Source organism: Vicia villosa, linkage group LG3, assembly GCF_029867415.1.
Source record: "Vicia villosa cultivar HV-30 ecotype Madison, WI linkage group LG3, Vvil1.0, whole genome shotgun sequence".
In the NCBI taxonomy this organism is placed as follows: Eukaryota; Viridiplantae; Streptophyta; class Magnoliopsida; order Fabales; family Fabaceae; genus Vicia; species Vicia villosa.
The window spans coordinates 212,106,935-212,179,023 of NC_081182.1; the positions used below are offsets into that span (position 1 = coordinate 212,106,935).

Consider the following 72,089-nt stretch of genomic DNA (forward strand, 5'->3'; position numbering starts at 1 on the left):
AGAGAATTTGTAAGATAAATAAACTTGTTCTTCTTCCATGTTAGTTTAATTGGTTTGTAATTTCTAACTAGAAATTGTTCCGGTTCTAAGCTTTGGATTTATAAATGTACAAATGATATATTGCAGATTAACTTCCACGGGAACATAAGTGGATACTTCTTCAACTTTACATAATGTAGATGGTTTCTGTATGGTTCAAGAATATAGATATGATAAAGTAGAGATCCAAGTTGATAATATAATTGTAGTGAGGGAAATTCAGAGCAAGAACAAGAGAAGATGGCAAGGCATGCACATGATGCGCAAAGTGCAAGACTACTTGAACAACATTCCTAAATGGCGAGTTAAATATATTCACCGCCGAAGCAAATATGTGTGTTGATTGCCATGAAAAAATTTGATGCAACCATTTTAAGTAATATTTGTTTGTATGTGGATTGCTCATATTTCAGGTATGATGTGACGGTTTAAATGTTGAATGAATTTCTCGGAGTTTATGGTGTCATTATATATAAACCTCTTATAATTTCTCATTTTATGTCAATAAACAGCTAAACAATGAACAATTGCTGTCTGGAAATCTCAACAACATGGTTAAAGGGAAGGCACCTGTCCGTGAAATTATCTCATGGATTGATGAAAGTGTGTCTTCAAATAATAGTCTAGAAGTTACACTCAGAGTTGTCATACAAACTCTTCTCAATATTGGATCCAAGAGTTTCACTCATTTGATAACTGTATTAGAAAGATATGGGCAAGTCATTGCTAAAATATGTCCAGATGAAGATAAGCAAATTATGCTGATAGCTGAAGTCGGTTCTTTCTGGAAGAGTAACACACAAATGACAGCAATAGCAATTGACCGAATGATGGGCTATCAGCTTATATCAAATTTGGCTATTGTGAGATGGGTCTTCTCTGAAGAAAATGTTGAGCAATTTCATTTGTCAGATCGTCCATGGGAGGTACTTAATCTGGCTTTTATGGATAATTCATTTGCAATTCTTCTTTCTCAGTTAAATTTACAGTGATTGGGAATATCCCTCTTTTACTTTTTGATTGTCTTTTGGCTTGATCATCTTTGCGTGACTAATTGTACCAAGTTGAAGAGATGGCGGTTGACCTCGAAGAACAGTCAACGATGGAAGTAGACACTGAGAATCAAATACCTCAAAACAGGTTCCTGTGCCTGTCCTTATCTTACCAAGATGCATAGTTAACAATTACCAAATTTATCTTATGGAAAATACTATTAATTTGTATTAACCATGGCTTATTAATCTATTTTACAGTCAGTCAAATGGTGGGAAGAAAAGGGTTGCTTATAATGTAGGTGAAAAGGAGCAGTGGTGTATCACTACTTTGAGTTATGTGAAGGCCTTTTCTAGGCAGTACGCTACTGAGGTAATGATAATTTAAGTGCTTGCATTTCAATTTTGAATATAATCGTAGCAAGTTTTTGCAAAAATTGAAACCAATCTAATTTTTATGCACACTTTTATTTTTGTCTCCTCAATTGTTGTTCTAGTAGCATCCCCAAAAATGATTTAGTACCTCTTAGTAAATTATCTGACATTATGCAACATTCATATTGTTTATGCAGATATGGGCCCATATTGAAAAGTTGGACGCAGAGGTATTGACAGAAGATGCACCTCCTCTTTTTCGGTCAGCTGTTTGTTTTGGTCTTCGAAGACCAATTATCGAGGCTTGATCAATTTGTTATTTATCATGTCCTTTTTTGTCAAAACTAATCTAAATCATTCTTTGATCTAATGGCTAAGTGGTTCCTTGGTTGATTGAAAGAAGAATGTTGTATGCTCTTATGATGTAGATCACAAGGTTTGTATTATTAGAAGTTAACTTATGATTCTAAGGGAAATTGAGTAGTGCCTCCTTTGTATTATTAGAAGTTAACTTAAGGTTCTGATGGGAATTGAGGAGTGCCACCTTTGTATATTGGCAATTTCATCATAGCTACTAATTGGACCTCAATTATCAAATGAAGTTTGCACCACCGGTGTAATTTTTGTTTTTTCAACTGTGATTATTGCTCAACTCGTGTTTATGATCCAACCCTTTCATCTCTTTTTCTCAAAAGTAGAAGGATCACTTTATATGTTGAATATATATGCATATCATGTAGCAAAAAAGAAAAATGCATATTTTGTTTGGTTATATGATATCAAAATGCCTCAAATTGTCAAAGCAGTTTTATTTCACTGTTTGGCGGCTATACAATTTGAAAGGTCTGGTTGCTAAATTGTAAAGGAGTACATACCTAGTTTTACTAAAATAGGGGGTAAATAAGAACATATTTATACCCGATTTTTATTAAAATATGGTGTAATTAAAACGTAATTAAGTCCAATTACACCCGATTTTTATTAAAATAGGATGTAATTAAAACGTAATTAAGCCCAATTACACCCGATTTTTATTAAAATAGGGTGTAATTAAAACGTAATTAAGCCCAATTACACCCGATTTTTATTAAAATAGGGTGTAATTAAAACGTAATTAAGTTCAATTACACCCGATTTTTATTAAAACAGGGTGTAATTAAAAACGTAAATACGCCTAATTACACCCGATTTTTATTAAAACAGGGTGTAATTAAAAACGTAATTACGCCCAATTACACCCGATTTTTATTAAAACAGAGTGTAATTAAAAACGTAATTACGCCCAATTACACCCGATTTTTATTAAAACAGGGTGTAATTAAAAACGTAATTATGCTCAATTACACCCAATTTTTGTTAAAAATAACGCGTGTAAATTCGTTAGACATTTCTCACCCTGTGGATATACACCCGATTTTTATTAAAAATAATGGGTGTAAATTTAATAAAAAACGGGTGTAAATTAACATTTTTGTACTAGTGGCCATTAAAAAACAAACAAGTGAATTAATCATTTAAACAATTAATTAAAAAGTGATTAAATCAATTAATTAAGTTAATAAAAATTAATTAACAAAACTAATCAATTTTTATTAACTAATTCAACTAATTAAAATAATATTTACTTAATCGATTAAATATAAACAAAAAGAAATAATTGAAAATAGAAAATAAAATAATAAAAAGAAAGATGTATAAAAATGAAAATGGGTTTGCACAATAGAAAGATAAATGCGCCCAAAACAAAGCTTGTGAATTTTATTTTTTTACTGTAAAATTGATTTCAGTTCACTGATGTAATTTGGTTCTTTCCAAAGCTGTAACATGAATTTTTTTACTGATGTAGTTGTTTCTTCTACTGATGCAAACCGTAACAACTTTTTGATTCTTAATTGAATGGAAAGGTTTAATGTGTAAACTGGATTTTTCATGGATGTAAACGAATGTTGATTTGATGATAACAATATATATGAATTTTGTATAAGACATTGTGGTACTCTAGTCCTATGCATTTTCCATTTCAGGAAATATATAAAGAGTATGCACAATTCAGCGCAAGAAGCACTGACTCAGAAGGTTCAAGATTGCAACATCAGAACATGCTCTCGTAAGACATCAGAAGATGGTCAAGTAGAATCAGAACATGGTCTATGAAGCATCAGAAGAACTTGAGTTCAGAAGCAGAAGCACTGGAGTTCTTATGGTATCACGCTAAGAAGCTCTTCAAAGTCAGAAGACAAGAAGATGCTCTGCACCAAGCTGAAATGACTCTGATATTCAAACGTTGTATGCTACAAAGATAAGAATCAGAATCAAGTACAAGGGGACAAGCTACGTTGACTGGCAAAAGGAACGTCAAAAGCTATTAAAGGCAAAGTCAGTAAAAGCAGGAAAAGCAAGGCTCGAGGTAGTTGACAAAAGAGTGAAACATTAAATGCAAGGTTGTACGGAACACGCAACGCATTAAATGCCTCCCAACGGTCATCTTCTCAAACGCCTATAAATATGAAGTTTTGATGAGAAGCAAGGTTGACGAAACTGCTGAACTGTTAACAACTCTTGCAAACTTGCTGAAACGCTGTTGAATCAAATACTCTCATACTTCATCTTCAAACTCACATATCTTGTAATATTTAGTGAGTGTTAAGCTTAGAACTTAAGAGAAATATCATAATTGTGATTACAGCTTTATAAGAAGCAAATTGTACTCTTGTAAGAATTTGTTTACATTCATTTGTAAAAGGAACTAGAGTGATCAAGTCGTGGTCAGAATCTCTAGAAGTCTTAGAGGGTATCTAAGCATTGATTTCCTAGAGTGATCAAGTTGTGATCAATATACTCTAGAAGACTTAGAAGGTATCTAAGTGGAAAATCGTTGTAATCAAGGTTGATTAGTGGATTAAATCCTCAGTTGAGGTAAATCACTCTAAGGGGGTGGACTGGAGTAGTTTCGTTAATAACAAACCAGGATAAAAATCATTGTGCAATTGGTTTTATCTTAAGAGTTTTTAAAGTTACACTTATTCAAACCCCCCTTTTCTAAGTGTTTTTCTATCCTTCAATTGGCATCATAGCGCCGGTTCTAAGGTGCAAGCACTTAACTGTGTTAGAAAAGATTTAGGAAGAGAAAAACACTAAATCAAGATGGTTGATACTCCAACTCCAAGATCTACATCTGGCTCTGCTGAGCAGTACAACAATGGAAATGGAAACAATGGTTATACTAGACCACCAGTATTCGATGGTGAAAACTTTGAATATTGGAAAGATAAACTTGAAAGCTATTTTCTTAGTTTAGATGGTGACCTTTGGGACTTGCTTGTGGATGGTTACAAACATCCTATAAATGCTGCTGGAGTGAAGCTGTCCAGAAAAGAAATGAGTGATGATCAGAAGAAGAAATTCAAAAATCATCACAAGTCTAGGACTGTTTTGCTGAACGTTATCTCTCATTTTGAGTATGAGAAGATATCCAACAGAGAAACTGCCCATGACATATATGAATCATTGAAAATGACTCATGAAGGAAACGCCCAAGATAATGAGACCAAAGCTTTTGCCTTGATCCAGAAATATGAAGCCTTCAAGATGGAGGATGATGAAAACATTGAAACAATGTTCTCAAGATTTCAAATTCTAACTGCTGGATTAAGAGTTCTTGACAAGAGATACACAAAGTCTGATCACGTCAAGAAAATCATCAGAAGCTTGCCCAGAATATGGGGTCCGATGGTTATTGCATTCAAGGTTGCCAAGAACTTGAATGAAGTCTCTCTTGAAGAGTTGATCAGTGCTTTGAGGAGTCATGAAATAGAGCTGGACGCTAATGAACCTCAGAAGAAAGGTAAGTCTATTGCGTTAAAATATTTAAATAAAAAATGTACTAACGCATTTCAGGCTAAAGAAGAAGATTCTGAAGAATCAGAATCAGAATAAGAAGATGAACTGTCCATGATCACCAGAAGGGTGAACCATCTCTGGAAAGGCAAACAAAGGAAGTTCAAGAACTTCAAAAGTTCTAAGAAGCCTGAAAGAGGAGAATCTTCTGGAAGCAGAAGATCTGACAAGAAGAAGGTCACATGTTTTGAGTGCAATGAGCCAGGACACTACAAGAGTGAATGTCCAAAGCTCCAGAGAGAGAAACCCAAGAAGAAGTTTCATCAGAAGAAAGGTCTTATGGCAACATGGGATGATTCAGATTCATCAGAATCAGACTCTGAAGGCGAGTAGACAAACATTGCGCTGATGGCCACAGTTGATGATAGATCAGAATCTGCATCAGAGTCAGATTCTGAAGAGGTATTTTCTGAACTTTCTAGAGAAGAGTTAGTTTCTAGTCTAACAGAACCTCTAGAACTCAAGGCTCATCTTAGTATCAAATACAAAAAGTTGAAAAAGCTGTTTGAATCTGAAACTAAGAAGCTTGAAGTAGAAAATTCTGATCTGAAGGAAAAAGTTTTAAAATTATCCAAAGATGTTGGATCTCCTTCTGATTCTGAAAAGCCTACTCCAAGTCTGAACAATATTCTGAAAGAATATGACTTGAGCTTTAGAAAGTTTTTATATAGAGGTATTGGAAGAAGTCAACTTGCCTCTATGATATACGCTGTTAGCGGAAACAAGAGAGTTGACATTGGCTATGAGGGTGAAACCCCATACAAACTTGAATCTATGGATGATATGAAAATCACATACAAGCCATTGTATGACCAATTCAAGTATGGCCACTCCCATGATATTAGGCTCACTTCACATGCTAAAAGCTTTCACATAATACACACTAAGAAGCATGTGACACAACCTAGGAAATATCATGTAACTCAAAATAGAGATTATCATAATGTTCCTCCTGTTATTTATCATGCTAAACCTAAGTTCAATCAGAACTTGAGGAGAACTAATAAGAAAGGACCCAAGAAAATGTGGGTACCTAAGGAAAAGATTATTCCCATTGCAGATATCCTTGGCTGCAAAGAAGCAAAAGGAAAACATGTCATGGTACCTGGACTCTGGGTGCTCGCGGCACATGACGGGAAAAAGGTCTCTGTTCCAAGACCTGGTGCTTAAATCTGTCGGAGAAGTAAAGTTTGAAGGGAATCAGAAGGGAAAGATAATTGGCTCAGGAACCATAAGTACTGGTAACTCTCCTTCCATAACTAATGTTCTTCTGGTAGATGGATTAGCTCATAAATTATTGTCCATAAGTCAATTAAGTGACAATGGTTATGACATAATCTTTGATCAAAAGTCTTGTAAGGCTGTAAGTCAGAAGGATGGCTCAATCCTATTTACAGACAAAAGAAAGAACAACATTTACAAGATTGATCTTCCGGATCTTAAGAATCAGAAGGTAACTTGTCTTATGTCTCTTAGCGAAGAGCAATGGGTCTGACACAGAAGATTAGGCCATGCTAGTTTGAGAAAGATCTCTCAGATTAATAAGCTAAATCTGGTCAGAGGACTCCCTAATCTAAAATATAAATCAGATGCTCTTTGCGAAGCATGTCAAAAAGGGAAGTTTTCCAAACCTGGATTCAAATCTAAGAATGTTGTTTCTTCCTCGAGGCCGCTAGAACTTCTGCACATTGATCTGTTTGGCCTAGTCAAAACAACATCTGTCAGAGGGAAGAAATATGGATTAGTCATCATAGATGATTATAGTCGATGGACATGGGTAAAGTTCTTAAAACACAAGGATGAGTCTCATTCAGTGTTCTTTGAATTCTGCACTCAGATCCAATCTGAGAAAGAGTGTAAAATCATAAAGGTCAGAAGTGATCATGGTGGCGAATTTGAGAACAGATTCTTTGAGATTTATTTTAAATAAAATGGTATTGCCCATGATTTCTCTTGCCCTAGAACTCCACAGCAAAATGGTGTTGTAGAGCGAAAGAATAAGACTCTACAAGAAATGGCCAGAACCATGATAAATGAAACCAATATGGCTAAGCATTTCTGGGCAGAAGCAATAAACACTACATGTTATATTCAGAATAGAATCTCTATCAGACCTATTCTCAATAAGACTCCTTATGAATTGTGGAAGAACAGAAAGCCCAACATTTCATATTTTCATCCTTTTGGATGTGTTTGTTATATTCTGAATACTAAAGATCATCTGAGTAAGTTTGATTCTAAGGCACAAAAGTGTTTCCTTCTTGGATATTCTGAATGCTCAAAAGGCTATAGAGTATACAATACTGAAACATTGATTGTTGAAGAATCAATCAATATCATATTTGATGATAAGCTTGGTCTTGAAAAACCAAAGCAGTTTGAGAATTTTGCAGATATAGACATCTCAACTTCAGAAGTTGAAGAAACTAGAAGCAAAGGATCAGAAGATCAAGTTGCTGCTTCTATTGAGAGTTTGAATATTTCTGAAGAGCCAACTATCAGAAGATCTTCTAGACTCATCTCTGCTCACTCAGAAGATGTCATTCTTGGAAAGAAAGAAGATCCTATCAGAACTAGATCTTTCTTAAAGAATAGAAGTACGGATCTATAATCAGAATGAGAAGATGAGAAGTTCTAAACTTTCATCAGAATCTAATTCAAAAGCAAACACAACTGTCAACCGTTGTTCCAGAAGATGAACACGTGTTCACTCTACTTGGACAAGCACGCGTGCAGCTGATGAGACGCCTCCCTAGGTAACTGTGTGAATCATTTCAATTTTCACGTTTTCCCACCTAACGTCATACCTCATAAATGCAATTGATTTTCTTGATTCTGTAACTGTTCATTTTCATAATCTCATTGCATTATTTTTCAAATGCGTATCTATATAAACACACCTCATCACATCTTTTTCTCTTTTCACGCATTCATTCTCTCTCTTCTTGTATGCATTTCTGCAATTTGTTTGCTATCTTCTCTAACCCTAAACCTAAAAACAAGAAGAAACCCAGTAATCTCAGTTGTGTGAAAATGGCTGCTTCTTCATCTCAACACGCCGATTCCTCTTCTCAACAACATCAACAAGAAGAAGAACAACAGATTGTTCCGATAATCACTTGCTTGATTCCTCGGGATGAGTTAGAAGTGATTTGCGAGTTGATGGTTGATTTTGATAATCTTGAAGAACATGAGTTTCACCTCAAAGATAACATGGTATTTCAAGGATGGACTTCATTGTTTTCTGAGTTCTGTGGACCAGTCTATCCTGAACTGGTAAAAGAATTCTGGGCTTATGCTTTCGTCATTCCTAAAGAAATAGTGTATTCGTTCATGGAAGATTCGTCTCTATCACTGAAGAAATAGTGAAATTTTGAGAATGATGTTTGATTTAAGGAACCCAGCTGGTGTTTTTGAATATGATCGTAAAACAAAATGGGAAGCTGTTCATGCTGAACTCTACCCAGATGTGACGAAGACGAAAAATGTCAAGGATTTAAAGGACATCTACAAAGTCTGGACAAAGATTCTTCTAGGTTGTTTCTATCACAGAAAATCAACCTGTTCACCAAACTTCATCAACAGAGATTAACAATACATCTTGTATTGTATTGGTACTCAGAAGAAGGTTGATCTTCCTTACATCATTTTTAATCATATGTGGCATGCTGTAAGAGACACTAGAGATGAGTACATAACGAAGAAAGGAAATGTTATTCCCTTTGGGAGAATCATTACCAATTTTCTGGTTCAAACCAAAACTGTTGAAGAATTGGAATCTGAAGGAATCATCAAGGATCTTGTCACTATCACCGGAAGCATCTTGAACGCTAACACCTTGAGAAAGATGAATCTTATTCAAGCTGTTGGAAATGCTCCTCAACCTATCCTTGGAGTGAGAAACAGAAGAGGCCCTGTTCTAGCTGATTTTGAAATGTTTTTCAGAAATGAGCTGCCAGAAGTTAAGGTTCACTATCTTAACATTCTCAGGGAAGGTGGTGCTATCGATGCTCCTACTGGAGTAAGTCGTCAGAGGATTTCAATTTCCAAGGCTAATTCTTCAGAAGATGATGTAGAAGTTATTCCAGAAGTTGACTACCATCAGGAAAGAAGAACAAAGAGGAAGTTAGATCTTCGCCCTACTAGTGAAGAATTGGTAAATCAAGAAATAGTTGTTGAAGAAGAAGCTGCTGCTGAAGAAAATGAAAATGTTGTTGTTGAAAATGAGAATACTGAACAAGAAGAAGCTGTCAGAAGAAAGAAAAATAAGAAGTCTAAGAAGGAGAAGAGAGAAGATGATGAGAAGAACGATGAGAAGGATGTAGAGAAGAAGAAGAAGAAAAATAAGAAGAAGAAAAAGGAAGTTATTATAGAGGAAAAGAGATCAGAAGACGAAGAGGAAAATCAAGAAGATGTGAATCAAGAAGAAGAAGAAAGGAAAGAAGTTGTAAGAAGGCGAGAAATTGCTCTAGCAAAGGTGAAGGCTGTTTATGAGAAGAAGAAATGCAAGGCTATGGAAGCTGATTCTGAGAAGCCTCAAAAGAGAAGCTCTTCAGGTATACATATTTTTGAACCTGACTCTATTCATGTTTTATGTTCAAAATATGTACCAACAGAAGATGCTCAACCCTCTCAACCAGAAAATCAACCACAAATAGCCCCAGCAGAATCACCTCAACCGTCCAATGTTCTCACCCCTCTTTCTTCACCCAAGACTCAAGGCACTGCGCCTGATCTTGCTTCTGACCCTTCTGTTGTTGATTCTATCCTAGAAATTCAACCCCTGCAAACTCTCTTTCCCCCTCAAACAAATATCTCCATTTCTCAACCTCCTCCTCATGCAAACTATACCCCCATTGCTAACCCGGTTACCAACAATTCTCCTGTATCCGAATCTAAAAGTTCCGATTCCATAGAACAATTATTTCGTGACTGCAACTACACTCCCAAACCTCATCTTGAACCTGAGCTTGTGGTGTTAGATGATGAATCAGATGAAGTAGAACCACTAGTTTCTCTTAATAGAGAACCTCAACCCTACTTCCTTTTGAAACCAAATTTTGCCATCACCAGAATACCATCCCGCTGTGTACCTACTGTTGGTATTCGTTTTGAAATGTTAAAACTGAAGGTACAGATAGGTTTAGAGACACTGAAGGAAGCACATCATGCTAGGATGGATGATGTTGCTTTGAGAAATATCTGGAGGATATTTAGAAGGAAGATGAACGCTGAATTTCTGAAGCTTCAGAAGGCGTGTGAAGCATAAGCTCCAGGTCTTCTTGAAATTCTCAGGCCGTATGAAGAATTCGGATTCAGTCCTCTCAGGTGCAAGTATTGCTTTGAAGAAAAAGTGTTTGTTGATGAACTTGCAGAAGTTCCTGAAGATGAGCCTGAACAAGAAGTGCATTCATGGGAGATTGTTGTATGGAAGCCTCACCTCTCTGTTCTGACTATAGATTTTCAGTCATTATTCAACTGGCTAAGGGAGAATCCCTCAGAAAATGCACCAGATATGGTATATCCAGCTGTTGAATACCCTGCAGAACCTGAAGCTCATACACCTCCAAGGAATTTGGCTGAGATCCTTCAGGCTCTTGAGAATGAAGATTCTGATCTTCCTGTTCCACTCTATGGTGAAGATGCTTCTGTATCAGAAGCTGATGCTGAGAATCAAGCTGATGTTCTCATGATCGATGCTGCTGTTGAGAATGCTTCTCCTTTGAACGATGTTTCTTCTGATGAACCTTCTGTTCTGGTGAACGCCATGAAGGCTCTTCAAACGAATCAAGCTGATCTAGCTTCTCATTTGGAAAAGCATGAGGATACTCACAACGAGTTTCGCTCCTTCATGAAGACGCAGACTGAAAGCACTTCTGAGATTCAAAACCTTCTGGCCAAAATAGTTTCTAAGCTAGGCTAGTCGTATTGTGTCTTGGTCTTCGTTGTTTTCTTGTTTCTTGCATCTGCTTGGTATCCCTTGTATCTTCTGATTAAATTCGTTCGAATAAAATCATTATCTTCTTCACTCTTTGTTTTTATCATCTGAATATTTTAATGCTTTTTGATGTTATGACAAAAAGGGGGAGAAACATGATAATTGATTTGGTTTACTATATCAGTTGTTGGGATTAAGTCTCAACATTCCTAACTTTATTTGCAAGTTCTATGTCTTTGAGATTTTTTGCGGGATTGAAGTCATTCTCAAAAAGCTCAACATAAGAAGCAAATACATGGAGAAAAGCAATTCTGTCAAGAAGCATGACTTGGAAATTTGAAGCAAGCTTAGTGCTGTGAAGCTTCAAGATCATAAGCAAGAAGAATGGATGTTCTGATATTCTTTTTGAAAAATATGCTCTATACATTTCCTTCTCTCTTTTGCTCTGATATATGGAACGTTAGAAGCTATTAAAGGCAAAGTCAGTAAAAGCAGGAAAAGCAAGGCTCGAGGTAGTTGATAAAAGAGTGAAACATTAAATGCAAGGCTGTACGGAACATGCAACGCATTAAATGCCTCCCAACGGTCATCTTCTCAAATGCCTATAAATATGAAGTTCGGATGAGAAGCAAGGTTGACGAAACTGCTGAACCGTTAACAACTCTTGCAAACTTGTTGAAACGCTGTTGAATCAAATACTCTCATACTTCATCTTCAACCTCACATATCTTGTAATATTTAGTGAGTGTTAAGCTTAGAACTTAAGAGAAATATCACAGTTGTGATTACAGCTTTATAAGAAGCAAATTGTACTCTTGTAAGAATTTGTTTACATTCATTTGTAAAAGGACCTAGAGTGATCAAGTTGTGATCAGAATATCTAGAACTCTTAGAGGGTATCTAAGCATTGATTTCCTAGAGTGATCAAGTTGTGATCAGTATACTCTAGAAGAATTAAAAGGTATCTAAGTGGGAAACCATTGTAAACAAGGTTGATTAGTGGATTAAATCCTCAGTTGAGGTAAATCACTCTAAGGGGGTGGACTGGAGTAGTTTCGTTAACAACGAACCAGGATAAAAATCATTATGCAATTGTTTTTATCTTAAGAGTTTTTAAAGTTACACTTATTCAAATCCCCCTTTCTAAGTATTTTTCTATCCTTCAGTTTTAATGGACAATAACTGGATGTTAAATGGATATGGATAATGAAATGGTTGAAGTGATTTGTGATTTGGATATTTGGATATAAAGTGGATGTTTAAGGATATGTACATGAAAAATGGATGGATGACTAAACCAACTTGATAAAATGGATTTGTATTTCAGAATGACTAATGCTAGCATAAGACTCAAGTGAACTTGAAATGGTTTGAACAAAATTCAAATTGACCTGAACTTCAAATAAGGTTGACCTTGACCTTTCGTACACTTTGACTTTTGACTTTTTTGAATGATGCATAAAAAGATGCATGATAAATGTAACTTGACTCTAGAAAAATATCTTCTTTTATTCTTCTTATTCTTTCTCAAAAATTTGATATAACAAGGTAGTTACTTTAAGGTGTCATAGAATATTGTGTTCATCAACAACACTTTGAGAGTGTCTGAAAACCTTGAATATGACATTTCCTTAATCAAAGTTAGTGTCTCACGAAGATTCAGAATATATGGATTTTTTAGTTTTTCCTCCATTGTTCCTTGGTCTTTTGTTTGTGTCTCTTAAGTTGAGTCTTTCTCAAACTCTGTTCATTTTGCTTTTTTCCCATTTTCTTTTTCAACAACAACTTTTTCATTTACTTCATCACTGCCAATTTGACTCACTTAGTAGTATTCATTTGAGTTAGCCGCACGAGTGTTGACATTGGTTTTTAGATCAAGTAGATCCTTGACTAAATGAACAATCTACATTGCCAGAGTTTTATTGCAACGTCTATGCATTTCAGGTTTTCCATAGTCACTTTCATGAACATATTCGTTGTCTCTTCCAATCTTGTTGTATTGTCCTGTTGATGAAGATTATGGTATTTTGCCATAGACAATTATATGAACTGATTTAATGTATCATCCAACATTAGTGTATTTTATTGTAGAGGAGGATTTAAGTATGATTGCTTTAATGTATCACCCAATATGGTATATAAAAAGATTCTTTCACTATGAAGTTAGGAACGCGTGTTCCTTTAAATCAATCAGCGACGTGAAATTCACGTCGCAACTTTGCCACATGTATTTCACGTCGCAACACACGCCAACAGTAAAAAAATTTATTGTCCAGTCTGCACCACGTCAATTTTGTATGAGGATTTTTTCCCTCTAAAACGTTGCGACATGTTTACCATTTCACAACTATTATTTTTTAAATCCAAAATTCCCTCTCTCTGAACATAATGCCTTTATAATTTTTAATTTAGTTTTATTATAGCGATGTGTTTCCGACTTCGCAATTTTTTTTCTTTTATAAAATTCTGACACCCAAGAAATATAAATTTATTTTCATTATTTTATTAGAGAAAAAAGTAGTGACGTGATTATCACATCGCAACCGTTTTTTTTAGTCACGAAATAATCACGTCACACTTGGGTAGGGAGGAGTTTTGTTTTTAGTGGCATAATTCAAATAAGACGTTTATCATGAGACGCAGGGAGGAGGGAGAATATGACAATAATATAATAATTTAAAAATATTGCAATAATATAATCTTTCTATTGTATAAAATTAAAGTTAATAAATTTTTATTTAAGATTATTTTAATAATAATTTTAATAAGAATTAAAAATATTTAATTTTTTATTAGTTTAAAATAAATAAATAAAAAATTTATTATAATGATTTAATAAATAATTCTACATCTTAAAAATTTACTATCTTACTGCCGTATATAATCAATATATTTTATTGGGTTAATAATAGTTTACCCCCCTGTAATATGAGTGTGTTTCGGTTTACCCCCGCCGTTGCCAAAGACAGGTTTTGATAACGAAAAAACAAAATTCGCTAACATTACAGGGGATGAATTACAATTAACCCTATCTTATTTTTAAATGGAAGTTATGAGAGGGGAATGGTAGAAGTAATTTATTTGGAGAGTTATTATTCATCATGTTTGATTAAAAATTATTTATAGTAAAATTTGACAATTTAATATTAAACCAACAGTGTTTAACATCTCTTTTGACTCATTAATGTAAGAATATATTTTTTTGATAACTACATAAGCATGCAAGCTCTACATGAGAACATGTGAGTTTAAATAGCATGCAAGTCTTTTCACAGTTTTTTAGTTTTTTATGTGACACGATTTTGTATTCATTGTTGGCATGTAGTGAATTCCTAAAATGCATATTAAACCTAGGATGTGGACTCCACCTACTTCTGAGCACATACTACATATGATAGGTTTCCTCCATCCCGACACTATTATTATATCTTTATTTCATTTAATTGAACAATTGTATCATATTCTAACTCTTAAAAAAATATAAATAATATTATGTGAGATACCATATCTTAAATTAGAATCAAGTGTTCACAATTGTCGTAAAATCAACATTATTATCACTATACTTACATATTAAAAAGAAAATGAAACTTTAACTAGTTGAAATAATTTATCAAAATAAATATATTGGTTTAATATTTTAAAAAATCACTTATAATTTGTGTATGTTTTTTTAATTTTATTTTAATTTCTTTGAAGCTAATCACTTTTTTGAGACACACTTAAATGTGTAAAAAAAGTAATTGTACTAAATAAATTAATTTTAGACATTTGAACTTGTAAATTTAAAAAGTAATCTTGTTAATCAAAGTCTCAAAGTCCTTATTATTTATTCTTTTTATTTTTGACTTATAAATAACATATAAGACAAAATTGTAATTAAATATTTTTTTTGCCAAACAAAGCTTCCATATTCCCACTATTTGTACTTTTTCTTCCTATTCGCTTATAAATAGACTATCTCACTTCCACTTCAAATGAATATTTCACATTTACTATGACATAAGAGAAAGCAATGACACACATAGTTGTTATGTCTCTCCTTCCTTTTGTTTTGCTCTTGTTGATTGTAATTTACTAAATTTGCATGTATCTATGTATCTTTTACAATTATATTTTACATAGCTTATTTATCATAATCTATCATTTCTCATATTTATTTCAGTCATCAATATCACTCACAATCAAGCTGTTCTATTTGATTTGATAAAATAATGTTTTTTCAGTAATGAAACTTCAAAAGATTGCTTTTGTCTAATTTTTTTTATAATATGTATTCATATGCTTATCTTGAACGTGTCTTAACTGTGCATCATAATGTGTATTTTAAAACACATGCATTTTTTTTATCATGTATATAATTCAAATGTTACTAATTAACATCAATTTACTCAATTGTATTGTAGAATAGTCAAGGAAGTTTTGTTAGATATATTAAACTTCAGCAACAAATTGGAGAAGAAAAAGAAGTTGATCAACCATACCTTGATGGTTGGCTCAAAAATCCATTGAAGAACCAAAAACTCATTTCTAACTCAAACCAGTATATCTTGATGGATGGTTGAAAGATACCAGATCTGAGGGAGCAAAGTCCACCTCTGACTCCAACCAAGTTTACCTTGATGGATGGTTGAAAGATACCAGAGCTGAGAAAGCAAAATCTAACGCTGACTCATACCAAGTTTATCTTGATGGATGGTTGAAAAATATCCAAGCAGAGAAATAAAAATCCACCTCTGGCTCTAATCAAGTTTACCTTGATGGATGGTTGAAAGATACCAGAGCAGAGAAACCAAAGTCCACAGCTGAATCTAACCAAGTTTACCTTGATGGATGGCTGAAAGATATCAGAGAAGAGAAAGAAAAATCCACCCAAGAATCCAACCATGTTTACCTTGATGGATGGTTGAAAGATACCAGAGAAGAGAAAGCAAAATCCACCTCTATCTCCAACCAAGTTTACATTGATGGATGGTTAAAAGATACCTGAGCAGAGAATGAAAAATCCACCTCTGATTTCAACCAAGTTTATCTTGATGGCTGGTTAAAAGATACTAGAGTAGAGAAACCAAAGTCCACATCTGAATCCAACCATGTTTATCTTGATGGATGGTTGAAAGATACCCGACCAGAGAAAGAAAAATCCACCCCTGACTCCAACCAAGTTTACCTTGATGGATGCTTGAAAGATACCCGAGCAGAGAAACCAAAATCCATATCTGACTCCAACAAAGTTTACCTTGATGGATGGTTGAAAGATAGTCGATTTGAGAAAGCAAAATCTACAGCTGACTCCAACCAAGTATATCTTGATGGTTTGTTGAAAGATATTAGATCTGAGAAAGCAAATTCCTCCCATAACGCGAACCAATTTTACCTAGATAGATGGTTGAAAGATACCCGAGTAGAGAAAGCAAAATCCACCTCTAACTCCAACCAAGTTTTTTTGATGGATGGTTAAAAGATACCCGAGCAGAAAAAGAAAAATCCGCCTATGATTCCAACGAAGTTTACCATGATGGATGGTTGAAAGATACTAGAGTAGAGAAACCAAAATCCACATCTGACTCCAACCACATTTACCTTGATGGATGGTTGAAAGATACCCGAGCAGAGAAGCCAAAATCTACCGCTGACTCCAACCAAGTTTATCTTGATGGATGGTTGAAAGATACCAGAGCTGAGAATGAAAAATCCACTTCAGACTCCAAGCTAGTTTATCTTGATGGATGGTTAAAAGATACCCGAAAGTAGATTATATCTTTGTTTATTAATGATTATGTCATTCCCGTAATTTTCAATGTTGTCCTATGTTTTAAATTTATATGTATTGTAAGATCTTATTTCTATGTACTAAGTAATGTCTCACTGTGTACTAAATAATTTAATGTATATATGAGCAAGATGTTTGTGTTTTAAAAGAAGTCTGTTGATTATTGGCGTCTCTTTAGTATTTAAAACTTTTGTAGTCCTTTGTATAACTTCTACGGAAGTTGAAGTTACCTTTTTATTAATTCAGTGTGTTTATGCTTAAAATAAAGAGTTAAATATGTTTTTGGTGCTTATAAATATCTCAAAACTTATTTTTAATCCTTATTAAAAAATTATATATTTTAATCCCTACAAAAAATTTATGCAATTAGTTTTAGTACATGTTATTTTTTAAAATTTTGAAAATCGTTTAATTACCCTTTAATTTTTAATTTTTTTAATAATGTTTTTCATATATATATATATATATATATATATATATATATATATATATATATATATATATATATATATATATATATATATATATATATATATATATTTAGAATATTTACCAAATTGTAGAATTTGTTAAAAGGAGAAAAACTAGATATTAATTTTTTAAATTTCAAAATCTCAACTTAGAAATCATGTTTCACTACAAGTAAACTAGGGTTTTACGACAGAAAAATTGCGACATCTACTTGATAACCGTCGTGATTCGCATATAGAGACAGTTCTTACGACGGTTAACACCAACCGCCCTTACTTTTTTTAATTAATAAAAAATTGTGACGGTTATCAATAAACCACCCTAAATTAAAGTTTACGACGGTCAAATAATCTCCCTAATACATTTATCAAGGCGGTACATCAACTGTCGCTCCTAAATTATATCCACCACAATGAACCAACTGTCGCACCCCTAAAATCCATCAAAAGTCATAGCGGTGAACCAACTGTCGTTGTATTTGATAAAAACACAAATATGCGCTTCAACATATATTTGTTGCCCGACTATTTTTTTTACAGGAACAAACTTAACAGATTTCATTCATAAAACACGGAACAATACATCGAGGTATCATATTAAGGATACTACGCCTAGACCAAGAATTGACCGCCTTAGCTAACTTATGGCAAATGAATTTCCCGACTTTTATATGCGAAAAAAAAATAACAAAAATATAATAAAATATGCTTTTCATTTAATTTGGTAAAGTAAAATTAGAACAGACTAACAAATAGAGCAGCGACGAACCCCAAACCCACTCTCTTATAGAAATTTCATTTCCATCTTGCCCTCATAACCCCAAGCGGCATCTTCATCTTCTTCGTCTTCACCAAATCCTAACCCTAATTTACATTATGAAATTTCAAATACCGTGTCTTCTCTTCCCCTCAACTCAACCATGCTCTCGAATCTCTTCGGGTCTTTGATTATCACCAATACCCTAACATTTCTCTGTTATTCACCGCTAGGGTTCGCCGTCCCTCACTTCACTACAGTTGTTTACGTTTATTCAGTTCTCCAACTTCACTTGATTTATGTTTGCTTCTCCCTTGTATTCGGCATCTCCATTATAAAAAATAAAGGTAATGACTCTGGTTCTTCAATTCCTAAATTGTGAAAAAATATGTCTCTTTTCATGTATATTTTTTCTATTGTTATGTGTTTGTTAAGTGATTGTATTTTAGTTCAACTTGATGTGTTGTTTATGCTGTTAGGGTACTTTAAATTGAAATTTTAAGTAATTGAATTTTAGTTGAACTTTGAATCTTGTTGACAGGTGTTGGTTGTGTAACACCCTATTTTTATTAGATTTTATTTAATTAGGATTATATTATATTTGATAATTGTTTGTGTGTTTATTTAATTATTGTTTGAGTAATAATTATTTGATTGTGTGGTAATATGTTACTTAGCTAATTAATAAATGGTAGAATTTTATTAGAATTAGCTATTGGGCTTAGTGAGAATTAGAAATGAGAATAGTGGGTTGGGTTAAGCCCAATGAGATAATGAGAGTTAGAAGAGAATTTTATGAGTTAACCTAAATTAGATAGAAAGATAGAAAGAAGAGTAGAGAGGAGTAAAGAGGCAAAAGAGTAGAAGAGAGAAGAGAAGGGGATTGTAGATATCTTGAAGTTAGAAGGAGAAATTCAAGAGGTAAGGGTTTGAATCCAAGTTCTTATAGTTACATGATTGGGTAATGTGTGTTTGTATAATCTTTCATCTCTTCATTTCATAGTTTTAGAAAATGTTAGGGTTTATGATAAAACAATGAGATTTTATGATTTGTCCATGTTTAATGTGTTGTATAAATGACCCATGGTTAGAAACATGATTAGGAACATTATATGTGTGCCAATTTTGGTTTCAATTGATGTATGGATTGTGTTTGGGTTAATGGGTGTTGTATGAAGGGACTGGGGAAGAAAAATGGTGATTTCCGAGTTTTACGCAGCATAGGTCGACCTACACAAAGGCATGAGTCGACTGAGCAGCTTAAAACAGTAGAAAATCCATTTTCCTTCAGCATGTGCCGACATGTTTTGCGTCAACCTGTAGAATTCTTTGCAGCGACTCATGGTCGACAAGCGCTTACCCGAGAGGGATGGGAAACAGCCATGCGTCGACCTATGAATTCCTTGCGTCGACCTACAAACTTCCATTTTTGGCAGATTTTTGTAAAGACCATAACTTTTGATCCGTAACTCCGTTTTATGCGTCGTTCGAAGCGTTAGGAAGCTAATGAGATTTTCTATATGATAGAGTAGGGTTGATTGGCATTTGTTTAATTTAATTATGATGTTAATTGAAAATAACATGTAATTATATGTGTATGTTATGGATGAATCTTGTATGATCAATGTTCATGGATGCCTTATGAGATGTTAATGTCATGAATTATGTGATTGATTGATAAATTCTAATTGATGTGTGATATTGGGTTGAATGTAATGTTGTGTAATGTTGTGCAAAGTTGTAAAGATGTGATTGTGTAGTTTAAGAGATAGAGAGATCGTCTTAAATGCATGAGTCTTGTTTTATTGCACACGTACACAAGCATGAGTCTTTGAAAGTGGCAATGTTGGGTAATCTCGCGAAGGTTATTTACTTGTCCCAAACCTAACGAGTATGGGGTTTGAAAGCTTAACAAATATGGGGCTTTGAGGTGGTTATCTAGTCTTGAGAGAATGACAATCGGCATGACCGGAAATGATAACGGAGGGGTCCAAATGCATATCGCATAGAGTTACACTTGAGTCGCACGTGTCAGTGTGAAATGTTGTAATGTGTGATTATGTGGTATGAATGTGTGGATGTGAATTTGATTGATATGCATGTATGTGGAATGATGAATCATTTTATATGAATTAGAGAATGTGATGAGAATGAGATATATGTGATTGATACATATTTGATGTGACACGTGAAATATATGTATATGTATGAGTGATATATGTGTATATATGTAAATCGTCAATATATGAGGTTGTGAATTTGATTGCGATGCTTAATGGTATTGAACATGTTAACTTTATATCGGAGATAAATGCATGTTTTGAGAAGAGTAAAGAATTGTGAAATATATGCGTAATTATGTTGCATTTCCCATTATTATGTTTTCTATAAGAAGATGAATTCTCACCCTTCTGTTTGAATGTTATCCTTCGTTGATAACGTGCAGGTTCCGACGAGTAGTAGCTTGTTCGAGGATTTAGCCGAGGAGATCCTGAGTTTTGTTATTGGATTAGGTAGCGAGTCATATGCTCTGATCATGTAACACTTGGGGGGAATTTTCTTTGGACTTATGCTTATGTTTGGATATTGCTATTTCCTATATTTTGTGGATTATTCTAATGTATTTTGTTTGAGATCTCGGATATGTTGTTTAAGGCTATGTGGCCAAGATTGTGGATTTAAATGTTAATTCGAATTTGGTAGATGAATATAGTATGAGATATATTCATTGAAATTTGATTAGCAGTTCAATCGTTTTCCGCAAGCGTTTATGCATAATGTATGAAAGCATGAGATTTACATTTGTGTTACAATATGATCTTTGCATATTAAGAATGTTGGATGTTTTGTTTTAGGTTTTCATTATGATGAAAATAACATGTGACTCCCTTTTTCCTTATGCATGATTACTCTGTGTGATTGAATGATATATTTGGGGTTAGAAAATGGGTGTTATAGGTTGCTTTCAAAACAAGAATAGGAATAGAAGTCAGTAATGAGATGTAATATAAGTCAGTAATAAGATGGAATTGTTATTTTGAAATTGTCATGTTCTTCTTGGTTATTTAATAAGTTTATTACTTCATCTTGTGGAGGGAAATATCTCGTGGAATGATTTTTAGTGCAAAACTTACAATAAATTTTTTGCCAATGTTTTGTTAGTTCATGTATTTAAGAGTTTAACACTTTGGCTACCTTGCAATAACGAATTTGAACAAAGCTACGATACAACTATTTATAGGTTAGTTGAACTAAAACGAAATATGCACAAATAAGTATAAACATATTTGAACAAAATATGTTAATAGATAAAATTTGTAAGAATGTCTTTAAATATTAGCATTTGTCCCCGACAACGACGTCATTTTGTTACTAAGCACAAAAGTAAGTTTTATAATTATCGTATCCATAGAGATTGTTGCTAGTTTCAAAGTCCTTTCAACAGTTTTTAAGATGTTAAGTGTAACGCCTCGATTATTTAATTATTTATTTAATTAAATATTCTTATATTATTTTCAGAATTATCGGTTGGTAATTATATTATGGTGAATAAGTGGTTATATCAGTGAGTAAACTATTATATCAATGGAATATTATTAGAAGTGATATTTTGGTTAATTAAATTACTAAAGGATTTAAATATTGGATTTAGTCGAATTTGGAAGGTCGGTATTATTTTAAGAGGCATATTTGGATTTATTAAGTTAAAGTCGAATTTAGTCGGTATTAGTTCGGGATAGCAGATTGATATTTAATCGGAGATTTTAATATTTTTAGTATTAGAAATATTAATGAGTTAATATTTAGCGTTTTGGGAATTTTTCGAGTAATTAAGATTAGACCGGAAATATGAGGCATTGAGTAATAAGTCGGTATATTAAAATAATCGGATTTTATTTTAATGGTATATAAGTGGAAGTATTATTTTTTTTATATTAAGTGTGAAAATAATATTGGGCTTAGTTGTGGTAACATTAGTTGTTATGGGTGTATTTTTATTAGGCCCATTATTATGTGGTGGTGACTAAGAGGTAGTATCATTTGTCATTTTTGAAATAGAAGCATAGAGTTATCCGAGGAAGAAGAAAGAAAAGATGGCTAGGGTTGTGAAGAGGAGAAGAAGGAGACCCAAAGTGTTGCTCTAAAGTGTCATTTTTCCCCAAATTTCTATTGAATCTTCTTAGAGCTGCACTCAATCCAAGGTAAGGGGGATTCTTTCTACCTAAATGGGAATATGATGGATTGTATGTGGGTTTAGGGTATAGATTGGTCATTGTGTTGTGATAATTTTGTTTTTTTTATTACTGTTTGAAAACTGCTGTTGATTTTTATTAAAGTTGCTGTTCGTGGAAATTGAAAATAATTGTTTGATTTTGAGAAAGAATTCGTTACCATTTACTTGTGCACTGTATTTAATTTTTGTTCTGTTTCACACATGGCCCTTCTGTTTCCATGTTCCATTCTACTGCTATATATATATATATATATATATATATATATATATATATATATATATATATATATATATATATATATATATATATATATATATATATATATATATATATATATATAATAATGGTTATATAATATATAATATGAATATAAGATGGAAATGAAACACTAGTGAATAAATGGTGAAACAGTGCCAATTATAGAACAAAATGTTATTCAAAACGGTCTCGTTTGACCGAAATAGCCGAATTAAGCGGTATGATTAGTTATCCGAAATTTGATGAAAATTTATGTGGTAGCTAAGTTTAATTAGTAGGTTAATGTGGTAGTGATATTTTGTTGAAATTGTGCTATTTTACGAGCCTACCGAAATTGTGTGGATTTTGAGTATCCTTTATATTAAATGTTGGTTTTGGAATAGAGAATGAAATAGTAAATTGGAAAATGAATTGAAAATAGAATATTGAATTGAATTAATATAATATGATTATTAATTGGTTGATTTAATTAAATAGTAGAATTAATTTCAATAATTCTAAATAATTGGAATATACTTAGGCTTGGATAAATTATTCGGTTTATCGATAAATTGCGGTATCTTGAGAATTTGACCGTAATCGTGATTTGGTTGAATATTTATGTTGAGAATAATATATTGCTATGCCAATGATGTTGTCTTGATAAATAATATTATGTCTAATTGAATTAGTTGATAATTGGAAGTTGATTCGGTTTACTTGATAAATTAGTATGTTGAGATTATCTTACGAATTGATCGAAAATTATGGTTTTGATTTGGATGACTTTGTTAATATGTGAAATTGAGTAATTGTGCCGATGTGGCGAAACGTGATGATAATTGTAATAATCTTGATGATATGCGAATTGTATATTTGTGACGATTTTGTTAACACACGAAGTTGTATGTTTGTTGTGATATGCCGAAGCATGATGATATATATGTAATGACTTGTTTATATGCGAAGTTGTATAATTGCGATGATGTGTCGAAACATCACGATGTTTTGTGATGATTTGTAATACATGATGTTGTATATATTTGTGATGATGATTTTGTGACTAAGTGAAGATGAAATATTATGGTGACGTGAATTACCTTGTATATATGGTAATTGATTAGGATATAGGCTTATGCCTCATGACGATATGTGATTGTGATGAGTATGTTGTATTGTCTTGTTTGTCGAGTCACATTTCATATGCATACTCTGTGACGGTCTGGATTGGCAAACTAGTGACGAAGGCTTATGCCTTGTGCCTCTGAATTGGGCAATTGGTGACGGGGGCTGAAGCTCCGATTGGTACCACATGCATATGCACAATTGAGTCGCATTTGAGTCATTGTCCGTTGTTGTTGGTTGGATTTGTTGATTACACATTGCGATGCTTAGATGACGATATAAATGCTTATATGTTAACTTGTTGAAAATGCTTATATATTGATAATGACGCTTATATGTTGACTTGTTGAAGATGCTTATATGTTGACTTATTGAAGATGCCTATGTGTTGACTTGTTGATGATGCTTATATGATGACTTGTTGAATATGTTTATATGTTGATATCATGACTATTCATTGATGATGTTCTTTGTGTTGTTTATGTTGTTGTTGTGTGAGGCGGTGATTCATTTATTTTCTTTACCTAATATATGATTTATCATGATCCTATTTATATAGTTTGATATCTCACCCTTTCTGCTGATATTTCCCCTACCATGGGAAATGGGCAGGTACTCAAGTATAGCTGTGGGAGTTTGTCGCTTCATCGAGTCTTGTTGGTATGCCGCTCTGATACGTAGCACTCGGGGGATATTCATATTGTCATTTCTATGTTGTTATGATTTAGTTGTTATCATTATAATCGTTGAATCCAAGTTGAATACTATGAAGTACTTTTTATACTTCCAAGTTGTTTTAGTTGAATAAAGCTGATAGTTGACTGTTAATTTGAATGCTATGTATCATTGTGAATGAAACACAAGTTGAAATTTTAAGTCGATATGTGATACTCCAATGTGTTGTTTGAAAATTTTAAATACTCTGATATTTTCCGCATTATAATTTCGGGTAGAATTTGGGGTGTTACATTAAGTAGATCAAAGTTTTATAGTTGTTTTGATGCGTGAAATTAAATGAGAGAAAGTAAAATGAAGATTTCGGTGTTAACAGTAAGAAAGCTTACTAGAGGTAGATTTCATAAGTGCCCATCTATCATGCATAACCATACGTCAGTAATAGCTTCTCGACTCAGATGTTAATATTACCACTTGATACTCTCATTCGTATCTCTAGTTGGTATCAATGTTGTGAGATTATTGCATCTAATAGCATATATATAGTCTATTAACCAACGTAGAGCATGAAAATCTCAAAACAATTCAAAATTTAGTCTTACTTATCGTACTTATAATGAACAAAAAGTCACTCACATCACACCACAAATATTTAGTTAAGAGAACAAAGAAATTACTCATACTTGCAACTTCCCTAACTCATTAAAACTCAACCAAACTCATCATAATCATAAAAACAAAGTCTCCAAACACGAACGCTAACCTATTTGAGCTATGTAATGCATCAAAACTAACATATGTGAGCTAATAGATCAATGAAAAATCAAAATAAACTAAATGAAAAACTTACTCAAAAATTTGTTGGTGAGAGATTAAAAAGCTCTGATGTTGGATGAAATAGGTGGAAGGAGTTGAAAATGGTAGAAAATAAACAAATGTAGCTTCAAAATTTGATCTTTAGTGGAAACTTCAAATGGCTATATTGAGGTAGAGAGAAAATGTATTTTCTGAGTGAAGAATGAAAAGAAGAAAGTGTTATAGCGTGAGTTGTATATATGTCCACCTAGTTCGGAGATGCATCTCTGAATTATTTTTTTTAATTTAAAAAAAAATATATATTGAGAGATGCATCTCTAAACATACCTTAAAAAAAATATGAAACATTTACAAAAATTCAGATGAAGTAAGAAAATATATAAGAGTGAAATGAAAAATTGATAATTTTAGGTTAATACCATTTTACCCCCCTGTCATATAGGTCATTTGTAGTTTACTCCCCTGTAAATTTTTTTTTTGAAAAACAACCTTGCCATTTCAAAATACTAACTTTTTAGCCCCTAAAGTCAAAATCCGCAGGAAAATCCGAAAGAAATTCCGCAGGAAACCTGCAAATTTTTCTGCGGATTTTGACTTTAGGGGCTAAAAAGTTAGTATTTTGAAATGGCAAGGTTGTTTTTCAAAAAAAAAAAAATTTACAGGGGGTAAACCAAAAATAACCTATGGCATGAGGGTAAAATGGTAATAACCCATAATTTTAAGTCCAACTCAATCGCCCGTTTTGTTAGAAGAATGCTGAGGTCATGTATGATGAGTGCTTGACTTCATTCCCACATTTACAAGTAGAAAGCTGAGGTCATATATGACATGTGGTCTATAAAAGGCTATATTTTAGGTTGACATTTCCTCATTTTGTTGACACTTCCAATACAGTTTTTCTTCATCTTATTCCAATTCTAAAACAAACATACATAGTGTTTGTCATGTAGTCACGTACATGGCGGCTCAATGCATGGATATGTCACACTTTTGAAATATTTTGATTCAAAAATGTACTCTGGTCATTGTTGTACATACACACATCTTGTATTGTAAGTTTATTTGTCTAATGATAGATGATAATTTTTCACTATAAATATTTGTTTCAAGTTATAAGATATATAGGCATTTGCACATAGAAAGCATAGATAACATAACACATACAAAATGGAGAGTAAGATGAATAAGATTCTTGTATTTGGTGGAACTGGTTACATTGGAAAGTATATGGTGAAAGCAAGTATTTCTTTAGGTTATCCAACTTTTGTGTATACTCATCCTATCAATGCAAAAACTCCTTCTTCTAAGATACAACTTTGCAAAGAATTTAAGTCCTTGGGAGTAACACTTGTGGAGGTAATTCATAATTCTTAACTATATCTCTATTTATATAATGATATTAAATAATTTATTTTGATTAAGTTATTGATAAATAAGTATATGTCAACAATAAATAATTATTTGTAGGGAGAAGTTGAGCATGAGCAGATATTGAAAGTGATTAAGCAAGTAGACATTGTGATATGTACCTTTCCATATCCTCAAGTGATGGAGCAACTCAAAATTATAGATGCTATCAAAGTTGCTGGCAATATCAAGGTGATAAATATTTTCAAAGTCTATATGTTAAAAATTTTTTTATTCTTTGATTATTAATATTTAAAAAATAGTTTCTAAAAAATATAAAAATTACTTGATGTAAAAATTTGTTTTTAATATTTTTTAAAAAATTATTTCTTCAAGATATGACCTATTTTTATATTTATTTTTTACCACGATAGACAAATGCAAATAAATTATATAGAGCTTGAATTGTTTGTTCCAATTTTATATTTATAAAAAACATTTATGAGTAGTGATTACTGCTTTGTCTAAATATAAAATAATTTTAAAATTTTATTCGTTTATTTTAAATATTTAAAAAATAATTTCTAAAAAAATAAAATTACTTCTGAATTAATTCTTTATAAATATCTAAATTTAATTACTAAATTATTGAATATTAAATTTTAAATAAATATTTTTATAAAAAAAATTCAGTTTCAAAATAAACAAAATATTTTTAAGAAAACAAAGTTATTTTATAAATAAGTCTAATCATACTATGAGAATTGTAAGTGGACATATTTTAAAATACAAATATTAGAAAAATGATAATTAAATAATTATTGTTCATTTTTCTAATATGAAACTTTTTTATTTATTTATAAGTGTATATTTCATGCAGAGATTCCTTCCATCAGACTTCGGTGTTGAAGAAGATAGAATCCACCCTCTTCCTCCATTTCAAGCTTTTCTTGATAAGAAAATAAAAATTAGAAGAGAAATCGAAGCAGCTGGAATTGCTTATACTTTTGTCTCTGCCAATTGTTTTGGTGCATACTTTGTCAATTTCTTGCTTCGTCCATACGAAAACAATAAAGATATTTCAGTCTACGGCAACGGTGAAACTAAAGGTATATATTTTTCTATGAATATTAATTCTATTTTATTAATTGTATTTAATGAATTAGTCAATGATTAATATATATTTGCAAAAAATTTTATTTATTTGTTAGCTATACTAAATTATGAAGAAGATGTCGCTATGTATACTATAAAAGTGGCCAATGATCCAAGAGCACACAATCGAATAGTTGTGTATAGGCCTTCAAAGAATATCATAACACAAAATGAATTGATATTACTATGGCAGAAAAAAAGTGGCCAAAACTTTAACAAAGTTTTTGTTCCTGAGGAAGATATTATTAAGCTATCACAAAGTAAGACTTCAAAGAGTATCATAACAAAAAATTACTTGATATTACTATTTTTATATTAACAATTGATTAATTTGTTCAATATGATGCAGATTTGCCCCCTCCAGAAGATATTCCAATTTCCATTGTTCATAGCATATTTGTTAAGGGTGATATGAACTTTGAGCTTGGAGAAGATGATCTTGAAGCTTCAAAACTATATCCTGATTATAACTACATGTCTGTTGATCAACTTCTTGATAAGTTTCTTGTTGATCCTCCCCCTCCTGCGTCTGCTGCATTTGAATGAAATTATTTTATAGTATTGTTATTGATGTTGGTTTGATTAATAAACTTTGTAGGTATATTATACCGAAAGTACTATTAAATAATTTGAGAACACATAAATTATCTATTGTGAGTTTGATGGAGTAAATCGAGATTGAATTGATATATTATCTTTGATATGTCTAGTTTTATTCTAATATCAAATGTACAACATTTATGAGACGGTCATTAAAAATTAATCATCAACATAGGCTTGAAACGATCTCACAAAACTATATGCAGTGATGTGGAAAAGCAATAAATGAATTTATGAAGATAGAGAAAAATTTTCCCATGAAAATCGATCATTGTTCTCCAAAGATCCCCACCAATATGATCGATTCCCGTTTGGAATCAGAGCACTTCACAATATTGCAATAAATCCACACTATGGGATTGTGGCAATCACTCGACCAATCGTCCTAATCAGCATCATTGGACCAATGTTGTAACATATGCCATGAATGTGTTATGCACATCAACACAATAAAACATGATCACTGCTAGTCAAAACACATCATCATCTATGTAATCATTAAAATATCATTATATAATTCATCATAACAACATCAATTCGTCATAAGAAACATACATCATATTCCATAAAGACATAATCAAATCAATTCATCATAAGAAGCATACAACATGTTACATCAATGCATAAACAAATCACTTTATCTTAGCATAATCGCTGGAAAAATATATAATATGGTTTATTTTATTTTACCAAAGTGTAGTTCATTGCGTTAGCTTTCTAACGCTTCGAACGACGCATCAAATGAACTTATGGTTCAAAAGTTATGGCTACAACGATTTCGCACCGCAAAATCTAGGGAGATGACACGGTCGCCCATGTCAGGGCCCATAAAACCACTTTTTCTATGCAATTTTGTATGTTCTCTCTTGTTTTTCAGCCTTCCAACATACCCTAAACCCCAAGTTTTGACCTCCAACATCCCCAAAATATATCATATCATATGGTATTCTAATCAAGGGAAATAAACACTTCACAACCTCAATTTATCATCTCTAAATCGCTATTAACATACTCAAAGTCACAACTCTCAAATAATAAATCTATGGCATAAAAGCATGGTAGTTATAATACTTTTCATCAAGATCATCATACAAGACAACACATCATACTTGACATCATATGCATCCATTCATCGCAACAACTTCACAATTGCATCACTTTCCAACAAAATCATCATGTTATCATCATCAATCAAAACTCCAAACACAAACCTATAAATACCTAAACCCATATCAATCATAATGACAAGAATGACACCTCTTACCTTAGATTCTTATTTCATGCTCCACGGTTGATTCTCTTCTCTTCGTGCCTTAGCCCTCTTTCACAGTTTCTTCCAAAATCTAACGATTGCACAGAATGAACACTGACACTTACTCTTCATAGTTTAACCCTTGGACCCATATTATCCTCACTTAACTTCTTACAAGTTACTACCTTTCCCTCATAGCCTCTACACCAGACTATTATCTTTATTTATTTAATTAAATAATAATATTAATTAGAAATTCTAAATATTTATATTATTCAAATTAACGCCTTAACCCATATTATCCCACATGCATCACACATAGACATCACACGTCACATTTATCCAAAACACCACATATATTTACAGATAAATCCTACTACTCATATATTCAGACTAAATCAATTAAATAACTAATTAAATCATTAATCTAGACTTCGGGGTGTTACAACAACGACTCTATTCAAGCTTCAACAAACGTCTACAAGAAGTCTCTTGTCAAAAGTTATCCAAAGAAGATCTTGTGACAATGTATGACTACTTTATGTCTAATCAAGAAAGTAAAGTTTTCAGCATTTCCTCTCTCCAACTGTTCACAAACTCTACTCTGCTCGTCTCAACGTCTTTATGCTAGTTGAGCTTAAACTTCACTTTACATGTTCTAGCTAAAGATCTTCAACTGCTACTTGTACTATGAGTAGTTTCAACCTTCAACGACTACTTGTACTATGGTTAGTTTTAATCTTCAATGACTACATGTATTATGAGTAGTTTCAGTCTTCAACGACTTCTTTCCCATTTTCTTTTTCAACAACAACTTTTTCATTTTCTTCATCAATGCCAATTTCACTCACTTAGTAGTATTCATTTGAGTTAGCTTGAGTGTTGACATTGGTTTTTAGATTAAGTAGATCCTTGACTAAATGAACAGTCTGCACTGCCAGATTTTTATTGCAACGTCTATGCATTTATGGTTTTCCATAGTCACTTGCATGAACTGATTCATTGTCTCTTCCAATCTTGTTGTATTGTCCTATTGATGAAGATTATGGTATTTTGCCATAGACAATTATATGAACTGATTTAATGTATCATCCAACATTAGTGTATTTAATTGTTGAGGAGGATTTAAGTATGATTGTTTTAATATAGACAAAATACCCTTTTTGGTCCCTTATGTTAACCTCGGGGTTCATTTTGGTTCCTTAACTTCAAAAGTATCATATTGGTCCCTTAAGTCTTCAAAAGGTGTCATTTTAGTCCTTTTTGTCACATTAGCGACAGAAAAACTCAAAAATCGGTCGCTAATATGACAAAAAGAACTAAAACGACACCTTTTGAAGAGTTAAGGGACCAATATGACACTTTTGAAGTTAAGGGACCAAAATGAACCCTGAGGTTAACATAAGGGACCAAAAAGAGTATTTTGCCTTTAATGTATCATCCAAGATGGAATATAAAAAGATTCTTTCAGCGACGCGAAGTCAGGAACGCGTGTTCCTATAAACCAATCAGCGACGTGAAATTCACGTCACAACTTTGCAACATGTATTTCACGTCGCAACACACGCCAACAGTCAAAAACTTTATTGTCCAGTCTGCACCACGTCAATTCTGTCTTAGGCTTTTTTCCCTCTAAAACGTTGCGACGTGTATACCATTTCACAACTAATTTTTTTTAAAATTCAAAATTCCCTCTCTCTAAACATAATGCCTCTATAATTTTTAATTTTTAATTTTATTATAGCGATGTGTTTCCCACTTTGCAATTTTTTTTCCTTTATATAATTCTGACACACCCAAGAAATATAACTTTATTTTCATTATTTTATTAGAAAAAAAGTAGTGACGTGATTATCACGTCGCAATAGTTTTTTTTAGTCACGTGATAATCACGTCACAACTTCAGTTGGCTAGGGAGGAGTTTTTTGTAGTGGCATAATTCGACTAAAACGTTTATTATGAGACGGAGGGAGGAGGGAGAATATGACCATAATATAATAATTTAAAAATATTGCAATAATATAATCCTTTGTATCAAAATTAAAGTTAATAAAATTTTATTTAAGATTATTTTAATAATAATTAAAAATATTTATTTTTATCAATTTAAAATAAACAAATAAATAAATTTATTATAATAATTTAATAAATAATTCTACATCTTAAAAATTCATTTTTAAATTTAAAATATTACTGTCGTATATAATCAATATATCTTAATTTTAAATGGAAGTTATGAGAGGGAAAGGGTACTCGTAATTTATTTGGAGAGTTATTTTCATCATGTTTGATTATCAATTATTTATAGTAAAATTTGAAAATTTAATATTAAACCAACCGTGTTTAACTTCTTCTCTTTTTGACTCATTATTGTAATAATATATATATATATTTTTTTATAACTACATAAGCATGCTAGCTCTACGTAAGAACATGTGAGTTTAAATAGCATGCAAGTCTCTTCACACTTTTTTAGTTTTTCATGTGACACTATTTTGTATTCATTGTTGGCATGTAGTGAATTCCTAAAATACATAATAAATCTATGATGTGAACTCCGCCTACTTCTGAGCACATACTACATAGAATATGTTTTCTCTATTCCGACAGTATTATATCTTTATTTCAATTTAACAAAATTAACTTAAGTAATATTTTGATTTTTTTTTTTAAAGTTACACTCAAGATTTAGAAAAATATATTCATTTTGAAATTTCAATAAATTAACAATTGTATCATATTCTAAGTCTTCTAAAAAATAAAAATAATATTATGTGAGATATCATATCTTAAATTAGAATCAAGTGTTCACAATTGTCGTATAATCATAATTATTATCACTATACTTATATAATTAAAAGAAAATGAAACTTTAACGAGTTGAAGTAATTTATCAAAATAAACATATTGGTTTAATATTTTAAAAAATCACTTTTATAATTTTTGTATGTTTGATTAATTTTATTTTAATTTCTTTGAAGCTAATCACTTTTTAAAACACACTTAAATGTGTGAAAAGGTAATTGTACTAAATAAATTAATTTTAGACAATTGAACTTGTAAATTTAAAAAGTAATCTTGCCAATCAAAGTCTCAAAGTCCTTATTATTTATTCTTTTTCTTTTTATTGACTTATAAATAATATATAAGACACAAATTGTAATTTAAAAAATATATATTTTGCCAAACAAAACTTTAATATCCCCATTATTTGTATTTTTCCTTTCTATTCGCTTATAAATAGACTATCTCACTTCTACTTCAAATACATCTTTCACATTTACTATCACATAAGAGAAAGCAATGACACACAAAGTTGTTATGTCTCTCCTTCCTTTTGTTTTGCTCTTGTTGATTGTAAGTTACTAACTTTACATGTATGTCTGTATCTTTTACAATTATATTTTACATTGCTTATTCATCATAATATATCATTTCTCATATTTATTTCAGTCATCAATGTCACTCACAATCAAGCAGTTCTATTTAATTTGATAAAATAATGTTTTTTCAGTAATGAAACTTAAAAAAATTGCTTTTGTCTAAATTTTTTCATAATATGTATTCATGTGCTTATCTTGAACTTCTCTTAACTGTGCGTCATAATGTGTATTATAAAACACATGCATTTTTTTGTCATGTATACCATCCAAATGTTACTAATTAACATCAATTTACTCAATTGTATTGTAGAATGGTCAAGGAAGTTTTGCTAGATATATAAAACTTCAGCAACAAATTGGAGAAGAAAAAGAAGTTGATCAACCTTACCTTGATGGCTGGCTCAAAAATCCAATAAAGAACCAAAAACTCATTTCTAACTCCAACCAAGTATATCTTGATGGATGGTTGAAAGATATCAGAGCTGAGAAAGCAAAGTCCCCCCATAACGCGAACCAAGTTTACCTAGATGGATGGTTGAAAGATACCCGAGCACAGAAAGCAAAATCCACCTCTGACTCCAACCAAGTTTACCTTGATGGATGGTTAAAAGATACCCGAGCAGAGAAAGAAAAATCCACCTCTGATTCCAACCAAGTTTACCTTGATGGATGGTTGAAAGATACCAGAGCAGAGAAACCAAAGTCCACATCTAAATCCAACCAAGTTTACCTTGATGGATGGCTGAAAGATACCCAAGCAAAGAAAGAAAAATCCACCTCTGACTCCAACCAAGTTTACATTGATGGATGGTTAAAAGATGCCCGAGCAGAGAAAGAAAAATCAACCTTTGATTCCAATCAAGTTTACCTTGATGGGTGGTTGAAAGATACTAGAGCAGAGAAACCAAAGTCCACATCTGAATCCAACCAAGTTTATCTTGATGGATGGTTGAAAGATACCCGAGCAGAGAAAGAAAAATCCATCCCTGACTCCAAACAAATTTACCTTGATGGATGGTTAAAAGATACCCGAGCAGAGAAACCAAAATCCATATCTGACTCCAACCAAGTTTTCCTTGATGGATGGTTGAAAGACAGTCGAGTTGAGAAAACAAAATCTACAGCAGACTCCAACCAAGTATATCTTGATGGATGGTTGAAAGATATCAGAGCTGAGAAAGCAAAGTCCCCCCATAACGCGAACCAAGTTTACCTAGATGGATGGTTGAAAGATACCCGAGCAGAGAAAGCAAAATCCACCTCTGACTCCAACCAAGTTTACCTTGATGGATGGTTAAAAGATACCCGAGCAGAGAAAGAAAAATCCACCTCTGATTCCAACCAAGTTTACCTTGATGGATGGTTGAAAGATACTAGAGCAGAGAAACCAAAATCCACATCTGACTCCAACCACGTTTACCTTGATGGATGGTTGAAAGATACCCGAGCAGAGAAACCAAAATCTACCGCTGACTCCAACCAAGTTTATCTTGATGGATGGTTGAAAGATACTAGAGCTGAGAATGAAAAATTCACCCCAGACTCCAAGCTAGTTTATCTTGATGGATGGTTAAAAGATACCCGAATGTAGATTATATCTTTGTTTATTAATGCCTATGTCATTCCCGTGATTTTCAATGTTGTCCTATGTTTTAAATTTATATGTATTGTAAGATCTTATTTCTATGTACTAAGTAAGGTCTCGCTGTGTACTAAACAATTTAGTGTTTCTATGAGCTAGATGTTTGTGTTTTAAGAGAAGCCAATTGATTATTTGTGTCTCTTTAGTACTTAAAATTTTTGTAGTCCTTTGTATAACTTCTAAGAAAGTTGAAGTTACCTTTTTATTAATTCAGTGTGTTTATGCTTAAAATAAAGAGTTAAATATGTTTTTGGTCCTTATAAATATCTCAAAATTTTTTTTAATCTATCGAGAAGGGTTACTGTGTGTTAGAAGGAAAGAAAGCAGAGTGAGACATATTCACATATGACTAGGAGAGTAAAAAGAAATAATATATGAATAAGATCACTAAATCAACAAAACAACAAGGCCCAACAAATAAAGATCATTTGTGAAGATGAGAAAGAATGAAGATTTCATTCTTATACACTTAAGAGCTACTTAATCTATATCTTGCTCAAAATGTAAAACCTTTGTGTATCTGCTTAACTAAGAAGCACACATATAAACACAAAGGTAAATAATATATTCTATTATTAAGTGAATTTGGAGTCTCTAACATTCAAGCTTGAGCACAAGTCTCTTTCAGTTGTAATTGAGCAAGACGTCATGAACTGTAAGATTATATATATTATTCTCCTTTATTAATTATATTTAGTAAATTAGTCAACAATTATATATATATATATATATATATATATATATATATATATATATATATATATATATATATATATATATATATATATATATATATATATATATATATATATATATATATATATATATATATATATATATATGTGCAATATTTTTTTTTGTTATCTATATTAGAAGATATCACTATATGTAAGTGGCAAATGATCTAAGAGCACACAATCGAATAGTTTTATACATGCCTTCAAAGAATATAATAACACAAAATGAATTGATAGTATTATGGAAGAAAAAAAGTGGTCAGAATTTTAACAAAGTTTTTGATTTGTTTGGGAGTAAGAGTGTGCATGGTTGTTATTTTTAGAAACCAAACTATTATATTTTTAAACTATTTAAATGGTTTGATTTTATAACTATAATCACATTTCAATCAAAATTGATTATAAAATCGATTATAAATTTATTTATAATTATATAACTGATTTTAAAAAAAATCCAATTCTAAAAAAATTTTCATTTTGAAAATTAAAAAATTGATAATTAAATTAAAATATTAAAATAAAATTTGAATTTTAAATAATAACCGAATTATAATCTGTACTAAAAAAAATATGTTTTCTTTTTCTCTTGACCACTTAATCTTTACTTATGTTTTCTTTTTAGCTAAGTTGCAGGAGAGACTTAAAGTGTGGATGAAATATTGAGTATCATGAATATAAATTTTTTACAATGGCTAACTTCCCAACCAATATAGAGTTTTAATTATGGATACCTCCATAACCAACATAGAGCTTTTAGCACCAGGCTAAACTCACGAAATCGACTGAGATTTTTAACTACGAATACCTCCCCACCTAAATAGAGGTTTTAATTAGTTTATCTTGACAATCAAACAAGGGATTTTCACATGGTTTAGCTCACAACAACAAAAAAATTCTCCAATGAGATGTCTCTAGACTAAAAAATATCTCACAAATATAAAACTTCACTCTCAAAAGTACTACGACAAATGTGAGAAAATAGATAGAGAGAGGGGAGAGTGAGAGGATATCTAAAATATGTTTTTTGGTGTATTGTAAAGTGAAGGAGAACCCTCTATTTATATAACAAAATTTGGATTTAAAAGCAAAAGTTTCACGGGCCTTTTTAATTCTGACAATTGATTAAGCAAGTGACATTATCAATTATCTAGTCCAAAAATGCAAGATTTTTCAAAGGAGCGATTACTAATCAAATATTAACCCTAATAGTTGATTATGAAGTGTTACAAAAATAGATAATCTATTAGGCCTAAGAGCTAATCAATTATTTAGTGTAAAAATGCACTCATACAATTTTTTTTGAGTTTTTAGACAATTAGCTAGGTATAATTTTTTTGGTGATTTTAATAAAAAGAGAGAGAGATTTTCCAAAAGGTAAAAAATGCTTGTGTGATTTTCATGAGTAAAGTCGAGAGTTAGTCTTATACCTTTACAGATATTGTTTACTTGACATAGATTTAGTGAGCTTTCACACTCTCTGTTTTACAACTCTAAAGCTTCTAGTTAATTGCCATACTCTCGCTCCCCATTTTAAAACATTGAAGCCTTTACCTATCACCAACCATCATTTTTTTCATCTTGTTTAACTCACTGGTTCTTATAGATAATCGAACCTTGTCCAAAATAATATTTCTTCTTTACCTTAATTTCTTGCAATCCCTTAATAATTTTGTGAAATTCCTTCAATTTCTCCTAAACGGATTTGTTTCCCACCATCTAAATTTGTCTCCTAAACGTTATTGTTTCTGACATAATCTATTAGCCAATGACTTAGTCATATACAATTATTTAATTATTTAAGTTGGAACCACATTTCCTTCATTGTCTTCTACCATGTGACTTCCATAAATAAATTATCTCCAAGGCATAAGATAATGACATTCTCGACCATATGCATCATCTCAGTATTCTCTTCTTGTGTTCGACTTGGTGCGATCGAAATATTTTTTAATGCTTATGCATAGTTTTGTTGAATCAAATTTGCGTTCATTTTTACTTTCCATAATCTAAAATCATTAACTCTAGTAAACTTCTCTCAATATTTCATTAAGAATCCATGATACTCACTTGCAAAAAGGAGATCCTTTGCACCATAGTAGGTGACACTTGTTTTAAAATGAAGGATTCAAGCACACCAAGAACAATGATGTGTGAGAATAAAAAACATAAACAATCATGTGAAATAGTCTCAAACTATATTAATATACTAACTTCGAGTACATGTTCCTATCACATAAATCACGTGCCTTGCACATCACTCGCATGTAGTGACGAAAGCTCATAAAACACAAACTTCACGGATCTAGTTAAGATTCATGTCCCTCACACATGAGGTATAACCTAAAAAAACATCCTTTGATTGCCACAAAAAATATTTTAAGCCATACACATCGTGCATTAATTCGCACCTCACATTAAAAATTATATTTATTAATTGCCAAAAGATGTATGTCTTATGCTGGACGCAGTACTCGTGCTTGAAAGGAACTTATTATATTAAATTTTATTTCTAGGGCTACAAAAAACTCTAGGATAGTACAAGGTTTATTTTTCTGTCTGTAACAAGAGAGTATTAAATGAAACATTTGTCTTATGTAAACTAGTTGTTGAGTAATAAATGTGATGTTTCTATATGATACTACAAATTTTACAAGAGGAAAGATTACCACAACAAAAAAATGGAGGGTGAGAAGAATAAGATTCTTGTATTTGGTGGAACTGGTTACATAGGAAAGTATATGGTGAAAGCAAGTATCTCTTTAGGTTATCCAACATTGGTATATACTCGACCTATTAATTCAAAAACTCCTCACTCAAAGATACAACTTTGCAAGGAATTCACATCCATGGGAGTAACACTTGTGGAGGTAAGTAAAGTAAAAGTTTTCATGTTTGTGTGATGAAGTTAGAGAATTAGTAGTTTTTTTTAATGAGTTTCAAGATATGATGTATGTAGGGAGAACTTGAGGTTGATGAGATTGTGGAAGTTGTTAAGCAAGCAGATATTGTGATATGTACTTTGGCATACCCTCAAGTTATGGAGCAACTCAAAATTATTGATGCTATTAAAGTTGCTGGTAATATCAAGGTGATTGATATTTCTATTGATGTAGTTAATGTTTGATTGTTATGCATGTAATCTATAACATGGATGCATATTATTTTTTGTGTTATACATTGAGGTGATTTGGTTTTGGTATGCTCTTGGATTGGTGCTTGTGTATTTAGGAGTAACCTATAGCTTTAATAGTTATAGATACTCAACTTAAGAAAATAATATTCATATATGGTATTATACAAGAGGATCCTTTTGCTTTTTTATTTCTGTTTTTCTCTCTTTTAGTTGTGGAGGGTTTTAGTCGGGGTGATATTTTAGGTAAATATTTTTTATATCTACCCACATGATTAAGGGTAAATGTTTGCAGGGTCACTTTTCATAAATTAAAATAGGGAAAAAATTAACATGTGCCCCAAGAACACAAGTTAATGAGATATTTATAGAAATATATTTTTGTAACGCGTGCATTCAATGTATGAAAACTTTAAATATAATTATATTGCATTTAATTACATTTAACATTTTCTAATTATGATATGCTTAACATGTGCCCTTAGGGCACATGTTAGCATGACCCATTAAAATATTTAAAAAAATAAATAATAAGCAAAGTCGTCTGACGTTTTTGGAGACGTGTTTTGTGTTTGTTATTCACGATTCAACCATGACAAAATAATTAGAAATCTTATTTAGTCATGTTTGAACAGTGACAAAGATTTATGAGGCCTTATTTAAATACAGTTTAATTGTGACAAATTTTAGGTCATATGTCGTAGCTCGCCTTACACGCTCTCAACGATAGCTATGATAGTAACAAAATTATTGAACTATGTATTTATTTTTTATGTCTATATATTTGTTGCAGAGATTTCTTCCCTCTGATTTTGGTGTAGAAGAAGACAGAGTACACCCTCTTCCTCCATTTCAAGCATTTCTTGATAAAAAAATAAAAATTAGAAGAGAAATTGAAGCAGCAGGAATTCCTTATACTTATGTCTCTGCAAATTGTTTCGGTGCATACTTTGTGAATTTTTTACTTCGTCCATATGAAAAGAACAAAGATGTTATTGTCTACGGCAATGGTAAAACCAAAGGTATATTATTTTTTCCCACAATTTTAATGCAATCGAGTAATATTTCGATACGACGGAGTTGGGTGGAGCAGAAAGGTTAGCAATCCAACACCCAATTCAAAGAATGAGTGAAAACATAGCTTGAGGTTATGAATGAGAGAAGGCCTAAAATGATGCGTGTTTTTCTTTATATAGTGTGGGTAGTCAAAATTGTTCACGTGTCATCTAGCGCTTTACCCGTGGGGTTGTCCGGTTATATTTGGCACTAGGCGATCATTTGAGGCTCATGGTTGCGGATACCCCGAGTCCTCACTGTCTTGATACACACGTACTTGGATTTAATCTCATCATGATTGCACTTTTGTGTCTTTAAGCTTTTGGTCGGCCTAGAGCAGTTGCTCCAAAATTCTGTCATTGCAAAGTAATGGAAAGGATTTTAGATTACTAGGTCGTAATTTCCCCCCTCCCCAATCCAACTATGGTCTTCGTGACAGATACTTACCTTGTAGAATTAAAAATGGTTGGAGGTGAGAGCGGGGGACCTTGAGAATAAGCACATTAAATGCAAGTCTTGTCACTTGAACGTTTTGTAGATTTGTTCTTACACATGGTTTTAGATCCCTATAATAGGGTGTGACTATGCACTTTAGGATGATTGAGTGTAGTTCTGATCTCGATGTGAATCTGTTTGTTGATTTTCTCCTGCTTACATTCTTTCATTTTGGTGCCATCAAACTTTTTACCTCTCTCCATTTTATAAAGGCAAATTCTCTTTATAGGTCACGTTTTACTCTTTGCGCAAATTATTTTTCCATCTCTAATCATCCCTTTTTGAGCTCTCGTGACATCTTGCTCTATTTTTTTTCCTTTTCAGATTTCACAACTCATTTGGTCTCTCGTATTTTGAGAGATTTTTTTATTGTAACTTTACCTTCACATTTTCAGTTTCCGCTCCCTCTTGTTTACGGTTGTTGTGCTATATTCTTTCTTTTTAGCATTGGCCAATTATGAGTTGAACTTGCAAACATTAGACTATGTATAATAGAGGTGTTGAATAATTTTTTCAATAGTTAAATACTTGCAATGAGGTGTTGAATTGAGTGTTGAAAGTGAGGTGGATTAATTGGTGTTGAAAACATTCAACATGTTGAATGAGGAGGGAGTGGGACCACATAAATATCTCACTCATTTAAATCAATTTGCTTGTATTTTCTTGTTGTAATCAAATGAATTAGTTAACAATTAGTATATATTGATATCTAACAATATATTTTTATTTGCTAGCTGTACTAAACTACGAAGAAGATATCGCTATGTACACTATTAAAGTGGCAAATGATCCAACAACATACAATCGTATTATTGTGTATCGGCCTTCAAAGAATATCATAACACAAAATGAGTTGATATTACTATGGGAGCACAAAAGTGGTAAAAAATTTAACAAAGTTTTTGTTCTTGAAGAAGATATTGTCAAGCTATCACAAAGTAAGATTTTGTTTCATTTTTTTTTTACCTCTTCCAAGAAGATATCAACAATAGATTAATAGAAAAATATCCTTCATGATGCAGCTTTACCTCCTCCAGAAGATATACCAGTTTCCATTCTTCATAGTGTATTTGTTAAAGGGGACCTTATGAACTTTGAACTAGGGGAAGATGACCTTGAAGCTTCACAACTATATCATGATTACAACTACATGTCCATTGATCAACTTCTTGACAAATTTCTTATTGATCCTCCACCTCCTGCATCTGCTGCTTTTGAATGAAGTTATATTGTAGTACTGTGTTTGATGTTGGTTACAATAAAGTATGGAGGTACTGTACTCTATTGAAAGTACTATTGAAAAAAGTAAACTAATAGTTGTTTGAAATTATTGATCTAAATGTTGACAAAATAGCTTGCCATTATTATGGAATTAATAACACAGGAGAAGAAAAAATCTCTACAAATGCAATATCCTTAAAAAAAAAAAAACTGTTATTCCTGGATAGCTCTAATCACATTGATGCAATTCATTGTGATGATAGAATGGAAAGCTATAATCTTGCATAGCTATTGCAGTCGTAAATGCGGGTGTCTTGGAAATTGATGCAACTGGAGAGAGCAGCTGCTAAGTTTTCCAAATCTTCCCTTGTATGGACAGCACTTAGGGCCACTCGCAGCCTAGATAGCGGTGAGAAAGCAAAATATCAGATGTAGGCATGGAAAAATATATAGACACAGATAAAATGATTTCAACTTCCCGCACCCAAGTTTAGGAGAAGCTTTCCCACTGTTCGAAAGTATACTTTTAAACAACTTATGTTATTTGAAAGTATAGAACAACAACCAAGTTTTTATCCCACTAAGTAGAATCGGCTGCATGGATCAAAGGTAGCCCTAAAATATTTTCGCAGGTCCAGGTAGAAATAATTACAAGCTTAAATTTTGTAAAACAAATTCATGTTTTACTTCAAAGTAATAACACTAAGCCCATTTTGACACCTCTTATAAGTTCTGCTTTTCTTTTAGATTGTAATTCCAGGAATTATAAGGTACTAACCTGCATGAGTTAGGAGGCACTGTTGGTGGTCTGATTGCAGTCACATGGAAGCCAGCTTGTAATAAATGCCTGTTCCAGAAACAGTGAAAATTATTGGTGAAACAATGACTACATGATCAGCTTCTGAAGTGGTTGGTGGACTACTTGGGCATCAAGATATGATGAGAGAGAAATACAGAGAGTAGAGAATCTTACCGGCTTGCTTGCAGTGCTTTGTCTTCACTGCCAACTATTAGGGATATAATGTGACTTGTAACAGGGATTCCAGTAAGCAAATGAAAGTCTTTCACCCGGCTCCAAATAGCCTTTCTCCGCCATGTCTCCGATATTGCAACTCTAACAGCAGCTACAAAATTGCATCAAGATTTAAGAAATAAGTGATTCCCACAAGAGGAAAATGAAATGACGATAAATCTCTTATCTCTAAACAAATATTCTAACCATGATTTATTGTGATACAACAGTCAGGAAATAGCACTATCCACTAAATTATAAGACAATGATTGAAATGAGATGATATACATGAAATGTATCGCGAGACTACACAATACAATGATATAGAACAATAAATATGAACGATGCAGAAAAGAAATAAATATAAAGAAATAGGAACTGGACTGGTACAAATATTTTATTATTTTTTCGTTGGAAATCTTCAATATTGAAGTATATATCAATTCATGTACAACACTGGAGCTCACCATGAGCAGCCGCAGCAACTGGAACCGGCGTAGAAGTTGAAAATATAAATGAACGACCTCTTGACTGTATTAATAACTTCCACGTTTTGCTATAAGAATTCATAAAATAGAAAAACTGATTGGTAAACTATTCAAGAAACATAGTTGCTTTTTTGTGCAAATGTGGTGCAGAGAACAAGCCTGAAATCAATCTTCTATATGTTAATTTTAAAACCAAGGGTACTCAAAGAGTTACCTGCATGCTATAAATCCTCCATGGCAGCCGGCAGCTTTACTTAGTGTACCAATGCATATGTCCACATCCTTCTCACAGTTTAACTCCTCAGCAACACCACCGCCATTTTTGCCACAAACAAATGTTCCGTGAGCCTGGATACATGGGTTTTTATTTTGTTAGTCTATAGTTGCATCAGACTTATCGCTAACTAAGCAAAGACAAGACATATTTTGCTTGTATCACATAAACAGTCAATCACGGAGACAATATATATGGAAGATTGAGTAATTCCTTTCAAGGAATATTAATCATAGGGAATAGGTGTCTGTGATTGTCATCTTAAGCCCTTCTTTGATGATTAGAACCATATACATAACAACACATAACTGTCGTCATTAAGTAATAGATGTTTTCTAAAACATATTAAGTGTTTTCTAAAACATACTAAGAGATCTTACATCATCGATGACTAGTAAAAAGCCATGCTTCTTGCGAAGTTTTGCAAGCTCAACCATTGGTGCAAAGTCTCCATCCATGCTAAACAAGCTGCAATAAATCAGACAAACCATAATGCATTAAAACAGTGACGACATTGCCCCAAATCAAAACCATTACTTATATGTAAGTAGTTCACGTGATGTGTATTTAGGAGAAGCTTTGATTTTAATTCATGAAATAGTTTTGATTTATACAATTTTATTAATGCATCACAGAAGAATAATACAAAACAAATATACTCCATGTATAAACACCAAACAGAATATATGCTTGTCACGCATTACCTCTTCTCTAGGAATGCAAATACATTTATAGGGGATGATGATGCTAATGTACATACAAATACTACATTTACATTAGGAAACACAAGAAACAACCATGTGTCAACTATACTGTAGCTAATTGAATTTCACTAGCATATGTTCATCTCATTTAACTGTGAAAGTAAAATCTCTATTCCGCTAGAAGCAGAATGACTAACCTGTCAGTTACCACAATTTTCCTCTTCATACTGCAATTAGATCTAAAAATCATAGAAATCAGAAATGTTAATAAGTAGAGAGAGATTGTACCAGAAGGGAAAAGAGAATAATATGCCAATTTGTGGAGAAGTAAAACCTACAGGAGCATATTGAGGTGGGACATGTCACAATGTCTATATATGTACACTTTTACACCTTTTTGCCGATCCGCAAGACGAATACCATCAATTATTGATGCATGGTTTAATGCATCAGAAAATATGGCAATTTTTTCGTCATCTGAAGGTGTGCTATTCCCAGCCAAGAGAGAAGCAATACTTCCTATTGCTGTCATCAAGGCCATATTGGCAGCAAACCCTGTGGGACAAAGAAGGCAGTCCTATAGCATGGATTTTAAACCAAAAACGAGTCAGCATTTCATACAATCTAGACTTACTAGCACACATTGGCCCATCCTTCAATTTATTAAGCAATAGGTGGGTCTGAGATGATTGTAACCCATAAGATGGGCAGAGAAGTTAAATGTGACCCATTAGGATTAATTTATACTTAGCAGCTAATATGTAGATTTAATCATGATCATTACACCCAAAATTATAAGTAGATTGAAAATGGAAATAAAATGAAGGTATAGGTTATAATTTCACCCATATCGAGTATTAATAGTTTGTTTGGAATGTCTTATTTGAACTTTTCTACTAACATAACCACTAGTGAGACTGTTTGGTAGAGCTTACGGAAAGAGCTTATGACATATTCATAAGCTATTTTCAGCTTATTTCCATGAGCTGTTTTCAGTTTATTTCCATAAGCTCTCCAAGATAAGCTGCATATGATTCTTCATTCTCAAGATTAATGACAGCGTCAATTAAGTATAGTTTACTCAGGGTACATAGAAGAACCAATAACATAAGCAGGTCAGTTTAAGGAGTTCTTGCAAGCCAGTGCTTACCTCCTTCTTTTTCAAATCAGCCAAGCTCGACTCTAGCTGCCTATGATAATTGGTATACCCACAAATAAGAGCGGAACCCCTTGGTCCCATCCCATGTTCTAAAGCTGCCTGAAATTGAACAATGAAAATAACAGCAATATTCTCAGACTAACAAAACAGAGGAGACAGAGATATAGAATAAAATACAGAAGATAAAAAAAGTCATTCAAAATTCATAAAACACACCTTTGAAGCAGCCTTTCCAATAGTTGGATGAGAACTCAGGCCTAAATAATCGTTTCCCGAAAACAGAATTAATTTTTTGAACTTCTCTTGACGTACCCCTGGTTCGTCTTTACCAGCATCTGTGCCATAAACAATCTCTTCGCCTAACCTCGCCAAAAGAAAAAACAGTTCAAGTTTAGCGTATAAAGTCATAACAAAACACAGTAAAGGTTTAACGTCTAAAGTCATAACAAAACACAGTAAAGGTTTAACATCTAAAATCATAACAAGATAAAGTAAACCCCATTGATGCAAATGACAAGAAGAGAATGAAATCTAAAGGTTAAACAAAATATTTTCTATTTAACGGTTTTATTTGCACGATAATTACAACAACAACCATGTCTTATTCCACTATGTGGGGTAAGCTATGTGAATCAAATTGTGTCATAATGTTTTACCATAAATTATGTCTATTAACCTTCGTTTGGTTCCAGTGATCGGGTTGTCATCCTTGTGATATACTCTTCTTACCGTGAAAATTACAAGTCTCTGCTGCACACCCCCACCAAACCATCAAAGACGAGATTCAACCACATTTCAACAATAAGTGCTACCCCTACTCTCTATCCCCAATGATATCTCATTCATGTTCATATCTCATCTTGCATTTCCACTCATCCAGCAGTACATAATGGCTTTTATTACATTTGAGTTAATTCTCATTTCAGTCTCCTACGATGCCTAGGCCTTATATAATAGCTCTGATAATTACATATTTCTAGTTTTTTCACCAAAATTCTTTTTAGAAAAAATAAGCTTACAAAAAATGGCAAACTTATAATTATTAATGAACGAGAAACGGACAAAAAATCATTCTTTTCATGTATATAGGCAAGAAGAATAACTAAAAATGAGAAAAAGGATAAGACCTTAACAAGCAAACTCACAAGCACTCTTGCATATTCATTAGAACTGGGAACTAGGGGTGCCAATGTCATGCATCCCAATATACTCTAGAAGCAGTACAATTAACCCCCATTAATGCAAATGTCAGGAATGTGGAATTCAACGACTTATTTTGTTTCAAGGAAATATTTCCGGTTATTGTTTTCAATTTTTAGTTTCTTACACATAATCCCACAACAATAACAACCAAGCCTTATCCCAATAAGTGGGGTCGGCTACATGGATCAACTTTTGCCATAATGTTACACATAATCTCATAACATGACTTCAAAATTTTGCAGGCTAGTTAAAGTAAACAAACAGATACATAAATTATCATTTTTAAGCAGGGCTCCTTCTATGGTGCACAAGTGAAGTAGGTGGTGCATCAACGCACAAGTTTGTTTTCACCATCGAATCATTAAGTCCCATCAGTCGATCAAGTAAAATACGATGGAACTCAACGATCCAATGATAAAAATCAAGCTTTTAAAAAACAATCCGTGACCGTGAAAACGGCTGCGACAAAACAATATCGGCCGATGCCGATACCAATACCACTATTCACCGTTTTTATATATTAAAAAACAAATTGTAGTTAATTCACACCGCAACAACCGAAATAAGTGTCGCAACTCACAAAAACCAGTACCGACCGAAATCGCGAAAGCTTTTACAACGACCGTTTAGAATCTTAAAAACAAACTTGTGCATTGTGCAATACCACTTTACTTTTACATCATAGGATTAACCTTCAAAGCAAACTAACAGAAACAAAGAAGCTTAAAGCTTAGAACACAAAAAATCTACAAAGGGGTAGTAAATTAAATTACCAGAGCTTGGGGTATCATGCATCCATTTCCGAAAAGTATTTTCACCAATTTCAACTTCAACAGAGGAACGATCCCACTGCTGCATTTCATCAAACACCTCAAACGCATCATCATCACCATCATCTACCACAACCTTCTGGCTCCGTAGACAAATAGGTCTAAGAGATCGAAGTACTCTGAGAGAATCAAGCGTTGTTAGTGCCTCTTCTACCCACTTGTCCCACCATAATACAGTTGAAGGCGGGGATGCCTCCATTGGTTGAGAGAAAGGAAATAGAAGAATGCGTTGGGTTGGTTTGGTTCGGTTTGGGTTTTAGGTGGTTTTAAGAGTTACGTTAATGTGTGTGCCACATCGATGATTTCTAAGAGTCAATTTTGTGCTAACTGATAACAAACTTTCTTCTTATTCGTGATTAACGGTCACACTTGTTCATAAAGTAGTAAATGTAGCCGCCGGTTGGATTTAAATAGAGTAATTATAATTAAGAATTTAATTTACAAATAAAATTAAGGACAATCAATTATAATAGAAAATTACTACTATTAAACATGTTTGACTTTTTTATATTAATAATTCAAATTTATAATTAAATGCTATATTTTATATTTAAAATCATTCTTTTAATGAATAAATTAGTCGAGGTAATATTTGACATTTTAATTTATTATTATGTTTTTTATTGTCTCATACTTTTTTATTATTCTCACTGTCTTAGTTTATAAGAAAAATAATGTAATTCAATTTTTTAAATAAAGATTTTGGAGAATAGAAGAAAAGAATAATGTTAAATATAATAAATGGTTTAAAACAACACAATAATAAAATAAGAGTGAAAGTAATATTACCACAAGTCAGACGATGATAACAAAAATAACAAGGGCATATGGCCTAACCTACACAGGCCAAGGTCAGACTAGACATTTTTTTAAGTAGAAAATATTTAGGCTTTTTTATAAGTATATTTAGTTAAATAGACTAGGCCACAGACCATAAAAAAGTTTTTTAAACTATCAGTTGGCCTATTTTAATAAATATAATTAAATTTAATTTATATTGTATTTTGTACTTTATATAAAAATACAAAAGGAAAGTTTAGTTATTTTGAGAACTTGTGAAAATATGTTAAAAAAACCTTATGAATAATATCATAAGTTTTATCAAAAGTTATGGGTAATATTGTTGATGTAGTAGTCTCTCGCAACCGCATCAGAGGCAATCTTGAAACATGTCTTCTTTTCCTTCATCACTCAAAGGTTTTAATGCATACTTCTACAATCTCCACCTTGACTTGAAACCGTGGTGGGTGATGTCAATTTATCCATCAACCACTGTGTTAGTCTTAACATGTTGAAACATTAATCAACAACCTTGATCAACTTCAAACCACACTTGAACTTTGATTTTGCCACTTGCATCCAATTTCTTCCAAACAACTTTTTTGCTCAGTAATCTAACAAGTCCACAAGCATAGTTCTTCAACCATATTTGATTGCCCTTGCTTTTGCATGCCTCCCCGAAGGTCTCTATTTATGAGTTTTACAACCCTTCAACAACATTTAAAGCATAATGCTTAAATTGAAGTAGGCTTAAACTACTAGGTGGTAAATCACTTAGCATACCGGATAGGGTTCAGATGTACACATCTAAATTATCGATATGGTGGGCTCGTGGGCCTGAAAAGGAATACACTCACTTGGTTACTCACCTCGATATCGGTATGACGGGGTTGTGTTGCCCTATCGACAATGACACTTCGTGACTTACCATTAGCAGGGTCGTGTTGCAGTGTAGGCGTAAATCATTTCGTTGCTTGCTTGTGTTTTCGCCTAGTGGGCTTGTACAGTTATGTATGCGTTTTTGGACTTGACGTTAACACATCTGTGTAATGATGATTGATGGGGTCGTGACGTTACATAGGCAATGCCACTTTGTTACTCGTCACTGATGAGGTTGTGTAGCCAATTAGGCGTAAACCACTCTGGTACCCATCTAACTCAATGTTCGGTGTCCTTGTGCAAGTTTCCTGACCCTAGGCACGTGGTTACTCATAAAGGGTGTCCTTGTGCGGCCTAGGTAGGCAGATGTATACTACTTATAGGTTCCTCGTACGTAGGTACGGGTCTGTATACTTGGTTGTACTAACCTGTTTGTGTGATTACTAGTTTTAAATTGGATGGTTAAGGGACTCCCAGTTGTGATGCTATGTGATGTTATGTATTCCTAACTTGATAGTGGGAAACCCCAAATCAATGGTGGATCTGTATTTGACGCATGTACCTTTTATAACCAAGAGGATCCATAAGATAAGGGACTCGCTGAGATTTAGTAATCTCACCCAATCATTTTATCTCTTTTTTCAGGTTGCTCGAGACATGATAAAGGCAAAGGTAGGATGACCTAGTTGCTTGAAGATGTTTTTTTTTCTAGATCTTTATCTTGTTTTGAGTTTTTGCTTATGTACTCATGGATTATGTATTAGTCCTTTTGAGATTGTAGTTTTTTGACCATGATGTATTTGACTTTTGTATCCTATACTAATACTATATTATATTGATCATGGTCCAAGAATTCTCTAAAACAAAACATGTCCCTTTTCTATCATGAAAGATTGAAAATTACTTTAAGAAAATAACGAGTTCTAATCATTTGAAGTATTAAAAAAATAACGAGTTCTAATCATTAGAAGTATTTTTGTTACCCCTTTAATAAATGTATTAAAGAGACAAAACACAACACATCGATCTACTTAAGAGACATTTCTTTAGTGTGCAAAAGGGATGAAGAAAATTTATTGATCTACTATATGTTAAAAATATTTTATTGTTTTTCATATTGCATAAGCTTTACACACTATAAAATGAACAAAGCATATTCTATTTGGTATATACAAAAAGAAAAAAATATGGCTAAAACTCTCAAATTGGTTTATACTATGGTTTTATTTATTTCTCTATTCCTTCTTTCAAAGGAGGCTTGCGGTATCCTATTTCCCCCTCTATTAAATTTCTCATTTATTATGTACTAGTACATAACACAATCTTTTATCTCGTTTTAATACAATCTTTTATCTCGTTTTAATATCATTAATTTATTTTATTTTTACAGCGGTTGTTAGATGTGAAAAGGATGAAGATTGTCCAATTTCTGGCTTTGAACCTTTAGTTTTTAAGTGCATTAACAACTTATGTGAAGCAGTTAAAAAGGATCCAAAAAAGCCTATAGTTTTTACCTAGTTATGATTTTGTATTTTAAAATGTTACTAATAACTAATAAAATAAAATAAAACAATAAAAATTATTATAATTATATTTACTCATTATTATCTCTCTTAATTTTAGAGGTATACAATCATCTAAATTTGAGATATTATTAATGATTTTGTTCATAATTAAAATATATTAACTACTAATGTGTAACCTGTGTGTACCATACAGGGGATGAGGTAGAAATTTTTTCAAAATTTAAAATAAATGTATTATTCTTTTATTAAAATATCAAAAATCTACTTAACTTTGAAAACTATATTTTGTCTAATTATTAATTTTTTATTAATAAATGTATTATTATGAGCAATAAATGAACAAATTAAAAAATATGGAGTAATACATTAAAAAAAATTTGGATTTCAAAAACAAAATACATTTTTTAACTTTATAGTGAGAAATAACTAACTTTAAAATTAAAAGTCAAAATTAAAAAAAAAAGTCAAAGTCATAATCAGTTTTATTTTAATTTGCATCCTTTTTAATTAAAAGTCAAAATTAAAAAAAAAAGTCAAAGTCAACATACTTGAAATTTAATTTAATTTTTATTTTATGATCAATTTTAATTTTAATTTCAAAGATGAAATCTAAATTCAAGATAGATGACTTGTTGTCTTTAAATTTTTGAGCCCATTTTAAAATCATTTAGCAAGCCCATATAGCAAGTCATTGTGAGCCAAACTCAACCCAATTTCAAGCCAAACTTGAGTTAATTCTCAAGCCAAAAGTCATTTGAGTTTCAAAGTCTTATTTTTCATGTTATCAAGTCATTCTTTTAGAGAAAATCTTATTCCACTCCATATTTTTTTTAGCGCACCATGCGAAATCTTAAAAATGCTCCTTAAAACTGGAAGTTTATTTCCTGTACACATCAAAAACCGAAAAACTATACATTGAAATGGGAAGTGTAACTTCGGTTTTAAACTGCAAATATATTTTCGGTTAGTTCTTTGAAGCTAATAAAACAGAAACAAAACAGAAACAACAACATTAGAAAACTCATGTATTGAAATAATGTATTTTAGCCAAACTACAAAAATGGCTATATTTCCACAGCATAATACACGAACAAGTTGACATTTACAACAAAATGAGATCTAACTACGCAAATGACCCAAAAAAATTATCGTCGTCCAAATCCACCGGAGGCACCCCTTTTGACTTTTCTCTATTTTTTTCTATTTCCATTTTGTTTAAGTTTTTGAAGTCTTGCATCCTTTCAATGAATTGGTTTGGTCAGTCTCGGACGACATTGTGAAATGAATCGCCCATTCCGGTGATGTAGGTGGTATAGGGTTTCCCGGTTTCAAATACACTTGGACAAAATGCCGCAGATTTGAAACCCAACTCTCACATTTTTAGTAATATGGTACTTACATAGTAAGGCATAAGAAGTAGGAAATACAATTGCAAGCGAATTCATTAATGTTGTATCTCGTTCGGTAACAATGGCTTTAGGCATATCTTGTTGATCCTTCAACATTGACCTATAAACCTCCAAAGCCCATGCAAAGTTGTCCTTTTTTTTGCACTCTAGAAATGCAAAACCAACATAATACGTTTTCTCAATCGATGGAACAACAACAATTTCCAACAGTGGAAGCCTGTACTTATTGGTCTTATACATTTAATCAATTATGAGCACGGTGGGAAAAGTATTGAACAATTTAACGGATTCGAGATGAGTTCAATAAGTATCTCTTAACGTAACTCCATCATCACTTCGTCAGTGCCTACAAACATAATTGTTCTCATTAAGAAGTTTCATGATGTGTTGTATGTCGGTACGATCCCCCATAAGCGCTAATTTGGATTAATAGCGCATATTGTAAACTTGCTTAATATTTGATGTATTCCCGGGTCTTTTGAGCTTCAAGGTTGCAACAATGTTTTTGGGAGGTACTAAGCTCAAAGTCAAGTCAGAAACACATGTCTTCTCATCCAGAAGAAGCTGACATGCAATTGGATGACCGACCAACTTTTGACTTAGATCATGGTTGTGTAAACCACATATCACATTAAATCTCCATTTGTTATTTTCCAAATGATAACCACACAACTTAAATGGGCATTCACATTTTCTTGAACTAGTGTCATCGCGTTTCAATTTTTGGATATGACGGATATATTTCCCACTTCTTTCGCATGTCAAAGTCACAAATGCATTTCTTCTAGACGTACCATTATCGGACCTTCCAATCACAACACCAAATCCTAGTTTCATTGCCTCTATGCGAATCCAATGCAACATATGTCGTCGTGTAATTCAAACTCTTCTCTGTTTTTAAAATGTTCTCGAATATCTACCACATTTGATACGATGGGAGATACGAGTGGTGAAAAAACTTGAGATAATTGAGGTTTCGTAATGTTATCGGGATGCACCATACCTAATTTAATTGACAACATACTTATCAGTTCTGTTGGAAAATAAACACAGACAGAAAATCAAAAATGTACTTCCGATTTTGTTCAAGTGTAAATCGAAAATATATCTCCGGTTATCTCGTGACCTGTTTTTAAATTCAAGAACAACATAATTTATGGAATAGGGCTTGAATAGAATAAACTTTACCTGAAATTTCAATTCCTTGAGCTCCTTTTGATATGATGAACCACAAAATTGAAGATTTTGAGTGAAAAAATGGATTGAGTAGGGAAGGGTTTTTGATAGGTTTAATGGAAAGTTGAAGAAATGATATGATCAAAAGGTGACCATGCTGGTTACTGTTTTGGTCTATATATAGTTGCCACAAAACCGAAAGTATACTTTCGATTATATATAAAATTACAAGGTGGTAGAATTTCCCGCTCTACTAACCGAATATATATTTCCAGTTCCAAACCGGAGATATATTTTGGATATGCTTCTTTATATTTTAAGGTGTCAAACTCACTTTGGCCTATTTGTTTAATTGTGGTGCTACTAGAAGTATAATTCCGGTTTTTACAGGGACATAATCGGAATTATACAGAGCCTTTCTAAAGAGTAAGGGGGTAGAATAAGAATTTTCCTTTTCTTAAAGCAATTTGAAGCCAATTCTTGCAAGAGTCCAAGCCTTTTTTAGAGCCAATTTTGAGCCAAACTTCTCATGTCACTTTGGGGACCACTTCATGCATTACACCATCACACGTTTTTTACAGTAACAATCTCCATTTCAAAATTCAAATTTCCAGCAAACAAAGTTTCAAATTTAATTTGAATCCAGTGTTGGCCTCTCCTTGCAGTCTGGGCCCAGTTTGTTTTTATTGGTATTTATGCTTTCATTCCGTTTTTTTAGTAATTCTTTTAAGACAATTTAAGTTGTATCCATTTGAGTTGATAAAAAGAAATTAATTGATTAACTTCATTTTAATTAGTTAAAATTTTCAATGAAAATTATTTATTTTAATTAATCGGTTGGATTAAGTTTTAATCGCTTATCCGTGATAATCAATTTTAATCGGTTACTCTCGCTAAAATGGTTGTCGCTTTTCTTGATTAATTCACATGATTTAATTAAATAAATTTGGTCTTTAAAAATAAACTTCTTTCAAAATAAATCGAAACCATTCAAAATACCCGCGCCTTTTTTCATGTTACATCTTTGTGTTGGTCTGTGACTTTGTTTGGTTCACATTTCTTATTATATCTTGTTCATTTTACTTCATTGTATCCCCATTCGACAAAATGTATTCTCTATCCCCAAGGCCTTGTAATATTTTTTACCGCTTTCCATTTACTCTTGTTTATTGCCTTGTGATTGTTAAATAAGATTAGGTGAGATTCAAAATGAACCACTTTCATAAAAAGAACCAAAACAAACTCGATCCAACGTTGAGCCACTTTCTTAACCCGTGAGTCGATTGGTTTCTCATTCCCATCTACCTTTTCACCCCCTTTCTCAAACCCTTGTAAGTCGATCGCTTTGTGCATCACCATTAACCTTCTCTATTCGCACATCTTTCATAATTATTCCTTCAACGCTTGACCCAACGTCAAGTCGTTATTCAATTTTTTTCCCAAAAAATAAGATTGAATGGACAAGCCGGAAGTAGCTCCCATCTCTTCCTTAATTAATTGAATATGAGTCTCTTGACTTGGTTTTTCGAATGATCACAATCCGATTAAAATACTTTTAAATAAATGAGGATAGTTTGACTCAATAAATGGCAAAACGAGCAAATGGGAAGTTTAGTTCCTACCACTCTCACGAGTATTTGATACTCACCTGCTCATAACGAGTTAAGACTAAACTCGCCTCATTATTTTCAATAAAAGAGTTAAATGGGTAGGATGGAATTTCAGTTCTAATAATCTTTCCCTAAGTATTGAATATGGATTGTAGAACTTAAATATTTCATACTCGTACTCTATAAAGTTGATCTCAAACTCATTCAAACCTTTTACCTCTTGGCTTTTTAATTCAAAACCTTTTCATAAATGAGAAACACTTAGTCTATTTCACGACGATACAAATAATGCTTCTACATGCGAAGATCAAACATTCCACTCGAATGTGATGATGGCCAAAATCTGTATGAATCCAGATTTAGTCATTCATTCTTGAAGTAATGCAAATGTTCAATTATCCATGTTCTGGGCAACAATGTTTTCCGTTTGAAAGCGATCAAGTATATCTCTCTAAAATCAACCAAACCACAAATATTTGCTATCCCGGACTACGAAGCTCTGATTTCTTCATTGCACTATGAAGATACGTATGCACAATATTTCGAAATCTTGGCGAGCACAAATATAAAAAACCTAAAAACCCTTTCTTTTTTCGCATAATAAGTAGAATATCGCAAACTATCACGCTAACACTCATTTGCAAAACAAATTAAACGGGTCTAGTTGAGTACAATTGATGTGAGGGGTGTTAATGCTTTCCCCTTGCATAACCGACTCCCAAACCTAAGATCTTTGTTTATTTTATTAGTAATGTTATAAAATTTATGTATTTAAGAAATTGAAATGGTAGATTATCTTCACTAACTGAGGGATAGTTCAAAAGGAGGAAATATTCATGTATAAATTGATAACATAAACTTTTTATTTTATTTTATTTTGACAAATATATAACTCTTTAATTTATTTTTAAGAGATTGAGTAAGAAATCATTTTTAAGAGATCAATTTATTAATTTACAACTCAATTTTATAATTTGAAAGACAAAAAAAATACTGATTCACTATCATACAAATTTGGTGTAAGAGAAAAAAAGTTCCAAGCAAATCGTTAGTTGGAGCAGTATCGGCACAAACACAATATTGTGAAGTGTGGAGACCGCGCCTGAGACATAATTCAGAGTAACTTCATAATCCCAACTCAATTTCTCTCAGGTACGCTTCCCTTTTCCCCTAACCCTATCATTTCTCTCTTCGTCAACATCATATTATCGCTTTCCTATCCATCTTTTTAGGGTTTCCATTATGATTCCCCTTTTAACTACCATATTTTGCAAGGAAAGAGTTCTGGGAGATTTTTTTTTGTGCGTCGGGTAATTTGAAGGCAAGAGTTCTCGGAATAGTAGTGGATTAGGGAAATTCAAGGCAAGATCTTGAGAAATTTTTTTGCACCCCTTATATTTTAGTACCTGGCACCCCCACATATTTTTATAATGGCAAAAATACCCTTGTCAAAAATAAACTAAAACGAGAGAACAAAAAATCCGATATGCTTTTTAATTACCTCAGTTTTTTTTTTGGAAATTTTAGCGGTGAAAAATTGAGACCGAGGCCATTGGATTGACCCATCTCGTATTTTAGTGAAATTCGCCACCACGCTTTATTGTTTCCAAGGGAAATGGGAAAAGAGCGAAATACAACCCAAAGAAGTTTTTAAAATCAAAACAAATAAAATAAACATAGATCTTAGGTTCGGGGGTTGGTTATGCAAGGGGAAGGTATTAACATCTCTCACATCTGTAGTACTCACCAGAAACCTTTTTGAAAATATATAATATTGTTTTTTTTGTGTTTTTGTTTTGTGAAATAGAGTGGGATGCTGAGAAAAGAGTTTTATTATGTTTGGCAAGACATCGCATCTTGTGCCTACATAAAGTTCAATTGAGAAATTTGCTCATCGAGATTTCCATGGGAATTCAATGGCACTGAATCCATTTTAAAATCCTCTAACTCCTAACCCTTTGTTGTTCACTACAAAAAAAAGGTCACCTGCCACGGACACAAAATCGCGGCTATATGCAAAATAACCGTTGTGTAACACTTTGGCCACAGAAAACTAACTGTGGGATATGCGGGCGTGGCCTAAAGTATAATCCATAGTTTTCTTTTTTGTGCCACGTTTTATGGACATCAGTGGCTTGTATAGGCCACGATTTAGGTATCTAGATTAAGGCCGCAATTTATCTTTCGCCTCGGTTTTAAATTGTGGCCAGATCGTAAGACCACAGTTCTCATTTAATGTATAACATACAATTTAGTTGCCTAGGTCTTGCCATGGTTTGTTTATGGCTACTAATTAAAACCGCGGTTAAGTATTACACACGGTTTTACACCATTCAAGTAGGCCACGGTTTGGAACTAACAGACCTAAATGTTGATCTAAACTTTATGATCAAAATATAAAATAAACAAGAATTGTATACATGTGTTGAAAACAAATTAGATAAAACACTTAACACCAACCATGTTTTATAAATACAATTCTAGCATTAGATTATGTGATCATGAAAGTATCATAAATGTACTTCTAGTGTGAAGACAAAACCAAATACAGAGCTACTAATAGTTTTACACCATTACTAATGAGTTCAAAGGTATAGTATATGGTTGCGGTTCAGTCTCAAACAGCCAGTGGAAACAGCTAGTGGGTACAACCTTCCCTAAATTGATTCTTTTCAAAGATCTCTTCATGGCCAAAGTGGGTTTATAACCTGCAATCACAAGGACATCGTTACATAATCTATCCAATCCAAACAGTTGCATAATATGCTCAGTTCAAAAGTAACAGGAGCAGCTAAAATTCATGCTTCTGTGAGCCAAGTACAATTTTAAAACCAATGACGCACCACACAAATCCATGCAGATTCAGAATGACCCAAAAGCATAACAGTCATCATCAAAACCAAACTTACATTTCAAAACCAACATGGACTTCGGTGTACCTAACGAGTTGAAGGCTCAGAATTCAAAGTCTTACGAACGGTGAAAATTATTGGCGAAAAGTAGTTACCTATAACACTATGAGCTGATTGAGAGCCTTGGAGAATTGCAGCTACTCTAAGATCACCAATTTTCACTTTATTGTTTGTACGCTTACTCGCTTATACTTCTTTCGGTATCTGCACATGTTCGAAAATTATCAATTACAGGAACTTGAGACGACCCAAATGAATTATTTCAACAAAACATAACAAAATTGAAAGCCTAATATACAGAAAGTTACTTTCTAAGTGATCCTGATGTGAACATTTCTGTAATGAAATTGAGCTTTTTTGCTTACAAGTAATGAAATAGCTATTACCATTCCTAAGAGATAATACAAAACTCATAAATTATAATTTGGTTCTTACTTACCAATCCAATCCATCCCATAATGGGTCACTAGTTAGCCCGTGCAAAACTGAAACAGTTGGTACAAAATCAACAACCAACACAACAAAGGTGAAACTGCATCCTAATCTTCCTGCATCCTCATCAGAACCTGCATCCTCATTTTCCTTCATCCTCATAAAAACCTGCATCCTCATCTTCCTCTGCGTCCCAAAGGAAACTCGCATACGCCGCTTGCACATGACTGACATGTCATCACATGAAAACACAAACAATTGTTAGAATGATTTTCTAACATCTAAGGTTGTTATTAATATAGAGATCACAATTGATAATGGTTTTATTTGGAGGTTCTCTTATGCATCAGGAAATATACCATTACAATAAATTAAAAATCATGAAAATAAAGACTGCCAGGACCACTTCACTATAAAAATGGCAGCAACTTAGAGGTTCCCTCAAACCAGAAGAAACTCAACAGAAAATGATTGAATTGAAGTACACATGCAGAATTCCACGTTCAAATGTGCACTTCAAATGTACACATGATTGCAGAATTCCATGCTGGAAATATAAACAGTTGTTAGAAATTAAATGAACAATATGTACCCTATCACTATCATTCAACATACTCTTAAAGTTAAGTTGGATAATAATGACTTTTTTAATTGCAAGCGAAAACCCATGGATTTTTATAGGGAAACCTTACGCTTTGATAATTGTAAATCCAACCTTACACAATAAATCATGTAGGGTGAAGGTTAACTACCCAGTAGAACATATACATGTGACAACAAACAAACTCAGAAGCATACCTACACCGTTGATCAGATGTTGCAGTCATTTGCATAATCTCCCCTGTTACAATATGTTCTAAAACTTTTGCCAACATAGAAACAACCTACATGCACAGAAACACAGTCCTTAAGCAGATGACTTGTGCATAAGTAGGCACCATCAGGGACCTAGATATATAATACATCTCTACAGTTATATTATAGGAACATATAAACATATATTACTAATTTACTGTACCTCTGTGTTCTTTAAAGAGGCCAAAGTGACACAAGCCCGGGAAAGAAAAAAATCTCCAGCCAATACTGGCAACTGCAACAAAAGTATACCCAAGAAAACCTCAAGCAAGTTACACCCACCATGATATCACAGTTTACATGTAAAAAGTAGTGAACAATTATGATCAACTGGAAAATAGTATGCAGGCAACAAAAAAAAACAACTTGATACACTACCTTATTTCCCATGACTGCTAAAACAAAGAGAACATAAGTAATCATTAAAATATAACAATTACAAGCAGGTGAAATCAGTGAACCTAACTACGGACATCAACGATCCAAGTAAACTATCCCATAGTAGAATTGAAGAGAATGCTTCACTTAAAACAATAACTTGATTGCAAAAATACCTTCCAGTTTGTTTCAACATATCAAGTATATTAGTTTGAAAAACATGATCAACAGCTTCAACACTAACACCAGTCCCACTCTACGGCATAGCAAACACATCAACAACGCGAACAATATACTCATCCACAAACTCTCCCAACATCAAACCCATAACCTCCATAGGAACACCAGCCCTTCCTATATTCAACTGAAAAATTAGGGTTTCGAAAATTAGGGCTATATGAAATTGAATGAACAGATTGAAAACATTATAGAAGAATTGAAGAAGAATGTATACCATGTTTGAGCATTTTGAGAACAGATCGACAATTAATGAATCATTTTGAGCCATTCGACGAGACTAGATCTGTTGGTGGAGGGAGGAAAGCGCCGCCGATGGGTGATACGAAGAGGTTTGCGAGTGGGCGTGAAGCTTTTTCGAGTTTCAATTGGAAAGTTATGGTTGAGACGAAGAAAATTGATTGGAGGGATTGTTTTACTGATGGAGAAGATGATGAGATCTTGATTCGGTTCTCTGCACCGATTCAAGATACGAAAAGAAAAATTAGGTCAGACGCATCTCACCGATATTTAGGTTTTCAATTTATTTATTTTTTAATTAAAAAAAATAGAAAAAGAAAATAAATAATGGGAGGGAAACTTAAAAAAAAAAAAGGGAAGTTTTAGCTGGGTGTATTTTTTTGGATTTGGACCACAGTTTGTAGTCAAAATTATAAGGCTGCGGTTTTCTTTTGCGGCTTAAAATATATGCAGTTGCATAACTGTGGCAAGTTGAAGGAAAGGCCACAATTTCTCACTCCGGATTAAATATTTTATAAAATAAATCTACGACTTGAAACCCCTGGCCAAATCATGTATGTGGCCACAGTTTCTAAGCTGTGGAAAATTTTAGCGTGGCCGTAGGCCAAAAATGTTGTAGTGGTTGGATCAATATCCAATTTTCCGATCAATGAAAACCCTAGATCTAACTTAGAAAATCCCTTTTGTATTACCAATTATTGTTACTTATTCATTGTTTAAGGATTTTAGAGAGAGAGAGAGAGAGAGAGAGAGAGAGAGAGAGAGAGAGAGAGAGAGAGAGAGAGAGAGAGAGAGAGAGAGAGAGAGAGAGAGAGAGAGAGAGAGAGAGAGAGATAGAGGGAGAGAGATGAAAAGGTGGTGGTGATGGAGAAACCAAAGTGTTGGAGGGTAAGGGGAAAAATCATATTAACTTTTTTTTACAGAATATTCACTTAAAAAATTTACATATTGTATTCACTTAATTAGTTACTAGGATTAATATTTTTGGTTATAAAATTAAAAAAATTTCAGTCCATATATACATTTACACCCGTTTTAAATTAAACAAGAGTAATAGAGATTTGATTATAATAATATTTTAAATTTACACCCATTTTTAAAAATAGGGTGTCTATTGTCATTTGCTAATACTTAAAATGACACTTTATTTACAAAATTGTCACTGTTTTTTATATAACGAGCGTAAATTTTAAAATTATATTATTAAATTTGCATTAGTGAGACAGCTGGAAAACGTGCACATAGAGTAGCAGCCTTGTTCTGCAGACAAGGGACAATTGTTTCACACATGTTGGGACATATGTTCACACATGTGTACATCTTCGTAGAAACAACTTGAACAAACCATGTTGTTTTGCATAATCCAACCAATTCAAAAGGAACAATAACATTCTCTGAGATATCATAGTCCCCAAAAATATTCTTTCAATATTAAGGAAGATCATATAGCCATAAAAATTATCACTACTCCTAATTAAAGGGTGTATTCATAAAGGATATTGTTTAATCTTAGAAACACACATGAACAACTAAATGTGAAATCATTGACAAAATTTAGAGTCTTGTTTAGTTTGAGCAAAATATTTTGTAAACTAATCAAGATATTATTTAAGCCAAAAAATGTATATTGAGATGATAGGATCATTGGAACAATACATCTTTGTTTCTTAACAATTATCATTTAACCCTGTATGTGCAATAAAAATCACAACAACTAATACCACTCTTGAAAGTGTTAAGCAAAAGTAGGAATGTTTTAGCGTATCATGTGGTCAAGCCGAAGAGTGTAACGCACCGAATAATTCGATTAATTATTTAATTAATTGTTTTTGAAATAGTGGATGAATTATGAAGTGAATGTGAAATATTGGACTTTAAATTACCTCATTGGAATTAATCATTTAATTACTGGTGGTGAAATAATGAAGTAATTATTTAGTTGAGATTGTTTCGGTGATTGACAGTAGAAATGTGGGGGTGTAAGTTAAGTCCAATTGAAATTGTGGAGTTAAGCCCAAAAGAAATAATAAAAGGTGTGATATTTGGTTATAGTAGAAATTAGGTTAATTAGAAGTGGCAGAGAAGTGAAAGAATTGGAGAACGTGGTGGCCGTGAGAAAGTGTAGAGAAAGAGGAAAAAGAAATAGGCGAAGACCGGAAGCTAGGAAATTCGACCAGAAATTATAGAGCGGTCTCCAATCCAAGGTAAGGGTGAGGTTCAAACTCTATAATCGGGATTATGATGAATGATATGTGGGATTTTAGGTGTTGAAATTTCTATGGTGTTTGATGTTGTTGTTGTCTGTGTTAATGTTGTTTATTGCGATGTTTTTCAGTAATCGATAAGAAAATTGGTTCTGCTCTTTCAATTGAAATGTTGTTGTAAAAAAATATAATGTGTTAGTGTGGATTTTAGTCTAAACCGATGTTTCTAAGATACTGATTGTTATATAAATGGATCGATGGAATTATAGTTGAAATTGGATTCGGGGAAGAAGAAGAAAAGAGAGATTCTGGGAAGAATTAAGAAGTGGTGGCGGGGCCACAAGAACTTGGTGTGGCCGTCCCATATGCTAATTAAAAAGGGGGATAGGCGCCTGTTGCACCCCAAAATTTGCCCATATTTATTTCTAACTGGCTTAGGCTTTACATTTCATTTGCATCCGTCATCAGGCCATCTAACATTCACACATTCATTAATCAAATAACTTTGTATTGGATCAAGGATATTGAAAGCTACGGTTTTATACGGTCGTTCATGGTGGATTTCTTTCTCCTAAGGCTACAAGGTTTTCCTCTATGAAGATTCCCCAAAAATCAAGAAAACAATAAAGAGTTTCTTATATGTGGCATACGCAATCATTAATTCACCGAGATTTATTGGGTTTTCTTGTTGTGCTTCAACTCTTGTATTCTTAAAGGATCCCTCAAGGTAGTTATGATGCAAGAACCGTGGTTTATGGAGTAGTGGATCCATCTGTCTTTTAATACATAAAGTGTAACACCCTTCTAAACCCCGCGGAAATTAATAAAATAATTCAGAGTAAAACATGAAAACAAGGGTGCCACAATTCAATTTAAAACAATAATCATAAATCAATTGTCATGCTTCACTTAGGGGAAAATCATCCATTTAACAAAATCATGTTTCTATACAGCGGAACATTAATCAACAGATAAGCATAACATCATCTATGCAATATCTCACAAACTTACTCCAATAACAACAAAATAGAGTATCATCATCAACTCTAAACTAGCGTTCCCCCAGTGTTACAATATCAGAGCATGACACCGACACTATACTTAAACAAACTGGCCTATGAGCTATCCTCACCAAAGCCAAAAGCCGCTACTCGCCAATCTGAAATCATCAAAGTAAGGGTGAGTCTCATTCACAATTAACAAATGTTATCGAATCATAAACAATAACACATCATAGTCACATTATTCATCCAATTTCATTATATTCAGATTGTCATGAAGTACTCATCAACACACAACAACAGATAGAATACATTACCAAGAGGCAACACCATAATTCATCCAATCAAATCATAACCATTACACAACCATCACATATTATAACATTGGACAATCTTCCATTCATGTTATAATAACACAAGTAACCTAATGCAAATGCAACTATATGCATGTGGTACCAAAATTTGGGATAACCCAACTCACCGATCCACCATCGTCAAGGATACGGCAACACCCACTCACTAATTCCACACAATGGGAATTAGCTACCACTGATCCACCATCGTCAAGGATCAGCCACATAATGATTATGAATGCATGTATCAACCATAACATGCTCATCACCCACATAAATCAACCAAATGTCATAATCACTAACCACCACAATAATCAATAGCCACACACAGTTATGCTATTTCTCAACCATAATAAAATACATATTTTACATCAACAATATATGTATAACAAACACCAATTACAACCACAACATCATAACCGGTAAATCATTCATCATACAGTGCAACAACAATAACACCCCTCACAATCGTGTACCAAGTACAACAAGCAACTCATCAACGACAAAGTATTTACCTCATCATTCCTCAAAACACATGATAACCATATTTACCATGAACAACACCCATTTGCACAATTAACAGAAGCAACCACATTATCACAACATACATCATTGCACATATTCAATTATGCACACAACAACCATTGCACCTCATCAGCTATGCAAAACCAGAATAAACCACATTTGAAGAAAATGATACTTTTTAAAATAAAATCAAGTTGTTATTGTTTTATTCATTTCATATGGTAGAACATTCAATTTAAGGAACAACGTCCAAAACGGCGTCTAAAACGGACTCACGGTTTGAAAGTTACACATCTTTACATTTTGCAAAGAAAACAATTATCGCTACAGCACGCGGCGCCACCCACAGTCCGCGGCGCGTAACGAATAGAAAACACGCCTTCGCGGCGCAAACACAGGTTCGCGGCGCGGAACGAGAAAATCACTCCGCCTTCGCGGCGCGCACCCACCTTCGCGGCGCGAACTGGCAAAAACCAGAGATCTCGCATCGATTGACAGCATTACGGGATTTACCCCAAAATCCCCAAAAACCAAACCAAGTTATGTCATGAACCTCAAATACCACCATATCAGCGACATACATGTTATAATATAACACACAAGGAGGATCATTCAATCATCATAACAATCATATAATCATACAATTCATCAAATCATACAATTCCCTCAAAATAATCCCAAAACCCCAATCCATCATATAACCAATTGACACAAACAATGCATCTAAATCAGTCCTATTATCTATAATACGATAAAAGATATTAACCGGAAGAGTCCCCCCTTACCTTAGCCAAGAATCTGGACTTTTTCCCTTCTTCCCCATCAAACCCGTAAGCCTCTTTTCTTCACTTTCAGCAAGAATCTCCAATCTTTAAACCCGCTTTTCTCCCTCATAGAGAACCTCCCTGACACGAATTAATATATCAAATCGAAGGAAATTTCGTGTAGAATCCGAATCTTCAAGAATTACCTGATTTGGAGTTACGAGCAGAAAGTTATGACCCATTTTGTGAGGGCTGCATCATGAATACGAAAATGCTCTTGTCCATGACTTCTCCATCTCTCCATGTTAGGTTTTTCTCTTCTATTTCTCAAATTCTTCTTATTTTCTTATTTTATGAAAACATAAAATAATTAGTAATGGGCTTACTCCCTTAGCACCCCCATACTACTAATCTCACCATTCTAGCCCAATGGCCCTTAATCCATAATTTTCCAATAATTCAACAAAATACCAAATAATTCTAAATAATAATTTAATTTCCGATTAAATTAAAATTAGAAAATATGGGGTGTTACAACTCTCCCCCACTAAAAGAGTTTTCGTCCTCGAAAACATACCTCAAGTAACCAGCTCGTATAAGAGTCCTTCACCTGAGTCTCCAGCTCTCAATTAACATTACCATCAGTCAATCCCCAAAAATCCATCTGACATAACCAACAGGAAACATGTTTCATACATTCAAATCCCAGTTCTTGCGTCGCATTTGACTATCCAAAAGTATACCACTCGCTATAGCTCCAAAAAGGTTAACAACAACTGAACATTGAGGTACAACCTATACAATACGCTCAACAACCGAGTAATACAATGACACAATCTATAGTATGATCACACTGATCAACACTGCAGTAATGCATACCATCTACCAAACATACCAACCTTAGACATACTCTTCTATCTGAGCGATAAAATAATACTTACACTTTTCACCAACCGCTTCCTTCAAGAAACTCAATACTCATATTCCTATACCATTGAATTCCAATTATCTGACTCCTCTTAAATCACACCAGTAATTATCCAACACGTTACATTCCGCTTTTTCCCCACTACTCTGACTACTCATCACAATCATCTATATCAATTAGATTTCTGAGTTTTACCCGATTCCGACTCTCTTTACTCATTCGTTTCAAGAATCATTCTTCATCATTCATGGTACTAATCTACCACTTAGCAATCCTTACTCGCATCCAACGAAAACCAATTCCTGATTTACTTCCTCTATTTAAACATCCTAACCATCAGAACAAGTACACACTCATCAGCCTCAATATACCATCGCTTACAAAATAGCTCAACTAAGTCACGCTCTCTACTAAGAATCAAATCAACTCCGTCCTTCCTAGAGTGTAATTCCTCATTATATCTGGAATTTACAATATCGCCTCAATAACAGCACAAAATTATTACAGCATCATATATTATCAATCCTTCGTTTTAATTTCGCCGAATACATACTCGTTAACTACGTACAACCGTAATGACATATTCTTCGTCTCGGAAATTATTCAAAAGAGTTATAATTCTTCGACACGACATCCTTACATCCACTGGATTCTAAATCCAACATATAGATCAATACATATTCTCTATGTAGGCTTCCGACATATTAATTCCTTACTTCCCGCGAGTAGTACTCATAACACTACTCCACATCACACTTTCGCTGCGCGACTCTGATTACCCATCTTAAGTAATCGCCCAATATGTCGCACTCTTCCACATTAATTCCTTCATAATTTCACACAACATGGTGAGTGATTATTCTCATGGCTTAGTATTCATCACTTTTTAAACCATTAAGGTAACAAAACAAGTTCATCCCATCTATATGATTCCGCCTACTATCAACAAGAGATTAAGGGTGATCAAGTCCTCAATTTGTCAATATTAGTTGAAAATCATATTTAAGCATAAACCGTCGTTACTACATAATAGTGTCCATTTCCGAGTTTGCACCCAAACTCATTAACATCGTCATAGTTCAATAATCCACTACGGTGTCCTTTCTTCTAGAATATTCTTCCGAAGCTCAAAACATCAGTTACACAAATCCAATCACTCAACCTCATTATATTATTCCCGTCGATTCTGAATTCACCGCCTTTACCTTGGTAATTCAAAGTCAACCTATCGATCAACTCAACATCATCTTTCTGACCTTCTCTAACCTCGTTAAGAATACCACTAGTCATCTTCTAGCATACTCAATCTAACACTATTAGGATCACCTTCACATACCAACTCAAGTCTCTAAATTGTCCAATTAAATCCACTCATTCATCAACAACATGTTCTACTCCACGTCGTTTCAAACAATCGCGGTAGTAGGCATTCTTATTCACAAGTTTCACGCTTCTATAACCGACTTCAGAACCTCTCCTCATAGGGTCACTCTACCGTATTTATAACTCTTCCATAAATTAGAACACAATCCCTCCTCCTCGTAGGTTCAAACGGCACATTAATCCGACACTCGGATCCCAAGATATGAATTTTCCAATCATTGTCCGAAAATGCAACACTGACATCATGCAGCGACACTCTATACGATATATCCAAAACTCCTCAATTGGTAAATTCAATTCTTAAAATTACTTCTCAAAAAAACCTTCCAAGTATTCCTTCGATCCATTCAACACTGACACTGACATCCCGTGCAGTACCAATAAACAAGTCTAGTTATAAGAACAAGAGTAACCGTAACTTCGCCTCCTTCCAACGTCATCCTGTCACAATTAATTATGTTACAGCTGCTGCAACCATTTTTATAACAAAGTTCATCTCGTTAGCTTTCCGACGCTTCAAACGGAACTCAATTCGGATGTCCAGAACTCCAGTTATGAATTTTCGAAGTTCCGCAGCTATTTAGCAATTTTCCTGCGTTTTGCTTACGAAAATCTCTCTCCAAAACTCATTCTCTTCAACTCTATCACATTCCAAACATCATTATAACTTGAGCAACACTTCCCATCGCCGAAGCGCAATTTCTAGAACATTACTACATCAATCCTCTTCGCAAACTTGCAGCTGAACCTCTTCTGAGTCGTAAGGCTACTCAACTGACAGCTTCGCAGCACACCAGCAGAGCTGATACATTGCAACTTTCCAATTTCCTTCTCTTACAATAACTGTCAATTACCTCTAATCATATTCCTTCAAGATTTTCCAACTCAATTCCCAGTGAAGTCTTAATTCCAAGTCACCTTCAATTCGGAAAACAACAAACTCCGACAACGCTCGCACTGTTGCCAACAACAGCCTACTGAATCAATCTCCTTGCAACTGAAACATAACCGAGAAGCGAAGCTTCTCCCCCACTTGTTTCAATCCAACACCTGCAACAAACAACCAAGTACCGACAGTGATTCACTCACATGTCGCGTACCAAGGAATAAAATGCCGACAATATACAACTGTCGCGCAACTCAACTGACTCAACAATTGGCCGGACGGACCAACCAGGCTCTGATACCACTATTGTAACACCCTTCTAAACCCCGCGGAAATTAATAAAATAATTCAGAGTAAAACATGAAAACAAGGGTGCCACAATTCAATTTAAAACAATAATCATAAATCAATTGTCATGCTTCACTTAGGGGAAAATCATCCATTTAACAAAATCATGTTTCTATACAGCGGAACATTAATCAACAGATAAGCATAACATCATCTATGCAATATCTCACAAACTTACTCCAATAACAACAAAATAGAGTATCATCATCAACTCTAAACTAGCGTTCCCCCAGTGTTACAATATCAGAGCATGACACCGACACTATACTTAAACAAACTGGCCTATGAGCTATCCTCACCAAAGCCAAAAGCCGCTACTCGCCAATCTGAAATCATCAAAGTAAGGGTGAGTCTCATTCACAATTAACAAATGTTATCGAATCATAAACAATAACACATCATAGTCACATTATTCATCCAATTTCATTATATTCAGATTGTCATGAAGTACTCATCAACACACAACAACAGATAGAATACATTACCAAGAGGCAACACCATAATTCATCCAATCAAATCATAACCATTACACAACCATCACATATTATAACATTGGACAATCTTCCATTCATGTTATAATAACACAAGTAACCTAATGCAAATGCAACTATATGCATGTGGTACCAAAATTTGGGATAACCCAACTCACCGATCCACCATCGTCAAGGATACGGCAACACCCACTCACTAATTCCACACAATGGGAATTAGCTACCACTGATCCACCATCGTCAAGGATCAGCCACATAATGATTATGAATGCATGTATCAACCATAACATGCTCATCACCCACATAAATCAACCAAATGTCATAATCACTAACCACCACAATAATCAATAGCCACACACAGTTATGCTATTTCTCAACCATAATAAAATACATATTTTACATCAACAATATATGTATAACAAACACCAATTACAACCACAACATCATAACCGGTAAATCATTCATCATACAGTGCAACAACAATAACACCCCTCACAATCGTGTACCAAGTACAACAAGCAACTCATCAACGACAAAGTATTTACCTCATCATTCCTCAAAACACATGATAACCATATTTACCATGAACAACACCCATTTGCACAATTAACAGAAGCAACCACATTATCACAACATACATCATTGCACATATTCAATTATGCACACAACAACCATTGCACCTCATCAGCTATGCAAAACCAGAATAAACCACATTTGAAGAAAATGATACTTTTTAAAATAAAATCAAGTTGTTATTGTTTTATTCATTTCATATGGTAGAACATTCAATTTAAGGAACAACGTCCAAAACGGCGTCTAAAACGGACTCACGGTTTGAAAGTTACACATCTTTACATTTTGCAAAGAAAACAATTATCGCTACAGCACGCGGCGCCACCCACAGTCCGCGGCGCGTAACGAATAGAAAACACGCCTTCGCGGCGCAAACACAGGTTCGCGGCGCGGAACGAGAAAATCACTCCGCCTTCGCGGCGCGCACCCACCTTCGCGGCGCGAACTGGCAAAAACCAGAGATCTCGCATCGATTGACAGCATTACGGGATTTACCCCAAAATCCCCAAAAACCAAACCAAGTTATGTCATGAACCTCAAATACCACCATATCAGCGACATACATGTTATAATATAACACACAAGGAGGATCATTCAATCATCATAACAATCATATAATCATACAATTCATCAAATCATACAATTCCCTCAAAATAATCCCAAAACCCCAATCCATCATATAACCAATTGACACAAACAATGCATCTAAATCAGTCCTATTATCTATAATACGATAAAAGATATTAACCGGAAGAGTCCCCCCTTACCTTAGCCAAGAATCTGGACTTTTTCCCTTCTTCCCCATCAAACCCGTAAGCCTCTTTTCTTCACTTTCAGCAAGAATCTCCAATCTTTAAACCCGCTTTTCTCCCTCATAGAGAACCTCCCTGACACGAATTAATATATCAAATCGAAGGAAATTTCGTGTAGAATCCGAATCTTCAAGAATTACCTGATTTGGAGTTACGAGCAGAAAGTTATGACCCATTTTGTGAGGGCTGCATCATGAATACGAAAATGCTCTTGTCCATGACTTCTCCATCTCTCCATGTTAGGTTTTTCTCTTCTATTTCTCAAATTCTTCTTATTTTCTTATTTTATGAAAACATAAAATAATTAGTAATGGGCTTACTCCCTTAGCACCCCCATACTACTAATCTCACCATTCTAGCCCAATGGCCCTTAATCCATAATTTTCCAATAATTCAACAAAATACCAAATAATTCTAAATAATAATTTAATTTCCGATTAAATTAAAATTAGAAAATATGGGGTGTTACATAAAGCCCATATCCCGTATGACATGACAGTTCCAAAGACTGGGGCATTATTCTTCCTAATATTGGTTGCTTGACTCACATTTAGATTAAAGGATTTGAATTGAGTCAGAATTTATCGAAGAGGCGAAGTGATTTGGTTTTTGTCCATTAAGGGTCGAAGTGGATTTGAGTTAGAAAGATAAATAACAAGGAACCAAAGTTCTTAAATTGGGTGCAAGTTCTCGAAAAAAAAAAGAAGAATGATTTGTGTATTAGAAAATGTGTCTTCAAGATAAAAAAATATCAAGATTCTAATGGTGTTTTGAGTTCCATTCAACATCATCAAATCCATTCAAAAGTACAAAAGAGATGTAGTTCAAATTCAATGTCATCCGACTTTGGTCTCGAATTGGGCTATCATTCAAGGTTCTTTACAAAAAGAGAAGTATCAAATTGCAATCTTCAGGGAGCTTCTACAATATTCAGTCCAATCCATTACAAGAAAAAGAGGTCTGCATCACTTACATTTTCAAGCCCAAAGATTATTACATTCAAAATTACAAAAAACTGTTTGACTACAGACTAAAGTCTTTACACCATCCTGAAGCTTATTTCCAACAAGCCTTCAATACCACATGTTCCTATTCTGCTCTTAGTTTGCCTTGAACAATATGCGTCAAAACGATGCGGGCTGAGCATGTGAATTTCATTTGAACCATGACTGCCTGGAAAGATAAAAAGAACCTGCAAGTACCATTACACAGTTAGTTATCATAAGCGCCAACAGCAGCCACATTCAAGGAAGGAAAAGCATGATTTTTGTTATACAATAGTGCGCAACTGAGGATGTGTATAGAAGTCCATCTACATGTATGTACCAGCAGCCCCTGCATCAAAATTCAGAAGAAAAGCTCAACACATAACCAGCCTAAACTAACTCTTTCAAACTCTAACAGAAAACAGAATCCAACAGTTCACTAATTCTTCTTGACAACCTCCAAAAAATCAGTTACAAGACTAACCAACATTCAGTCATAACTAACCCAACTGTCAAACATAACTACTTAACAGAGTTCCTAACTAACTTTCTAATCACAATAACAGAATCATAACCTCTTCTAACTACCTTCTAACAGCTAACAGTTTTCAACCAATTGCTAACAGAAATAACTGAATCAAAACAGAAAAATGAGAGGGAGAATTCAACCTGGATGCTTCTATAAAATCAGGACCTCCACCTTCATTCAGGCTCTCAACCATTTTTCACCACCACTTTCCTCTCCATTCTCTCAGAATCGTCACTCTTCATTCTCATCTTCTTCATTCTTCACTCATCATCATCATCTTCTCCACACACCATTCATCCACCATTTTCACTCTTCAAAACTTCATCTTCTACCTCCTTCAATCTCTCTCCAGTCTCTCTGAACTCTCTTTGCTTCACCATATCATCACCGACACCTTCACTCATCTTCTTCACATCTTCACAACCTTCAATCCTTCACTCTGAATGCTCTCTCTAAACCTTTCTCCAATCTTCACAACAACAAAAATCCATAACAAACTCTGAACGAAAATTTCATCTCGGAAAGCCTCTCCATCGCAAAATCATCGCTGAATCTTCTCCAACCATAACTCAATCACATCTTCATCAAGCCTTCAACACTTCGCCAATCTTCATCGACCTTCCTCATCAATCCCCAGCAGAAAATCTAACAAAAACCAGAAGAAAAAGAGTCATAACCGAGTACAACTTCGATTCAATCGTCATCACTGAGTCCTTCATCGCTACAACAATCAAAGAACAACATCATCACGTTGCGATAGAAAATTCAGCAACACTTAAAGAATCGAAAGGAAATCTCGAAGAAGAGAGGAAGAATCGAAGTAGAGGGATAAGGAACCCGCGAAAAGAGGAATTT

General features: G+C 33.3%; 4 protein-coding genes and 4 long non-coding RNA genes across 11 annotated transcripts in view; 6 read left to right on the forward strand and 2 right to left on the reverse strand.

Annotated features, from left to right (window-relative positions):
• Positions 1–1,108, forward strand: part of LOC131593439 (uncharacterized) — a 4,722-nt gene extending 3,614 nt beyond the window's left edge. For all 3 annotated transcript variants that reach the window (XR_009280976.1, XR_009280975.1, XR_009280977.1), the window contains exons 6-8: positions 1–9; positions 127–452; positions 552–1,108. The exon at positions 1–9 is cut by the window's left edge and continues 107 nt beyond it. This is a non-coding gene — a long non-coding RNA (uncharacterized LOC131593439). The remainder of the gene's footprint in view (positions 10–126; positions 453–551) is intronic.
• Positions 1,109–21,850: 20,742 nt separating this feature from the next.
• Positions 21,851–24,775, forward strand: LOC131593440 (uncharacterized). Its single transcript, XR_009280978.1, has 2 exons — positions 21,851–22,443; positions 24,451–24,775. It is a non-coding gene; the product is annotated as an uncharacterized LOC131593440 (long non-coding RNA).
• A 1,721-nt stretch (positions 24,776–26,496) lies between these two features.
• Positions 26,497–28,377, forward strand: LOC131657294 (eugenol synthase 1-like). The gene is made up of 5 exons (XM_058926711.1): positions 26,497–26,685; positions 26,797–26,928; positions 27,557–27,785; positions 27,888–28,091; positions 28,181–28,377. Exons 1-5 carry the CDS (start codon positions 26,497–26,499, stop codon positions 28,375–28,377), a joined length of 951 nt encoding a protein of 316 aa, XP_058782694.1.
• A 4,537-nt stretch (positions 28,378–32,914) lies between these two features.
• LOC131657295 (uncharacterized) lies at positions 32,915–34,827 on the forward strand. Its single transcript, XM_058926712.1, has 2 exons — positions 32,915–33,040; positions 33,377–34,827. Exons 1-2 carry the CDS (start codon positions 32,987–32,989, stop codon positions 34,655–34,657), a joined length of 1,335 nt encoding a protein of 444 aa, XP_058782695.1. The 5' UTR covers positions 32,915–32,986; the 3' UTR covers positions 34,658–34,827.
• A 3,251-nt stretch (positions 34,828–38,078) lies between these two features.
• On the forward strand, positions 38,079–41,456 carry LOC131593443 (eugenol synthase 1-like). The gene is made up of 5 exons (XM_058865936.1): positions 38,079–38,312; positions 38,402–38,533; positions 39,369–39,597; positions 40,861–41,064; positions 41,149–41,456. The coding sequence occupies exons 1-5, from the start codon at positions 38,124–38,126 to the stop codon at positions 41,346–41,348; spliced, it is 954 nt and encodes a 317-aa protein (XP_058721919.1). The 5' UTR covers positions 38,079–38,123; the 3' UTR covers positions 41,349–41,456.
• LOC131593442 (8-amino-7-oxononanoate synthase) lies at positions 41,433–47,390 on the reverse strand. The gene is made up of 11 exons (XM_058865935.1): positions 46,961–47,390; positions 45,201–45,343; positions 44,976–45,083; positions 44,164–44,402; positions 44,023–44,064; positions 43,502–43,589; positions 43,062–43,195; positions 42,827–42,915; positions 42,321–42,471; positions 42,126–42,194; positions 41,433–41,746 (listed from the first exon to the last, which is right to left on the reverse strand). Exons 1-11 carry the CDS (start codon positions 47,214–47,216, stop codon positions 41,620–41,622), a joined length of 1,446 nt encoding a protein of 481 aa, XP_058721918.1. The 5' UTR covers positions 47,217–47,390; the 3' UTR covers positions 41,433–41,619.
• Positions 47,391–49,705: 2,315 nt separating this feature from the next.
• Positions 49,706–50,227, forward strand: LOC131657296 (uncharacterized). The gene is made up of 2 exons (XR_009300604.1): positions 49,706–49,939; positions 50,067–50,227. It is a non-coding gene; the product is annotated as an uncharacterized LOC131657296 (long non-coding RNA).
• A 6,140-nt stretch (positions 50,228–56,367) lies between these two features.
• On the reverse strand, positions 56,368–59,709 carry LOC131657297 (uncharacterized). Of its 2 annotated transcripts, none has more exons than XR_009300606.1 (7): positions 59,429–59,709; positions 59,151–59,328; positions 58,760–58,831; positions 58,540–58,625; positions 57,749–57,968; positions 57,405–57,513; positions 56,368–57,105 (listed from the first exon to the last, which is right to left on the reverse strand). It is a non-coding gene; the product is annotated as an uncharacterized LOC131657297 (long non-coding RNA). The 2 variants fall into 2 exon arrangements; XR_009300605.1 differs by having other exon boundaries at positions 56,371–57,105; positions 59,151–59,338; positions 59,429–59,708.
• Between the last annotated feature and the right edge of the window lie 12,380 nt (positions 59,710–72,089).

What these genes read in the sequence shown, in the direction of transcription:
- LOC131657294 (XM_058926711.1), top strand. Translation starts at nt 26,497, where the DNA reads ATGGAGAGTAAGATGAATAAGATTCTTGTATTTGGTGGAACTGGTTAC. An exon ending in AAGTTGCTGGCAATATCAAG is followed by an intron (nt 26,929 to 27,556) that starts GTGATAAATATT and finishes TATTTCATGCAG; the next exon opens with AGATTCCTTCCATCAGACTT. An exon ending in CGGCAACGGTGAAACTAAAG is followed by an intron (nt 27,786 to 27,887) that starts GTATATATTTTT and finishes TTTATTTGTTAG; the next exon opens with CTATACTAAATTATGAAGAA.
- LOC131657295 (XM_058926712.1), top strand. Translation starts at nt 32,987, where the DNA reads ATGACACACAAAGTTGTTATGTCTCTCCTTCCTTTTGTTTTGCTCTTG. An exon ending in TTGTTTTGCTCTTGTTGATT is followed by an intron (nt 33,041 to 33,376) that starts GTAAGTTACTAA and finishes ATTGTATTGTAG; the next exon opens with AATGGTCAAGGAAGTTTTGC.
- LOC131593442 (XM_058865935.1), bottom strand. Translation starts at nt 47,216, where the DNA reads ATGGAGGCATCCCCGCCTTCAACTGTATTATGGTGGGACAAGTGGGTA. An exon ending in GCATGATACCCCAAGCTCTG is followed by an intron (nt 45,344 to 46,960) that starts GTAATTTAATTT and finishes TGGCGAGGTTAG; the next exon opens with GCGAAGAGATTGTTTATGGC. An exon ending in GGAGGATTTATAGCATGCAG is followed by an intron (nt 42,916 to 43,061) that starts GTAACTCTTTGA and finishes GAATTCTTATAG; the next exon opens with CAAAACGTGGAAGTTATTAA.
- LOC131593443 (XM_058865936.1), top strand. Translation starts at nt 38,124, where the DNA reads ATGGAGGGTGAGAAGAATAAGATTCTTGTATTTGGTGGAACTGGTTAC. An exon ending in TGGGAGTAACACTTGTGGAG is followed by an intron (nt 38,313 to 38,401) that starts GTAAGTAAAGTA and finishes TGATGTATGTAG; the next exon opens with GGAGAACTTGAGGTTGATGA. An exon ending in TATTGTCAAGCTATCACAAA is followed by an intron (nt 41,065 to 41,148) that starts GTAAGATTTTGT and finishes TTCATGATGCAG; the next exon opens with CTTTACCTCCTCCAGAAGAT.